The sequence below is a fragment of the Pelobates fuscus genome, chromosome 1 (genome assembly GCF_036172605.1).
Source record: "Pelobates fuscus isolate aPelFus1 chromosome 1, aPelFus1.pri, whole genome shotgun sequence".
NCBI classification, from domain to species: domain Eukaryota; kingdom Metazoa; phylum Chordata; class Amphibia; order Anura; family Pelobatidae; genus Pelobates; species Pelobates fuscus.
This window is the reverse complement of record NC_086317.1, coordinates 495864072-495936160: the sequence shown is the minus strand read 5'-3', so window position 1 is coordinate 495936160 and position 72089 is coordinate 495864072. Positions and strand designations below refer to the sequence as shown.

The window sequence follows — 72089 nt, the reverse complement described above, 5'->3', positions numbered from 1 at the left end:
TTTAAATGTTCAATGTTGACCTAGCCTACCCTAGATTTCACGTCTTGACCACAACAATCTCCTAGACACACGGCAGGTTATGCGGTAGGGTTAGCCTGCAATATCACGACGCCATAGACACCGCATGTCCTGTGTCTCACAGAATATACTGAACTTTAGATGAGCCTACGACACCTAGAGAGACACCACGACACTAGATACAAAGGAAAGGCCGCACCCGTTATACTGCATCTTACCACGACTTGTTTAACCCCTTAAGGACACATGACATGTGTGACATGTCATGATTCCCTTTTATTCCAGAAGTTTGGTCCTTAAGGGGTTAAAATATGTTTCTGTTCAACGACTTTTAAAAAATAAAAAATGAGGCATTTATAATCCGGAGATGTAAATAACGCTGTTATTCGCTGTGATAACCCTTTCTTGTGGAATACCCTTGCATTTCCCTTTCTTTATTCTGTACCCTTCTTATATGCCTTAATAAAATAAAGATTGACAAAAACCCATCCTAAAAAAAAAATCCCTAGGCCCTGTGACGGTTACCCCTATAGAGTGGGGGTATTTACCGTCTGGACGTCTTTCTTCCCAGTCTTGAAGAACGCTGCAGAGCTCCAACTCTATATCCTAGGGAGCTGTTAGGGCGGGCTCCCTCCTCCAGGAGGGTATAGCTGGGTCTCTCCTCCAGGACAGTATAGTGATAGAGCTGTTCCCTACACATGAGACAAGGCTGCGAGTGAGGGTAAGAAGGTCTGCTTTAATGAGTGCAAGGGCATTTCTTTTATACAGATTTTCAGGTCAGAGGCACACTCCCTGGACCTGATGGTAAACTGAGACAAAAGGGACACAAACCAATAGAAACAATAATTGGTACAGTAACACTCCCACATATAGTCAGCAATCCGTCCCCTCTGCCTGTGATATAATTAAGCTAGCTAATGGAAAAATACACTGTTCATATGTATTTAGCCGAACGCACGGAAGGTGGAAGTTTCAGCGGTGTTCGTGGAAATAGTAGCCGGATATAGTTCCAGGCGTTCGACGACAAAACACAGCTGAAAATGGCCGCCGCCACGTGTTCGTTCAGATTATTATTTTATTATTTATATAGCGACAACAAATTCCATAGCGCTGTACAATGGGTGGACTAACAGACACATAATTGAGATCAGACCTCTGGACGTAAAGGAACAGAGGGGGTTGAGGGCCCTGCTCGATGAGCTTACATGCTAGAGGGAGTGGGGTATAGTGACACAAAGGGTTAAAGTAGGGGAATTAAATAGTTTGTTAGAGAAGGATTTATTGAGTGCTTGGTAGGTCATTTTTGACAGTTGCAAGAAAGGAGTCATGGGGTGGGGGATGAGAAGCCTGCTGACAGTTTAATTGATACGCTTTAATGAAGAAGTGAGTTTTCAAAGACTTTTTGAAGGAGTGGAGGCTGGGTGTAAGTCTGATTGAGGAGGGAAGGGAGTTCCACAGAACTCCGACCACCCAACCTTTCGTCAATTAAGCTGCGGTTAACCGCAGCTCCTGCGTGGTTAACCAGCAGCACACTCCACATGAAGGGTGGTCGATCGTTCGACATTTGGTTCGGTTGTTTGCATACTGTAACCCTGTTCGTGGTAACGCCTTTATTTACCGAACCAACTAACGAACACCTCAGGAAGCATATAAAATCAGGCTATGGCAAGGGAAAACGAAGTCTAGGAGCGTGTACTTGGGGAAAATAAAACATTAGCAAGGAAACCCACACCATAAGCCCTGTAGGAAGGAACAAAACCACCATAACTACTGCAAAACAAAGAGGGGTTTTGTTACAGACCCGTCTTCACCTTCCAACTATCGTCCCATATCCCTGCTTCATTTTTCTTCGAAAATTCTAGAAAGAGTCATCCTAACTCGTATGACTCACTTCCTAAATTTCAACTCCCTCCTCGATCCTTTTCAATCTGGCTTTCGCCCCCTCCACTCTACTGAGACTGCTCTTATTAACCCCTTAAGGACACATGACATGTGTGACATGTCATGATTCCCTTTTATTGCAGAAGTTTGGTCCCTAAGGGGTTAAAGTTAAAAATTACCTAACCATACTCAATACTAATTCTTCTTGACCTCTATGCTGCCTTTGACACTGTTGATCATGTCCTCCTTCTCCAAACTCTTCAACCCCTCGGTCTCTGTGACACTGTCCTCTCGTGGTTCTCCTCATATCTTTCCCAACGTTTGTTTAGTGTCTCCTTTTGCAAAGACACCTCCTCCTTTAACCCTGTCTCAGTTGAGTCCCCCAAGCAGTGGTGTATCCTGGTTTTGTGCTGCCCTAGGCAGGACAAAACTCAGGCGCCCCCCCCATCCCCCGTGCCACCCCCACCCAACCTTTCCCCCCGCCCCGCATTCTAAATACACACACACACACACATTCACTGACAGATACGCATACACTAGCTAACAGAAACACACACACTAACAGACACACTCACACTCAGTAACAGACAAACACACTCACTAACAGACACACACTCACTCACTAGCAGACACAAACTAGCAGACACACACACTCACTAACATACACACACTAACAGACACACACACACACTAACAGACACACACTCACTCACTAGCAGACACAAACTAGCAGACACACTCACTAACATACACACACTAACAGACACACACACACTCACTAACAGACACACACTAACAGACACACACACACTCACTAACAGACACACACTAACAGACACACACACACTCACTAACATACACACACTAACAGACACGCACACACTAACAGACACACACTAACAGACACACACACACTCACAGACACACACTCACCCACCCACATTGACACATTTTTTAAAAATTGATTTTTAACACTTTTTTTTTTTAACACATTTTTTTTTAATTTTTTTGTAACACATTTTGTTTTTATTTATTTTTAACACATTTTGTTTTTATTTATTTTTAACACATTTTTTTTTATTTATTTGTAACACATTTTTTTTAATTTAACACCCCCCCTGCCTCCTTACCTTTGGGAATGCTGGGGAGGGGGGGTGTCTCTTCCTCCATGGTGGTCCAGTGGCTGCTGGGCGATCGGGCGGCACTGCCTGGCGGGCGGGCGGCCGGCGAGGGAGCACCTTCCCTGAGCTGTCTGCTCAGCTCCCTCACGTGCCTCAGAGTGAGGCTGGGAGCCGGAATATGACGTCATATTCCGGCTCCGCCTCCCAGCCTCACTCTGCGGCTGGCGAGGGAGCTGAGCAGACAGCTCAGGGGAAGTGCTCCCTCGCCGGCCGGCCGCCCGCCAGGCAGTGCCGCCCGATCGCCCAGCAGCCCGCCGGCATGTCTGTTAGCCGCAAGGCTAACAAGACATTTGCCTTGGGCATTTGGGGGGTGGCTTTTTTTGCCGCCCCCTGGAAAATGCCGCCCAAGGCAAATGCCTTGTTTGCCTTGCGGCTAATACGCCCCTGCCCCCAAGGGTCTGTTCTTGGTCCCCTTCTGTTCTCTCTTTATACTGCCTCTCTTAGCAAACTCATTTGGATTCCGCTACCATCTGTATGCCGACGACAACCAGATGTATCTCTCCTCCCCTGATCTTTCCCCCTCGGTCCTGCAACGCATCACTGCTTGCCTTTCTTCAATCTCTGATTGGATATCCTCCCGCTTTCTGAAACTCAATCTCTCTAAAACTGAGCTTCTTATTTTCCCCCCTCATAATGCTGATCCTCCTCCTTTGCTTTCCCTGCAAGTCGATGGAACTTGCATCAGTCCATTTTTGCAAGCTCATTGTCTTCGTGTTATCTTTGATCCTGCCCTCACCTTTGCACCACATACCCAGTATGTTGCTAAAACCTGTCAATTCCAACTTAAAAATATCGCCCGCATCCGCCCCTTTCTCACGCAAGATGCTAACAAGGAGCTTATTCATGCTCTGATAATCTCTCGCATGGACTACTGTAACTCTCCTAGTTAGTCTCCCCAAAAGCCGAACTGCCCTGCTACAAATGGCAATGAATGCTGCCGCCAGGCTGATCTTTCTCACTGTCGCTCCTCCCATACCTTGTCCCTCTGTCGATCCTTACACTGGCTTCCTGTAACCTATAGGTGTCAATTCAAAATACTAACCCTTACTTTTAAAGCTCTAACCAACTCTAGCCCCTCTTACATTTCTTCCCTTATTCATAGATATGCCAGACAGAGAGGCCGATTAAATTAAGACTTCCAGGAAATTCCTGTACCCATGAACTGATCTGGGTGATTTTTGGATATGTTGGTCACCCAGATCAGGGCTATCAGGGGATGTAATAATTGTGGGAATTTGTGTTTTTGGGGTACTATTGGGATTTTGTAAAATGTGTTTTTTCTGCCTGGAGATAATTGGGTTAATGCAGTATCTGCCTCAGTTATCTCCCAGGCAGAGAGGAGCATTGGGAGTGTCACACTTTGTAACCTTGTTGTTATTGTTTGTGTCCCTGTCCCCAACAAGATCCATGTGGGCGTACACCTTGCTTGGGGACTTGCATAAAAGGCCAGTGTGGCAACCATTCCTGCTGTACACTCAACATGGAGCCTAGCCTCGTGTTTGTAGGGACCTGCTTTACAAGCGTTATCACTAGCTCTTGCTATACCTGCTATACTCTCTTGGAGGAGAGGTTCACCCACTGGAAGCTGGATCCTGGTCTTGGATCCAGGGTGGGTAGAGGACGGGGAGACCCCAACCAAGCTGCGGCAGTTCATGAGGTCTACAGTGGTTATGCTGTCTGGTGGAGTGCTCAGAATCCTCAGTTAGCACTAGGAGCATTGACTGACGGAGGCACCCGGTTGGGGTGCCAGGCGGTCCGTCACATTAGGTGGCTGCGGTGGGATGGCTTCCTAGTGTGAGGAGCAGCATCCTGAAGACACCGGTTGTGGATTGTACAAATGGAGGGATAGAGCCAACTACTGTGCAGCATCCCTATCTACAGCAGTATGGAACCAGCTAGTTCCCGGACAGCGTTCCTATACAAGGTGGAGAATGACCCGGACTGAAGGGATGCAGTCTGGTATAAGGCCCTGGAGGGCGCACAGCGTCGGCAGGGCGAAATTCTCCCCAGTGAAGAGCAGCGGCGACAGATGCAAGTGGCTCTGCGAATGCCTTTCCTGGGAAAGCAGCCCCTAGTCGAGTGGGTGACGGAGCTCAAGAGCCTGGTAAGGAAGGAGACTTGGCTGGAGGATGCCTACCAGGCCCTATGGTGGGATACCGTGCAGCATACCCCCTGGATTGCTGAGCACGACAGGCCCGAGGGTGATGATTACGATAGCCCTGGTTTACTATGGGATGCATTGGAGGACATTGACTTCGGCAGCACGGAGGGTTCTAGATTTTGGGACATCTATGACTACAGGTTGGACATGCATGTTCAGGCTGACGATGATGAGGTGAAACAAGACTTGACCCACCTGGTAACAATGGAGTGGGAGCTGGACCAGGACTACCAATGCCTACTTTGCTCAATTCGGCCCCAATATACCCGGCAGGCAGACCCAGATCTGCAACCCACAGATTGCAGGTGGAGATGGGACCGAATACAATCTACTGGCCATTCAGCCTGCCCAGATCCCCAGCTAAAGGCGGAGTTACCGCAGTGGAAACGGTCGGTCTCACTCCCCAGCAGCAGTGTGCAGTACAGGGAGCAGAAGGTGCTGTCCTTCCTCCCCAGCAGCAGAATGTGGTATTGGGAGAAGAGACAGTCGGTCTCTCTCCCTAGCTGCAGGGCAAGTTACTGGGAGTGGTGACTGTCGGTCTCACTCCCCAGCGGCAGTGTGCATTACAGGGAAAGGAGACAAAAAGTCTCTCTCTCCAACAGCAGCTGGAGATACCGGGAGAGGAGACAGCTGGTCTCTCTTCCCAATTATAGAGGGACAGCACCCCTGACCCCAATGGTCTCTGGGCCAGAGCCACAGGGATGCTGGACTGCCGGTCCAGATCCCCAACCAACACCACAGAAGGCCAGAAGGAGGAGGTAGGCAACCCCTCCTCTCAACAGCAGACTTCCAACCCGGTCCTGGGGTTACCCACTGACCCTATCCCAGCAGAAGAGCTGGCATTAGCGCAGAGCGCCACTGGCCTCTGCCCTACCTGCCCCCTTGTTACAGGGCAGGACTACATACTAGTCTCCCCAGCAGAAGCGCTGGCACCCAGGCAGAGCGCAATTGGCCTCTGCCGTCCCCTTGTCCTTGGTCCAGGATCTGACAACCCTTTGATCCACCCAGCTGAAACGCTGGCTGCGGGGCAGAGCACCGCTGGCGTCTCCCGACTGGGTAACCACAACTCCTTGCCTGGGAACACAAGGGAGATCGGAGGTGACGGACACCTACCCAGCCACCTGGGACATACAAGGCTGGGCAACAGAGATGTACAGGTCAAGTGCTTGGTTGTGGGTGGGCTGCCAGACTAACTCAGGAACCGACCTGCAGCAGGGGGGGAGAAAGAAGGTCACGGGTTCTTGGAGGGGCATACTTGCAAGCCTCTTACCCTGTGATAAAACTTGGTTTAAATGCCTATTTGTGCCTTTTGGGACTTATACCAGGAACCCGGTCGGGGTGCCAGGCGGTCCAGCACACCTGGTTAGTCTTACCTTGGAGGGAAGAAATTTGAAGAACTGAATCTCGTCACGGGTTCTTGGAGGGCGCTGCTGCCCAGCCTCTTGCCTCAGGACTATGGCCTTGAAATATACCTTGCCCAATGCACTTTAAAAGGTTCATGTGAGGTATGTACTTTTGTACTCCAGACAGCGAGATCGACCGTTAGCCCTAATTCTCTGGAACTGTTTTGGGCATGGGACCATTCATGCGGTTAGTCAAAATGTGACTTCCATAGAATTCCTGAACCCTTGAACTGATCTGGGTGATTTTTGTATATGTTGGTCACCCAGGTCATGGATATCAGGGAAATGGGGATATTATGTGTTTTGGGGGTACTTTTAGGGTTTTATAAAATGTGTTTTTCTGTATACAGTATCTGACTTAATTATCTCCCAGGCAGAGGGGAGGAATTGTATGTTTGTATATAGGAGTGTCGTGCATTTAAACTCTATTGTCATTGGTCTGTGACTTTGTATTATAGTTCCCCATAAGGTCCATGTGGAAGTGCCCCTTGCATGGGGACTTGCATATAAGGCCAGGTGTGGCTACCATTAAACACAACGTTTTTCTTCTAAACCCCAGAAATAAAATTTAGTTCAGTATATTTATGTAACTTTTTTTTTTTTTTTTTTTAAGTTTTCTATTTTGAACAGTGTTGGTGATAGGAGGAATTCTTTGTGAAATATACCCCATGGTTGCTGTGAATTCTTGCCATAAGTGCCATTACCTTTTTCATAAAGGGATCACAAACCAAAACACCTGCATTTCATACAATTACATGTACACAATGTGCAGCCTAGTGGCCACAATTGGTAACTGCATTTAGATATTTCACAGAGAAAGATACATGGCTGGAGCAGGTAGGTCAGATGCAATTTTATTTTACTTTGTTACACACGGTACATCATTTTCCATCGCTGCAGTTTCGGTCCAAGGCAGGAAGTGATGAGGTTCATCTCCACACAATATCCATTCATATGGCTACAACTGGACCTCACTCATCCTCAATCTGTCCTCTCTACTACTAGCACAAGCACCCATCAATACTTCCCTCTAACATTACCTTCAGCTATTCTCCCATTTCTACTGCTCTGTAAGACCCAGTACCTCCTAACTCCATCAGCTCTCAACAGTGCTTTCTACTTAATCCTCCCATAGGACCATGTGCCCTAATCCCATCTGGCACTGTGGCCCAGTGTTGCCTTCTACTAGATCGCTCCCAATCTCCTCCGCTGAATCCCAGTGCCCACTTCTACTAGCAATCACAATCCCATCTGACACTGTGGCCCAGCGTTGCCTTCTACTAGATCGCTCCCAATCTCCTCTGCTGAATCCCAGTGCCCACTTCTACTAGCAATCACAATCCCATCTGGCACTGTGGCCCAGCGTTGCCTTCTACTAGATCGTTCCCAATCTCCTCCGCTGAATCCCAGTGCCCACTTCTACTACCAGTCACAATCTCTCAAGGCACTGTGGCCCAGCGTTGCCTTCTACTCGATCGCTCCCAATCTCCTCCGCTGAATCCCAGTGCCCACTTCTACTAGCAATCACAATCCCATCTGGCACTGTGGCCCAGCGTTGCCTTCTACTAGATCGCTCCCAATCTCCTCTGCTGAATCCCAGTGCCCACTTCTACTAGCAATCACAATCCCATCTGGCACTGTGGCCCAGCGTTGCCTTCTACTAGATCGCTCCCAATCTCCTCTGCTGAATCCCAGTGCCCACTTCTACTAGCAATCACAATCCCATCTGACACTGTGGCCCAGCGTTGCCTTCTACTAGATCGCTCCCAATCTCCTCCGCTGAATCCCAGTGCCCACTTCTACTAGCAATCACAATCCCATCTGGCACTGTGGCCCAGCGTTGCCTTCTACTAGATCGTTCCCAATCTCCTCCGCTGAATCCCAGTGCCCACTTCTACTACCAGTCACAATCTCTCAAGGCACTGTGGCCCAGCGTTGCCTTCTACTCGATCGCTCCCAATCTCCTCCGCTGAATCCCAGTGCCCACTTCTACTAGCAATCACAATCCCATCTGGCACTGTGGCCCAGCGTTGCCTTCTACTAGATCGCTCCCAATCTCCTCTGCTGAATCCCAGTGCCCACTTCTACTAGCAATCACAATCCCATCTGGCACTGTGGCCCAGCGTTGCCTTCTACTAGATCGTTCCCAATCTCCTCCGCTGAATCCCAGTGCCCACTTCTACTAGCAATCACAATCCCATCTGGCACTGTGGCCCAGAGTTGCCTTCTACTAGATCGTTCCCAATCTCCTCCGCTGAATCCCAGTGCCCACTTCTACTAGCAATCACAATCCCATCTGGCACTGTGGCCCAGCGTTGCCTTCTACTAGATCGTTCCCAATCTCCTCCGCTGAATCCCAGTGCCCACTTCTACTACCAGTCACAATCTCTCAAGGCACTGTGGCCCAGCGTTGCCTTCTACTCGATCGCTCCCAATCTCCTCCGCTGAATCCCAGTGCCCACTTCTACTAGCAATCACAATCCCATCTGGCACTGTGGCCCAGCGTTGCCTTCTACTAGATCGCTCCCAATCTCCTCTGCTGAATCCCAGTGCCCACTTCTACTAGCAATCACAATCCCATCTGGCACTGTGGCCCAGCGTTGCCTTCTACTAGATCGCTCCCAATCTCCTCTGCTGAATCCCAGTGCCCACTTCTACTAGCAATCACAATCCCATCTGACACTGTGGCCCAGCGTTGCCTTCTACTAGATCGCTCCCAATCTCCTCCGCTGAATCCCAGTGCCCACTTCTACTAGCAATCACAATCCCATCTGGCACTGTGGCCCAGCGTTGCCTTCTACTAGATCGTTCCCAATCTCCTCTGCTGAATCCCAGTGCCCACTTCTACTACCAGTCACAATCTCTCAAGGCACTGTGGCCCAGCGTTGCCTTCTACTCGATCGCTCCCAATCTCCTCCGCTGAATCCCAGTGCCCACTTCTACTAGCAATCACAATCCCATCTGGCACTGTGGCCCAGCGTTGCCTTCTACTAGATCGCTCCCAATCTCCTCTGCTGAATCCCAGTGCCCACTTCTACTAGCAATCACAATCCCATCTGGCACTGTGGCCCAGCGTTGCCTTCTACTAGATCGTTCCCAATCTCCTCCGCTGAATCCCAGTGCCCACTTCTACTAGCAATCACAATCCCATCTGGTACTGTGGCCCAGCGTTGCCTTCTACTAGATCGTTCCCAATCTCCTCCGCTGAATCCCAGTGCCCACTTCTACTAGCAATCACAATCCCATCTGGCACTGTGGCCCAGTGTTGCCTTCTACGCGATCGCTCCCAATCTCCTCCGCTGAATCCCAGTGCCCACTTCTACTAGCAATCACAATCCCATCTGGCACTGTGGCCCAGCGTTGCCTTCTACTAGATCGCTCCCAATCTCCTCTGCTGAATCCCAGTGCCCACTTCTACTAGCAATCACAATCCCATCTGGCACTGTGGCCCAGCGTTGCCTTCTACTAGATCGTTCCCAATCTCCTCCGCTGAATCCCAGTGCCCACTTCTACTAGCAATCACAATCCCATCTGGCACTGTGGCCCAGCGTTGCCTTCTACTAGATCGTTCCCAATCTCCTCTGCTGAATCCCAGTGCCCACTTCTACTAGCAGTCACAATCCCATCTGGCACTGTGGCCCAGCGTTGCCTTCTACTAGATCGCTCCCAATCTCCTCCGCTGAATCCCAGTGCCCACTTCTACTAGCAATCACAATCCCATCTGGCACTGTGGCCCAGCGTTGCCTTCTACTAGATCACTCCCAATCTCCTCCGCTGAATCCCAGTGCCCACTTCTACTAGCAATCACAATCCCATCTGGCACTGTGGCCCAGCGTTGCCTTCTACTAGATCGCTCCCAATCTCCTCCGCTGAATCCCAGTGCCCACTTCTACTAGCAATCACAATCCAATCTGACACTGTGGCCCAGCGTTGCCTTCTACTAGATCGTTCCCAATCTCCTCTGCTGAATCCCAGTGCCCACTTCTACTAGCAGTCACAATCCCATCTGGCACTGTGGCCCAGCGTTGCCTTCTACTAGATCGCTCCCAATCTCCTCCGCTGAATCCCAGTGCCCACTTCTACTAGCAATCACAATCCCATCTGGCACTGTGGCCCAGCGTTGCCTTCTACTAGATCGTTCCCAATCTCCTCCGCTGAATCCCAGTGCCCACTTCTACTAGCAATCACAATCCCATCTGGCACTGTGGCCCAGCGTTGCCTTCTACTAGATCGCTCCCAATCTCCTCTGCTGAATCCCAGTGCCCACTTCTACTAGCAATCACAATCCCATCTGGCACTGTGGCCCAGCGTTGCCTTCTACTAGATCGTTCCCAATCTCCTCTGCTGAATCCCAGTGCCCACTTCTACTAGCAATCACAATCCCATCTGGCACTGTGGCCCAGCGTTGCCTTCTACTAGATCGCTCCCAATCTCCTCCGCTGAATCCCAGTGCCCACTTCTACTAGCAATCACAATCCCATCTGGCACTGTGGCCCAGCGTTGCCTTCTACTAGATCGTTCCCAATCTCCTCCGCTGAATCCCAGTGCCCACTTCTACTAGCAATCACAATCCCATCTGGCACTGTGGCCCAGCGTTGCCTTCTACTAGATCGCTCCCAATCTCCTCCGCTGAATCCCAGTGCCCACTTCTACTAGCAATCACAATCCCATCTGGCACTGTGGCCCAGCGTTGCCTTCTACTAGATCGTTCCCAATCTCCTCCGCTGAATCCCAGTGCCCACTTCTACTAGCAATCACAATCCCATCTGGCACTGTGGCCCAGCGTTGCCTTCTACTAGATCGCTCCCAATCTCCTCTGCTGAATCCCAGTGCCCACTTCTACTAGCAATCACAATCCCATCTGGCACTGTGGCCCAGCGTTGCCTTCTACTAGATCGTTCCCAATCTCCTCTGCTGAATCCCAGTGCCCACTTCTACTAGCAATCACAATCCCATCTGGCACTGTGGCCCAGCGTTGCCTTCTACTAGATCGCTCCCAATCTCCTCCGCTGAATCCCAGTGCCCACTTCTACTAGCAATCACAATCCCATCTGGCACTGTGGCCCAGCGTTGCCTTCTACTAGATCGTTCCCAATCTCCTCCGCTGAATCCCAGTGCCCACTTCTACTAGCAATCACAATCCCATCTGGCACTGTGGCCCAGCGTTGCCTTCTACTAGATCGCTCCCAATCTCCTCTGCTGAATCCCAGTGCCCACTTCTACTAGCAATCACAATCCCATCTGACACTGTGGCCCAGCGTTGCCTTCTACTAGATCGCTCCCAATCTCCTCCGCTGAATCCCAGTGCCCATTTCTACTAGCAATCACAATCCCATCTGGCACTGTGGCCCAGCGTTGCCTTCTACTAGATCGCTCCCAATCTCCTCTGCTGAATCCCAGTGCCCACTTCTACTAGCAATCACAATCCCATCTGGCACTGTGGCCCAGCGTTGCCTTCTACTAGATCGCTCCCAATCTCCTCTGCTGAATCCCAGTGCCCACTTCTACTAGCAATCACAATCCCATCTGGCACTGTGGCCCAGCGTTGCCTTCTACTAGATCACTCCCAATCTCCTCCGCTGAATCCCAGTGCCCACTTCTACTAGCAATCACAATCCCATCTGGCACTGTGGCCCAGCGTTGCCTTCTACTAGATCGCTCCCAATCTCCTCTGCTGAATCCCAGTGCCCACTTCTACTAGCAATCACAATCCCATCTGGCACTGTGGCCCAGCGTTGCCTTCTACTAGATCGCTCCCAATCTCCTCTGCTGAATCCCAGTGCCCACTTCTACTAGCAATCACAATCCCATCTGACACTGTGGCCCAGCGTTGCCTTCTACTAGATCGCTCCCAATCTCCTCCGCTGAATCCCAGTGCCCACTTCTACTAGCAATCACAATCCCATCTGGCACTGTGGCCCAGCGTTGCCTTCTACTAGATCGTTCCCAATCTCCTCCGCTGAATCCCAGTGCCCACTTCTACTAGCAATCACAATCCCATCTGGCACTGTGGCCCAGCGTTGCCTTCTACTAGATCGCTCCCAATCTCCTCTGCTGAATCCCAGTGCCCATTTCTACTAGCAATCACAATCCCATCTGGCACTGTGGCCCAGCGTTGCCTTCTACTAGATCGCTCCCAATCTCCTCTGCTGAATCCCAGTGCCCACTTCTACTAGCAATCACAATCCTATCTGGCACTGTGGCCCAGCGTTGCCTTCTACTAGATCGCTCCCAATCTCCTCTGCTGAATCCCAGTGCCCACTTCTACTAGCAATCACAATCCCATCTGGCACTGTGGCCCAGCGTTGCCTTCTACTAGATCGCTCCCAATCTCCTCCGCTGAATCCCAGTGCCCACTTCTACTAGCAATCACAATCCCATCTGACACTGTGGCCCAGCGTTGCCTTCTACTAGATCGCTCCCAATCTCCTCCGCTGAATCCCAGTGCCCACTTCTACTAGCAATCACAATCCCATCTGGCACTGTGGCCCAGCGTTGCCTTCTACTAGATCGTTCCCAATCTCCTCCGCTGAATCCCAGTGCCCACTTCTACTAGCAATCACAATCCCATCTGGCACTGTGGCCCAGCGTTGCCTTCTACTAGATCGCTCCCAATCTCCTCTGCTGAATCCCAGTGCCCACTTCTACTAGCAATCACAATCCCATCTGGCACTGTGGCCCAGCGTTGCCTTCTACTAGATCGCTCCCAATCTCCTCTGCTGAATCCCAGTGCCCACTTCTACTAGCAATCACAATCCCATCTGACACTGTGGCCCAGCGTTGCCTTCTACTAGATCGCTCCCAATCTCCTCCGCTGAATCCCAGTGCCCATTTCTACTAGCAATCACAATCCCATCTGGCACTGTGGCCCAGCGTTGCCTTCTACTAGATCGCTCCCAATCTCCTCTGCTGAATCCCAGTGCCCACTTCTACTAGCAATCACAATCCCATCTGGCACTGTGGCCCAGCGTTGCCTTCTACTAGATCGCTCCCAATCTCCTCTGCTGAATCCCAGTGCCCACTTCTACTAGCAATCACAATCCCATCTGGCACTGTGGCCCAGCGTTGCCTTCTACTAGATCGCTCCCAATCTCCTCCGCTGAATCCCAGTGCCCACTTCTACTAGCAATCACAATCCCATCTGACACTGTGGCCCAGCATTGCCTTCTACTAGATCGCTCCCAATCTCCTCCGCTGAATCCCAGTGCCCACTTCTACTAGCAATCACAATCCCATCTGGCACTGTGGCCCAGCGTTGCCTTCTACTAGATCGTTCCCAATCTCCTCCGCTGAATCCCAGTGCCCACTTCTACTAGCAATCACAATCCCATCTGGCACTGTGGCCCAGCGTTGCCTTCTACTAGATCGCTCCCAATCTCCTCTGCTGAATCCCAGTGCCCACTTCTACTAGCAATCACAATCCCATCTGGCACTGTGGCCCAGCGTTGCCTTCTACTAGATCGCTCCCAATCTCCTCTGCTGAATCCCAGTGCCCACTTCTACTAGCAATCACAATCCCATCTGACACTGTGGCCCAGCGTTGCCTTCTACTAGATCGCTCCCAATCTCCTCCGCTGAATCCCAGTGCCCACTTCTACTAGCAATCACAATCCCATCTGGCACTGTGGCCCAGCGTTGCCTTCTACTAGATCGTTCCCAATCTCCTCCGCTGAATCCCAGTGCCCACTTCTACTAGCAATCAAAATCCCATCTGGCACTGTGGCCCAGCGTTGCCTTCTACTAGATCGCTCCCAATCTCCTCTGCTGAATCCCAGTGCCCACTTCTACTAGCAATCACAATCCCATCTGACACTGTGGCCCAGCGTTGCCTTCTACTAGATCGCTCCCAATCTCCTCCGCTGAATCCCAGTGCCCATTTCTACTAGCAATCACAATCCCATCTGGCACTGTGGCCCAGCGTTGCCTTCTACTAGATCGCTCCCAATCTCCTCTGCTGAATCCCAGTGCCCACTTCTACTAGCAATCACAATCCCATCTGGCACTGTGGCCCAGCGTTGCCTTCTACTAGATCGCTCCCAATCTCCTCTGCTGAATCCCAGTGCCCACTTCTACTAGCAATCACAATCCCATCTGGCACTGTGGCCCAGCGTTGCCTTCTACTAGATCGCTCCCAATCTCCTCCGCTGAATCCCAGTGCCCACTTCTACTAGCAATCACAATCCCATCTGACACTGTGGCCCAGCGTTGCCTTCTACTAGATCGCTCCCAATCTCCTCCGCTGAATCCCAGTGCCCACTTCTACTAGCAATCACAATCCCATCTGGCACTGTGGCCCAGCGTTGCCTTCTACTAGATCGCTCCCAATCTCCTCCGCTGAATCCCAGTGCCCACTTCTACTAGCAATCACAATCCCATCTGGCACTGTGGCCCAGCGTTGCCTTCTACTAGATCGTTCCCAATCTCCTCCGCTGAATCCCAGTGCCCACTTCTACTAGCAATCACAATCCCATCTGGCACTGTGGCCCAGTGTTGCCTTCTACTAGATCGCTCCCAATCTCCTCCGCTGAATCCCAGTGCCCACTTCTACTAGCAATCACAATCCCATCTGACACTGTGGCCCAGCGTTGCCTTCTACTAGATCGCTCCCAATCTCCTCTGCTGAATCCCAGTGCCCACTTCTACTAGCAATCACAATCCCATCTGACACTGTGGCCCAGCGTTGCCTTCTACTAGATCGCTCCCAATCTCCTCCGCTGAATCCCAGTGCCCACTTCTACTAGCAATCACAATCCCATCTGACACTGTGGCCCAGCGTTGCCTTCTACTAGATCGCTCCCAATCTCCTCCGCTGAATCCCAGTGCCCACTTCTACTAGCAATCACAATCCCATCTGGCACTGTGGCCCAGCGTTGCCTTCTACTAGATCGTTCCCAATCTCCTCCGCTGAATCCCAGTGCCCACTTCTACTAGCAATCACAATCCCATCTGGCACTGTGGCCCAGCGTTGCCTTCTACTAGATCGCTCCCAATCTCCTCCGCTGAATCCCAGTGCCCATTTCTACTAGCAATCACAATCCCATCTGGCACTGTGGCCCAGCGTTGCCTTCTACTAGATCGCTCCCAATCTCCTCCGCTGAATCCCAGTGCCCACTTCTACTAGCAATCACAATCCCATCTGGCACTGTGGCCCAGCGTTGCCTTCTACTAGATCGCTCCCAATCTCCTCCGCTGAATCCCAGTGCCCATTTCTACTAGCAATCACAATCCCATCTGGCACTGTGGCCCAGCGTTGCCTTCTACTAGATCGCTCCCAATCTCCTCCGCTGAATCCCAGTGCCCACTTCTACTAGCAATCACAATCCCATCTGGCACTGTGGCCCAGCGTTGCCTTCTACTAGATCGCTCCCAATCTCCTCCGCTGAATCCCAGTGCCCATTTCTACTAGCAATCACAATCCCATCTGGCACTGTGGCCCAGCGTTGCCTTCTACTAGATCGCTCCCAATCTCCTCCGCTGAATCCCAGTGCCCACTTCTACTAGCAATCACAATCCCATCTGGCACTGTGGCCCAGCGTTGCCTTCTACTAGATCGCTCCCAATCTCCTCCGCTGAATCCCAGTGCCCACTTCTACTAGCAATCACAATCCCATCTGGCACTGTGGCCCAGCGTTGCCTTCTACTAGATCGCTCCCAAACTCCTCCTACTCTACTATCCCGCTACTTTTACTTTCATCAGGATCCAGCACCCCCCATCACTAGCTTGCCTTGTGTCTGCCAAAATTAAGCACACCCTCCCTAATGCCATTGGTCTCTTCACTTTCACTGTCCCTTCACCTAGCAGGTTCCACCTCTAAATAAAACCCAAACTTGTGCTGCAATAACTTAAATTCCCCTCCTGCACCGTTTCAGTCCCAGGCATCTGACCGTGGCATGATGCAAGGAGTGGAAATTACATTCATGACATCAAATGTCAAACAGTGTACAAAATAACAGCAAAATTAATGATAAAAAAAAAAAAAAAAAAATATATAAAAATAAAACAAACCATTATAGATACAACCAATGAGCGGACTCCATAATGAATCCCAGAATTTCTGGAGTCAATTCTTCTGTGAAACTCCATACGGAGACGGCACGGTCACTGCTGAGCAGAATTTGGCACAAAAAGTTTTGTAAAATGCCACAATGCTCTGCGTCATCTACAGACACTTCCCTGCAATGTGCTGCCATGGCGCGAATAAAACATTAAAATAAACAACAAATTAAAATTAAATAAAGTGCAGCTCTCCAAAGGATACCTGTGACTCTAGCCCCCATAAAGGACACCCTGTGATACTTGGCCCCCAAATAGGACTCCCTGTGATTTCTTTGGGAAGATATATTTATATAAACTCCTTGTGTTATGTTAGGGAGATTCTGGGGCTCCCATTGGAAGATACATATAGTCCCAACCGCCACCTCTCTCATCAGATTAAATCTGTCCCTGTAAGACTCTGCACCTGATTAGGGGTTTAGACCAAGATTAAATTGTTATTACTAAGAACATAGTGAGGGACATCTTCATACCCTGTGTATAATCAGTGAAAAGTAAGCAATTGGTGCCAGCGTACAAGGGGATCCTCCAATCAGTGCCAGTGTAAGGGCCAACCCTCTTGAAGGACAATGTTTACAGGTTCTTCTCAGGCCTCTCAGTTAGAAAGGTCCACATGGGGACTGGTAAAAGAGTCAAAGGAATCCATACGACGTAATCACCACCGCCACCATCTATGCCATGGATTCAATGACAGGAGTGCGGAGCTTAGTCTGTAAACAAGCTATGACAATACAGGGTTAAAGTGCACTCACCATCCGTCACCAGAGACATTCAGCAGGCTCCAATGTGCGCCGCTTGGCTGGTGATGGAATAACACTCCTGCATTACTAACGCCAGAAGCTAGAGGGCGCTCAAAGCGAGGTAAGAGGGCAGCTGCTGGGCAGGTAGGCAGTATATATAGAGTAAGGTCAGGATAGGGCAGAAAGGTCACAAATACAACTAGACAATGCTAAACTATCCACAAACAGCTGGGCAGCGAAATCCCCTGGCACATCAGGCATATTGTATAGCTGGGTATACTTTGTATCTGGCAATAGGATGAGCTGAGCTGGCACGGCTGGTTTGCAGAAGACAAGAAGGAAACATCACTTCAGGCTGAATACAGGAGCAGGCGGACATAGAACGTCATTAGAAGGAGAAGAGCAAGGAGAATGCTGGCTGGACTTTCTCGGTCTCCCCCAAATCACTGGAGGTAGCGGTAAACCTTGAAGCAGTGATTCCCGGAATCCGCTACCACAACATGCCCGTCAGAGGTGAGTGCCAAACCCTGGGGCCCATACAGGGGGTCTGCCATGGTATTTATATAGGACAAGAAGGAGCCAGAGCTGTCAAACACCTGAAATATACAGGGAAAGAGGAAACAAAGTGACCCGGTACAGAACAAGGTGAGGAGAGAGGGGAGGGGGAAAAAAAGAATGAGTGCGGTCAAGGAGAGCGAAGGTCTATACCCCACTGCATGAGGAGAGTGAAGGTCTATATGGAAAGGGAAAGAAAGCAACAAACAGACGCACACAAGGAAAAGGCCAGGGGAGGGGAACAGACGCACACAGAGGAATAGGCCAGGGGAGGGGAACAGACGCACACAGAGGAATAGGCCAGGGGAGGGGAACAGGGGAACAGACGCACACAGAGGAAAAGGCCAGGAGAGAGGAACAGACGCACACAGAGGAATAGGCCAGGGGAGGGGAACAGACGCACACAGAGGAATAGGCCAGGGGAGGGGAACAGGGGAACAGACGCACACAGAGGAATAGGCCAGGAGAGAGGAACAGACGCACACAGAGGAATAGGCCAGGGGAGGGGAACAGACGCGCACAGAGGAATAGGCCAGGGGAGGGGAACAGACGCACACAGATGAAAAGGCCAGGGGAGGGGAACAGACGCACACAGAGGAAAAGGCCAGGGGAGGGGAACAGACGCACACAGAGGAATAGGCCAGGAGAGAGGAACAGACGCACACAGAGGAATAGGCCAGGGGAGGGGAACAGACGCACACAGAGGAAAAGGCCAGGGAAGGGGAACAGACGCACACAGAGGAATAGGCCAGGAGAGGGGAACAGACGCACACAGAGGAATAGGCCAGGGGAGGGGAACAGACGCACACAGAGGAGTAGGCCAGGGGAGGGGAACAGACTAACACAGAGGAATAGGCCAGGGGAGGGGAACAGACGCACACAGAGGAAAAGGCCAGGGAAGGGGAACAGACGCACACAGAGGAATAGGCCAGGGGAGGGGAACAGACGCACACAGAGGAATAGGCCAGGGGAGGGGAACAGACGCACACAGAGGAATAGGCCAGGGGAGGGGAACAGACGCACACAGAGGAATAGGCCAGGGGAGGGGAACAGACTCACCCAGAGGAATAGGCCAGGAGAGAGGAACAGACGCACACAGAGGAATAGGCATGGGGAGGGGAACAAACGCACACAGAGGAATAGGCCAGGGGAGGGGAACAAACGCACACAGAGGAATAGGCCAGGGGAGGGGAACAAACGCACACAGAGGAATAGGCCAGGGGAGGGGAACAGACGCACACAGAGGAATAGGCCAGGAGAGAGGAACAGACGCACACAGAGGAATAGGCCAGGAGAGAGGAACAGACGCACACAGAGGAATAGGCCAGGAGAGAGGAACAGACGCACACAGAGGAATAGGCCAGGAGAGAGGAACAGACACACACAGAGGAATAGGCCAGGAGAGAGGAACAGACGCACACAGAGGAATAGGCCAGGGGAGGGGAACAGACGCACACAGAGGAAAAGGCCAGGGAAGGGGAACAGACGCACACAGAGGAAAAGGCCAGGGAAGGGGAACAGACGCACACAGAGGAAAAGGCCAGGGAAGGGGAACAGACGCACACAGAGGAATAGGCCAGGGAAGGGGAACAGACGCACACAGAGGAATAGGCCAGGGAAGGGGAACAGACGCACACAGAGGAATAGGCCAGGGGAGGGGAACAGACGCACACAGAGGAATAGGCCAGGGGAGGGGAACAGACGCACACAGAGGAATAGGCCAGGGAAGGGGAACAGACGCACACAGAGGAATAGGCCAGGGGAGGGGAACAGACGCACACAGAGGAATAGGCCAGGGGAGGGGAACAGACGCACACAGAGGAATAGGCCAGGGGAGGGGAACAGACGCACACAGAGGAATAGGCCAGGGGAGGGGAACAGACGCACACAGAGGAATAGGCCAGCGGAGGGGAACAGATGCACACAGAGGAATAGGCCAGCGGAGGGGAACAGACGCACACAGAGGAATAGGCCAGGGGAGGGGAACAGACGCACACAGAGGAATAGGCCAGGGGAGGGGAACAGACGCACACAGAGGAATAGGCCAGGGGAGGGGAACAGACGCACACAGAGGAATAGGCCAGGGGAGGGGAATAGGCCCACACAGAGGATTGGGGGGTGGGGAAAAAGCCCACACAGAGGGGGGGGGGGGGAGGGGAGGGGGCGGAATAAGCCCACACAGAGGATGGGGGGGGGGAGAATAAGCCCACACAGAGGAATAGGGGGTGAGACCCTCACAATGGGAACTGAGGGTGTAGAGATAATAATTTAAATGAGTGACATGGATACATACAGATAGTGATAAACAGTAAGAGAAGTTCAATGATCCCCTTTATTAAAACTGAATAACATTGCATAAAAATGAATATTGGCTCTTACCAAACGCAACATACTGGCAGAAATGCTGGAGGGAAATTTTGTGTTAAGTTCTCCAATTATTAAAAAATAGAATATAAATGTCACTATAATGCACAGATTTTATGAGGATAATACTGTAAATTATATCCTGTCAGAACAAAAAACTAAAGTGTCAAAACTACGTAGAGAACGGGGCCTCTAATCTTATTATATAGCCTGTAGAAGATATACACTGCATCTGGCTTCAATTCATTTTATCATTCTGATTATATTATGCGATTCTCCACCTTCCCATTCCTCCCCTGTCCTCCCCATGCTAGCCACCTTCCCATTCCTCCCCTGTCCTCCCCATGCTATCCACCTTCCCATTCCTCCCCTGTCCTCCCCCCATGCTAGCCACCTTCCCATTCCTCCCCTGTCCTCCCCCCATGCTAGCCACCTTCCCATTCCTCCCCTGTCCTCCCCATGCTATCCACCTTCCCATTCCTCCCCTGTCCTCCCCCCATGCTAGCCACCTTCCCATTCCTCCCCTGTCCTCCCCATGCTATCCACCTTCCCATTCCTCCCCTGTCCTCCCCCCATGCTATCCACCTTCCCATTCCTCCCCATGCTAGCCACCTTCCCATCCCCCCCTGTCCTCCCCATGCTAGCCACCTTCCCATTCCTCCCCTGTCCTCCCCATGCTAGCCACCTTCCCATTCCTCCCCTGTCCTCCCCATGCTAGCCACCTTCCCATTCCCCCCCGTCCTCCCCATGCTAGCCACCTTCCCATTCCTCCACTGTCCTCCCCATGCTAGCCACCTTCCCATTCCTCCCCTGTCCTCCCCATGCTAGCCACCTTCCCATCCCCCCCTGTCCTCCCCATGCTAGCCACCTCCCATTCCTCCCCTGTCCTCCCCATGCTAGCCACCTTCACATTCCTCCCCTGTCCTCCCCATGCTAGCCACCTTCCCATTCCTCCCCTGTCCTCCCCATGCTAGCCACCTTCCCATCCCCCCTGTCCTCCCCATGCTAGCCACCTTCCCATCCCCCCCTGTCCTCCCCATGCTAGCCACCTTCCCATTCCTCCCCTGTCCTCCCCATGCTAGCCACCTTCCCATCCCCCCCTGTCCTCCCCATGCTATCCACCTTCCCATTCCTCCCCATGTCCTCCCCATGCTAGCCACCTTCCCATTCCTCCCCTGTCCTCCCCATGCTAGCCACCTTCCCATTCCTCCCCTGTCCTCCCCATGCTAGCCACCTTCCCATTCCTCCCCTGTCCTCCCCATGCTAGCCACCTTCCCATTCCTCCCCTGTCCTCCCCATGCTAGCCACCTTCCCATTCCTCCCCTGTCCTCCCCATGCTAGCCACCTTCCCATTCCTCCCCTGTCCTCCCCATGCTAGCCACCTTCCCATCCCCCCCTGTCCTCCCCATGCTAGCCACCTTCCCATCCCCCCGTCCTCCCCATGCTATCCACCTTCCCATTCCTCCCCTGTCCTCCCCATGCTAGCCACCTTCCCATTCCTCCCCTGTCCTCCCCATGCTAGCCACCTTCCCATTCCTCCCCATGTCCTCTCCATGCTAGCCACCTTCCCATTCCTCCCCATGTCCTCCCCATGCTAGCCACCTTCCCATTCCTCCCCTGTCCTCCCCATGCTAGCCACCTTCCCATTCCTCCCCTGTCCTCCCCATGCTAGCCACCTTCCCATTCCTCCCCATGCTATCCACCTTCCCATTCCTCCCCATGCTATCCACCTTCCCATTCTCCCCATGCTATCCACCTTCCCATTCTCCCCATGCTATCCACCTTCCCATTCTCCCCATGCTATCCACCTTCCCATTCTCCCCATGCTATCCACCTTCCCATTCCTCCCCTGTCCTCCCCATGCTATCCACCTTCCCATTCTCCCCATGCTATCCACCTTCCCATTCCTCCCCTGTCCTCCCCATGCTATCCACCTTCCCATTCTCCCCATGCTATCCACCTTCCCATTCCTCCCCTGTCCTCCCCATGCTATCCACCTTCCCATTCCTCCCCTGTCCTCCCCATGCTATCCACCTTCCCATTCCTCCCCTGTCCTCCCCATGCTATCCACCTTCCCATTCCTCCCCTGTCCTCCCCATGCTATCCACCTTCCCATTCCTCCCCTGTCCTCCCCATGCTATCCACCTTCCCATTCTCCCCATGCTATCCACCTTCCCATTCTCCCCATGCTATCCACCTTCCCATTCTCCCCATGCTATCCACCTTCCCATTCTCCCCATGCTATCCACCTTCCCATTCTCCCCATGCTATCCACCTTCCCATTCTCCCCATGCTATCCACCTTCCCATTCCTCCCCATGCTATCCACCTTCCCATTCCTTTCCTGCTCCCCTGCACACTATCGAACCTTCCCCTCCCCATGCTATCCACCTCCCCATGCTATCCACCTCCCCATGCTATCCACCTTCCCATTCTCCCCATTCTTCCCCATGCTATCCACCTCCCCAATCCTCCCCATGATATCTACCTTCCCCTCCCCTGTCCTACCCAATGCTATCCACTTTGCCATTCCTCCCCTGCCCCCAATGCTATCCACGTCCCATTCCACCCCTACCCCCGCCCCTCCCCCTACATCCCCCACGCTATCCACCTTCCCCCAACTATTGGCATTCCCCCCCACCCCCTCAACACTGTTCCCCTTTCAATTCCCTCCTCCCTATTGCTATTTGTATCTCCATTCCACCCCTCCACCAATGATATCCTCTAATGCTCCTAATTTCACCTCCATGAGCTGCAAATTCTAATAAATCCTTTACCCAACATTAATTAGACCTTCAATTCATTGCCTATATCCTGCCCTCCTACATACCTGGATTCTGCTATTGCCCCAGTCAGCCACTATAATGTTTCCATTGGAATCCACCGCAACTCCTGTGGGGGCATTAAACTGTCCGTTCCCTTCTCCATGGGAACCAAATTTAAAGAGGAACTCTCCGTCCGCACTGTAAACCTAGCCAGGGAGAGATAGAATGTGAGGAAGATGCATTATCACGCTCCCCTATAGGATGTAAGAAGCAGTAAAATGCAGCACAGAACAAAGACTGGAGACCCCGGCAGGGAATCGGCTTGCTAAGCACTGCTTGGATAACATGGCGGTGGGCTATGTCACTGTTTAAAGGCACAGTAGTGCTATCTATCCAAAGACAGTAATTTGTCCAACATTTGCAATCACTGACAAGTTCCAACAATATATATTTATTAATTTATTAACACTTTATTTAGTGATGGCACGAGCAGGTAAGGGGCTGCACAGCTGGCCCTGGATATCGTGCGTCCAGGAAACTAAGCTTTGAATTGAACAGTCTCGTTGTGTGGATATTGTGTCTTAGCTGATTTTCAAGAACAACGTGTATAGACTATAGCAAACATCATTTACAACATCATTTAACAGCGTCTCAAGCCCCGGCACCCTTAATACACTCTTATACACTGTCAAACTCGTTTTTTTAAAGAGGTGTATTGTGTGTCTGTTAACCTGGTCGCATTCTTTCCACTTTCCCATTATAAGACATTGGAGAGGGGAATTTCAACTCACCCCCAGCAGCTACCCACCCAGCTTCCGTTTCTCCTGCCAACCAAGACTATGTCACTATGATGGTGCCTTGAGGAAAATACTGGAGCCGTGTGAATCTACGACTGGCAGGGGTTAATCCTCTTCTAGACATTCATCAGATGCTTCAAAGGCTACAACGAACAGGTTTCTAGCCTTCCAGGCAGGCCAACAAATTTATAGAGGAGAGAGGTCACGAGTAAGTTCCTCTCTCTTCCCAGGTGTGCAGGGAAAGAAAACCAATCACTCACAGTGAAATTAAGAATGTATGTGTACCCTCAGCATTAATGTACCAGCTAAATTGATTAATAAAGATTGTGGAGTCAGGAATTGTTGGATGCGGTAAAAGTGGTTTGAGGACATAGCGGCTGTGTATTATTATCAGGCACGTTACAGTTGGACATTTCAAGGCTTGCCTATATAACATGGTGGTTTTATTAACAGTTAATTTCCAAGGTACTGGGCTCATGTCTGACTAAGAACAAGAAGTGTAAAGGCTTTTTGCACATTGCATGATACAGCACCGTGTGATAAGACTTGGTGCTGGTTGTAGGGTTTCAGTTTAATGGGATGCCTGGGATGGTTACTGCCAGTACTGTGTGGCAAACTTACCCACTACGGAAGGTTAAGGACTTTCCTGCAAGAGACTGTGTTCGGGACTTTAAATGGCCGTATCCCCTATTACTAGTCTATGGGGATACAGCACCCGTTTCCCGAACAGTAGTCTGCAACACTGTTCGGGAAACTAACTAATACTGAATGAGAGACCACCCCGGAGAGGTTGTGTGTCTCTCATTAGCCCAGTTGCAACATTGTTTCAAGCTGTTAAGTGGGTTTGTGAGTGTGGCCGCCGTTCGTGTACCGAACACGTGGCGGCGGCCATCTTTGTTAGCTAAGAGTTCAGCTGCGTTTGGTCGTCGAGTGCCTGGGACTAAAATCGGCTACTTGATTTCCAAACACCCCTGGACTTCCATAGCGTTCGGGAAACTCGCTCTTTCGGGGAATTAAAGCATTTCGTGAGTTCTCCCTTTCCAGACCCGGTTCACTAAAAACTGATTTCTGTGTGGCGTTCGGCTATTTCTGCAGGGATCTGAGAGGTAATTCGTGAGATTGTACATTCAGATCCCTGCAATCTAATGAGGGGTCATTTGTGGAAATCTGTTGGAAATTGCTTTAGTTATAGATTTTAATGTAAAATACCACATTTTACTGTACCGACTGTTAATGCAATTATCTGTGCCTGATGAGGTCATCTTTGTCCTTGTACAGCAGGGGATGCTGGGATACGACCTTGCATGGTCAGTTTCCCACACAGTCCACCTGATTAAAACCCCTGCTGTATCAGTCTGGAAACCCCTTGCAAGGGACACCGTATAAATTTGGTGACTTTTCAATAAAGCCCTCAGTTGACTCCCAGACTATGTGTCGTCTAGTCAGTGGGGAAAAGGGATTATACTGCGCTACTTGTATCCTATATGCTGAATCCTGACTACCAGCGGAGATATGGTGCATTAACCCTTGCTACTCCGCTACATACTGTATTAAAGGATCACTCATTCTGTACATTGCGTGATACAGCACCGTGTGATAAGACTTGGTGCTGGTTGTAGGGTTTCAGTTTAATGGGATGCCTGGGATGGTTACTGCCAGTACTGTATTAAAGGATCACTCATTCTGCAGTGTTTGGCCTAATAAACTGTTTTTATGCCTGTTTAGTAAAGTTTTCAGCAATCTCCAATGTGATGTCACGACGCTCTGTCCACTCTCTGCCCAATAAACAATAATCATTCCATATTGAAGAAGCCTTGCAGGCGAAACACGTTTGTGGATATTTTATTAAGGATTTTTGGGTCACCTTTTATTTTGCCAGTCATCTTTTATACACTATACTTTTTTACCTGGAATTTTTATCATCCTGGACTCCAAGTAATCCTAGGTGGGGATCAAACCACCAATGCTATCATCAAGGAGCAGTTTGTCTGCTCCATTCTTGTGAGTACCATTTTATATATTTTATTTATTACTGTTTTACCCAGAGAGCACTATTGGTCGTCTCTTTTTATTATTCTCTTTGTGTGTTGAACATACCTTTGAAGGAAGAAGCCTGCACAATATCCAATAAGTGGGGATTGTACCGCTGTACGCTTTCCACACTAGAGCTAGCTATAGCTCTAATACATGTGAGTGCAATACTATCTTCTTTTATCACTTGTTGTATTTTATCGGACATACCACACTATTTGGTTTTCTATTGTGTTTTATCTTTTCATATTATTGGATCCACCTGAGGAAGGACATTGAGGAATAGTGTTCCTGACCAAGCACTTTATAGACTATTTGATCTAAGGAAGGTCTGTTCAGCTAAGACTTTTTATTTGAATTACCTCCATATTTTATTGGTCTACTTTGGCGCAGCCCTTTTCTCTGTTTTTATTCTTGTTGTACTTTAAGGGTTTTTGAGGGATTCCATTATAGGGTTGCTGCCTCACCTTGTTGTTAAGCGCTCACTCTCTCTCTTGATTTTTATTCTGCCCAATAAACAGCTGAATAAGTCAAAGCAAAGTTTTCTACTACAATTCCTAGAAATCCCTGTTCTGAGGAAAGGATATAAAATGATAGCTGCAAAACTATTGTTCTCTTTGACGGAGAAATAGAGGCACGTTTTTTGAAATTATTCATGAATTCTTTCTATGGGGAGGACTGCTTGTGTGACAGATGTTCCAGAAGCCCATTTTGGAGACTAGGAGTAAGCCACTGCCGCACGCCTGGAACTCAGAGACTCGCCACTTCCCGGTAAAACTTTAACATGCTGTATCTTGGGTGCAGATTCTACGATCAGGGCGCTCGATGATGAGATTTCCAGGGATATATATTGCGTCTGAGTATGGTGCACTGAGAGGGGGTTCTGACGGACATTTTGTGTGCTGTGCCTCTAGGACTGTGAAGCTGGGGATAAAGTAATTAAGTCCCCAGACAGAGTGGAGCTGGGGAGGGACAATGTTCATTACTGTTCATTGCTTTGTATGGAGGGCCTCCTGCAGGCAGAGGTAACACTGTTCTGTATAAAAAGCTGGGTGCTTGCAATAAAGATCATTCAGACTCATCTAATGTGTGGGGGAAAGGCTATAGTCTCTGTTCTAATGGAAGTCAAACTTTGGTGACTGAAGAACTCCAGGATCCCTGGTAGCAGAGAGTTAGAAGTTTAAAATATGACCTAACCTCCCTACAAACATTGTGCACATGGGCAGTTTGGGATCGGCATTTTTTCTTATTAGAAAAATGAAACACAGATTAAAGCTTTGACTGCATGTAGGCTTGCAATGTCACACTTGTAATGCAAGGTTAAACGTGGCCAATTATTTTGCCTTCATGAACTAGACTAGAGGCTCCTAACTGGCCAAGCTACTTTCTGATCTGGGGACTAAAGCCAACTGAATGTTGAAAATGTCCAGTCTTACAGTAGACTACAAATCTCCCCTTGTAACGTGACTGATTAGAATGGGGTGGAGAGACCTAGGCCAATTATGTCATGTTTAGAGATTAACATACATTTTTTACAATTACGCTCCACATTATAGGAGTTAACTCCAACTTGGAGATGTCCTTTAAACCTTCTAGTAATAAAACCTATCTTGCTTGGTATGCTTTCTGTAAGCAGTCCAGTTTCTAGAAACGTTTTCCTCCTTCTGTTCCCAACACAAAGCAATTCTGTTTACCATGAACAAACAAGGCTCTGGGACCACATGGACTGACGTCTGTGCAACTTTGGGGCAATACAGCGCTAGCATAAACTCCGTATATGACATTTAAAGATTGCGAGTACTCATGGATTATACAAACACATTCAATTAATAAGTTGGAGAGCATGGATCAGCTGTGAAACTGTACATGCAAGCTCTAGAACTTACCTTGACCGAGTGGTTGTGAAAATCTGTCACTACAATTTCATTTTTGTTATTAACTGCAACAAAATGTGGCCCTGTGAAAACAAAGAGCAGAAACATACTTCCAAAATTACCACTCCACCAGTTACAACCCACATTCCCCTACTTCCCAAACTACCCAACGCACAGTTCAGAAACCATTGCCAGATCCACACTCCAGACAAAAATCAGCAGGTCTCCAGCATGTCACCCAACATCCTGAGTATTCAACAGCGTCAACATATTCAGGAAACATATTGCTTTCAGGGGACTTCACACCCTAGTCTAGCAGCAGGGAACCTTCGGCACTCCATATGTTGTGGATTACATCTCCACTGATGCTTTTCCAGCATGATGGCTGTAGGAGGATTATAGTAAATGGAAGCCACAACAGCTGGAGTACCGAATGATCCCTACTGCTGGTCTAAAACATCAGCACTCATCCTCTCAGGACCAGGTCATTCCCTTACCGTCCAGGCTTCCTGGCTGCTGCTTGTCACCAGGGCCACGACCTCCAAACCTGCCCACAAGTTTGCCATTAGACTGGAAGATGAAGATGCAGCAGGACTTGTTATCCACCACTATGAGATGCCCGTTCCGGTCCACAGCCACTCCTTTAGGGCCCATGAGACGCCCAACTCCCACTTTGTTCTATGAAACAGGGGAAAACAATAGTAAAGAGATATTTTGGTCAGCGACAGCCAGGCCATTCTTCCTACCTGGTTTTTGTTGAGATCTAGCCCCTATCCCAGATGACCAGCTTGGTCCCCACAGCTAACCTAGGGAAATACTTTGCTAAAGCTGGGAGACCCGCATGGAAAGCCCATAACAAATGTAATCGGTAAACATACTTTCCAGTGTTATCAGAGCGAGAGGAGCAGGTATTCGGGGATAGGAGAACAGGGAACAAGAACAATACGGACCAGAAGTGAACCGGTAAGATTAAAAGGACACTAAGCACTGTAACTACTTCATCACATTGAAGTTGTTAAAAGTGCCAGAAGTCTCTTTTTTTCTACGAATTAGGGACCCAAACACCTTCATGCTGCTCATGTTAATGCAGAAACAAAGGGTGACAATGAAAGCTGGCCGCCTGTAACAGCCACACACTGCTGCTAGGAATTACTGTGATTAATTCCATCTCACAAGTAACGAAAAAAGGAAACTGTATACAGGGGAATACTCAAAAACGTCATATAATGAATGTATTCCCAGTAGACAAAACCTAATAGTTCAGGCTGGAAGTATAAATATACATACTAGGGATTGAACGATTATTGGTCTGGCCAATATTCCGCATTTTCAGCAATATTTGTATCGGCCCATGAAGATACCGATATTGCTGATATTGCAGACAGCGGGGGCCTGCACACTAAGGAGTCCCACCCGGTGGGCATTTGTAAGCAGAGCCTGGACAAGTTCTGTGGCCCTTAAATAGCGTAACCGGGTACCTTGCTTTTCGGAAGCCGGCTGGGAGGTAGTGACAGCCACGAGTCACTTCCTCCCACAGTGAACATACAGCCACATGGGAGACATCAAGGAGGCAGAGAGGAGCAGGATTGGCCGGTAGAGCCAGTTCCTAACTCTCAACAGCCTCAGCCACCACTCTGGACACCAAGGACACCCTGCAAAGTAGGACATGGGAGGTGGGTTTAAAAGTGTACATTTTGCTTGTGTGTGTGTCAGTGTGTCAAAAATAAACAAAGGACCCTGCACACTGATACCGTGTAAATGCTCCGGCCATCCACAGTGGAGGTGTCAGTCAGTGCATCAGTGTGAGTCTGTGTAGGTCTGTCAGTATGTGTGTGTGTGTGTCAGTATGTGTGTGTATCAGTATGTCTGTCAGTGTGTGTATGTCCGTGTGTTGGTTAGTATGTCTGTCAGTATATATTTGTGTGTTCGTATGCATCAGTATGTCTGTCAGTGTATCGGTGTGAGTCTGTGTAGGTCAGTATGTGTGTGTGTTGGTCAATATGACTCAGTATATATTTGTGTGTTCGTATGCATCTATGAATGTGTCAGTATGTCTGTCAGTGTATCTGTGTGAGTCTGTGTAGGTCTGTGTAGGTCTGTCAGTATTTGTGTGTGTGTGTGTGTGTGTTGGTCAATATGTCTGTCAGTGTGTGTGTGTGTGTGTGTGTTGATCAATATGTCTGTCAGTGTGTGTGTGTGTGTTGGTCAGTATGTCTGTCAGTATATGTTTCAGTGTTCGTATGCATCTATGAATGTGTCAGTATGTCTGTCAGTGTATATGTGTGAGTCTGTGTGGGTCTGTCAGTGTGTGTGTGTGTGTGTGTGTGTATCAGTATGTCTGCCAGTGTGTGTCCGTGTGTGTGTGTGTTGGTCAATATGACTGTCAGTATATATTTGTGTGTTCGTATGCATCTATGAATGTGTCAGTATGTCTGTCAGTGTATACGTGTGAGTCTGTGTGGGTCTGTCAGTGTGTGTGTGTGTGTGTGTAGGTCAGTAAGTGTGTGTGTATCAGTATGTCTGCCAGTGTGTGTCCGTGTGTGTGTGTGTGTTGGTCAATATGACTGTCAATATATATTTGTGTGTTCGTATGCATCTATGAATGTGTCAGTATGTCTGTCAGTGTATATGTGTGAGTCTGTGTGGGTCTGTCAGTGTGTGTGTGTGTGTGTGTGTGTGTATCAGTATGTCTGCCAGTGTGTGTGTGTGTGTTGGTCAATATGACTGTCAGTATATATTTGTGTGTTCGTATGCATCTATGAATGTGTCAGTATGTCTGTCAGTGAAAATAAGTGTCCAGGGAGAAGGAATAAAATAAAAAAGTTTTTTTCTTAATTTGTAAACAATTTCATAATTCTATAAAATAATTTTTACCTATAAAAATAAATTCCACAGATTCCTAACCCCACATATTTACACACACACGCATCCACCAATCAAATACTCTCAATGCATCCACTACACACAAATATATATTCTTGAAAACGTAAAAAAATTGTGCATGTATATTTTCTGCATTTACCACTTAAATAAAAAGAAGAAATAATGAAATAATAAACATGTTCAGTTAACAGTAACGGTAAATGTACAGATTATCTGTATCGGCTCTAAAAAAATATCAATATCGGTCGATCCCAAATATATACGGAAAGAGAGGTAAAAGGTAAGTAGAATGCCCACTAATCAGAGTCCAACCCTGGCCCTATGTATGTGCTCCAATCACGGATACACTCCGATTGGACCTTCACAGAGAATCTCACAGCCAGCTCAGCTCAGATATTTCCCAGAAGTACAAACATGCAGCAGAATATCCTGTACAGAGATTAATCGATGGAATCCACTTCTATGTATGTACTCCTTCCCTGGGGGAAACCCCGATGAATAAGGTGGATTCCATTGTGTTGTATGTTCGAGGGTTCCTTCAGCACACATTATAGGAGATATTGTGTAAACTGCAGAGAAGTTCAAACAGGATTCACAAATAACTACCTACCTTAAACTTTCCCTCAGGTGAGAAGATGCTGACCCAACGGTTGTCATAATCTGCCACAATAATGTCACCATTCATATCCACTGTTACTCCCGTTGGGCGCTGCAACTGTCCAGGGGACCTGCCACGAACCCCAAAACGCAGTTTAAACAGTCCCTCGTTGGAGAATACCTGCACAGGACAAGGAAGGATGAAGAGGTGTAGTGAACAAAAAAAAAAAGACTGGACACAGTAACAAGGGTATGGAAAAAGCGGGGGAATGGAAAATAAAAATATGAGGGGTGAGGGTGCAGTAAGAGGTAAAGACGTGGGGACCGAATAACAGGGAAGGAAGGTGAAAAGAGAGGGATTTATTTGGAGATAAAGGAATAATATCCAATTCATTAAGTCACTACCTGTATGCACTGGTTGTTGCTATCAGCCACCACGATACGATTGCTTCCAGAAGCTGAAATTCCCTGTAAATTGGAAAATTCTCCTTTGTCCCGACCTCGAGCCCCTAATAGTAAGAAAAGAATAGCTGAAGTGCATAGAAAGGTATGTAAAGCTGCTAAATCACGTATTTATCACTCATTCACATTATCAGCTGTACATTCTCCAACACACCTCGGCTGCCTTTCAATACTTCATTATCCCGGGACACATCCTGCCTGCCTTTCAATACTTCATTATCCCGGGACACATCCTGCCTGCCTTTCAATACTTCATTCGCCCAGCACACAACCCGGTACGCTTAGCCACTTTTCATAACCATTCCATTAGCACCAACCAGTGTCACAGACCTAAACTCGCTTCACTGCAGCCTCTTCTTCATATGTTTGCTCACACTCCAAGCAACCTCCACAGAAGTTGTCCCACACTTGGCCACCCTTCCCAGTTCTCTCACCCACTCTCAGGATCATCTCATCCTCTATGGGGTTTTCTTTCTTCTTGTTTGTGCTGTACATACTAGACGGCCGCCTCACAGCCTTTTGCCGTATATGTCCACCACTTGGAGATTTAACTCTCCGTTTTACATCCTCAGGTGAAGCCGGTACATCCCCAGGTTTTACAGCCCGCACTTTGTAGGGGCTCCCTCGCAAAGGTTGGCCATATAAGCGCAAAGAAAGAAAGTGCTCTCCCTCTTGACGCGGAGTGTACAGTACCTCATATGTGCCATTCTTATTATCAGTCACCTCTCCCTCTTGTGCTCCTCCATCAGGGCCAGTTAGCTGGGCCTGCAGGCTGGCATTGCCACTTCTAACCAGTTCTCCATCCTTGTCTTTAGTAGTGACTGTGACAGAGGTTTGGTGTCCAACAAGAGCTTGGCGCAGACCCTCCCCTGTGGCTACTGAAGCATGGGCCACGGCACTGGTGGTAAGGAGGGCACCTAGATTCTGCAAGGATCGACGAAGTCCATCGGTTTCCACTCGGAACTCTAGTTGTGGGTTTTGTTGTGGATGCAGTGGAAATTCTCGGGAGCCTAACTCGCTAAGACGCTCGCTCATCTGCTTCCTAACCAATAAGACCTCAGTCTCTGAGCCATGGCCAAGTGCTTGCTCTGTGAAACGTACACTGCTATCCATGTTATCCAGGCCCTGTCGTAGTGATGTTAGCTGAGCCTGCAAGACCTTCAGGAAGACAGAGACGACATGTGGTGTTATGGTTAGTGTGGCTATCATATTATGGCTTTACTACAATAAAGCATTACAAAGCATCACGATTCTGACATTTGTTCAGTGTGATATTTGGCACAAACAATGGACAGTGCCAAAAAAAAAAAAGAAGCTATTTACGCACACTAATAAAACTGTCAATCTTTCTTAATGACTGATTCAGCTAGCGCACATTATTATAAGCACTAACTTCAGAGTTTGACATTAGGACAAATTTAAAGGAACACTATAGTGTCAGGAATACAAACATGTATTGCTGACACTATTTCTAATAGCAATATTTAAGCCCCCGGCCCACCCATCAGTTTACTCAAGTTTCTTCCAGCACTGTGTGAGTCTTGTCGCAATAGGCCCCGCACCACCTCCTTGGCTGAGATCAAACTTGATGATCTCAGCCAATCCAATGCTTTTCCAAAGGAAAGCATTGCGAGGACACTGCACATACAGAGTTCCCCCCTCCCCCTTTTTATGCTCCCTCGAACACAGACCACCCCTGGCTATTAACCGCAAAAACGCGCAATTAGCTCAAGTGCTTTCCCTAGGTGGTCGCCTTTCTTGTACAAACACATGTGCACTAGAGAATGGCAATCAATTTTGGTCCCGAACGCAGGTAGCTCTCTGTCAACTACGCAATCCTGCAAACGCCAGGGAAAACTGTACCCCTACCCGTTCAGCTTCTAGACAAGTTAGAAGAATGGCATTCGGGAGAAAGGAACTATCGACGGGGTGAAGCATTCGACGGTGTTCGGACATGAACCCGCCAAAATAGACTGCCCGTTGCCTCTCTTCCCGTGGAACTATTTTGGGCTAGAACCTTGTGGCCGACAAGTTGGTCAGAACTTTACCCGAATGGCAATTCCGTTCTACCGAATGGATCTTATTTGGACAACTTGGGTGCTCCGATCTGGGTTATTCAGGGATATTGCATTTGTGGTGTTCCTATATATTTTGGATATGTTTTGGGGTTATTTTGTGAAGGTTATAATCACAGCGGCGCTTCTTACGGCTTTGAGGAAGACTCAGCGGAGATACCTAGTCGAGTTCCACGACATTAAGCTGTAATTTTCCTTGTGACTAGTGTTCCTTTAAAGTCATTTTAAAAGACAAATGTCATCAAATTTTCACTGTTCACGTTTTAACCCTTGAATGACCAACAATGGAAGTATGCCATCATATATGTCCTTCTCTGACGTAATAATTCCATCATGCAGATTTTTACCACCAGGGACCTTTTCCCTGCTGATAACTGGGAATCACAGGTCTCACGCGACGTGTGTGGCTCACTCAAAGGGAGCGCTGCATACAGCCCTTTAAATCACAGTGATTTAACATTCGGGTTCAACGGTGACCTAATTTCTGATTGCTAAGATCAAGTGCAGCTAATGATAACATCAGAGTCTGACTTAACATGGCTGCTCTGCCACATGAGAATTTTTTTTTTCCTTTTTAAATAAAATAAATATACATCATTTAACAATTATCATTACATTTTCATTAACTGTAATAAACCTAAAAAGGTGTCCTGGAGAACAAACATATCTGGATCTATTTATAGGGACTAGGTTCAAAGAATAACGATAATTGGGCACAGGGCTGGGTGCTGAGAGGCTGCCGACAGATAATTGGGCACAGGGGTGGGTGCTGAGAGGCTGCCGACAGATAATTGGGCACAGGGGTGGGTGCTGAAAGGCTGCCGACAGATAATTGGGCACAGGGGTGGGTGCTGAGAGGCTGCCGACAGATAATGGGGCACAGGGCTGGGTGCTGAAAGGCTGCAGACAGATAATTGGGCACAGGGCTGGGTGCTGAAAGGCTACAGACAGATAATGGGGCACAGGGGTGGGTGCTGAAAGGCTGCCGACAGATAATTGGGCACAGGGGTGGGTGCTGAAAGGCTGCAGACAGATAATTGGGCACAGGGGTGGGTGCTGAAAGGCTGCAGACAGATAATTGGGCACAGGGGTGGGTGCTGAAAGGCTGCCGACAGATAATTGGGCACAGGGGTGGGTGCTGAGAGGCTGCCGACAGATAATGGGGCACAGGGCTGGGTGCTGAGAGGCTGCCGACAGATAATTGGGCACAGGGGTGGGTGCTGAAAGGCTACAGACCGATAATTGGGCACAGGGGTGGGTGCTGAAAGGCTGCCGACAGATAATTGGGCACAGGGGTGGGTGCTGAAAGGCTACAGACAGATAATTGGGCACAGGGGTGGGTGCTGAAAGGCTGCCGACAGATAATTGGGCACAGGGGTGGGTGCTGAAAGGCTACAGACCGATAATTGGGCACAGGGCTGGGTGCTGAAAGGCTACAGACAGATAATTGGGCACAGGGGTGGGTTCTGAAAGGCTACAGACCGATAATGGGGCACAGGGGTGGGTGCTGAAAGGCTGCTGGTGGACATTGAAATCAGTCGTAGGATGCATGACCTCCTGTTGGACTCCGTAGTCCCACCTTCTGCTTGGAGACACAGATGGTCTCTAGATCTTGCAGTAAGGAACTCTTTCGATGCTGCAAAGCTCGCTCCAGCTCTTCGAAGGTTGAGCAAATCTCATTGACTGCCGCACTCTTCCTCTCACTTAACTGTCGGCTGATCTCACTCACAAGGTCAATGGCAGAGGTCAGCTGAGGGATTCTGGAGAAATAAAACACCCGAGTATAAAAACATTGTTCTCTCTCCCACAAAGTATACTAAGAGTACATTTCTCCAACTTACCTTGATTTAATGCTCTCCAACTGACTTCGAAGTGATGCTTTATGTTGCTCTAGAACATCCCCAAGGGGAACAGTGCAATGCTCCCTGTGCTCCCCCTCCGTACACTCGACGCACATTGCGGTTTCACATGATCCGCAGTAATATTCCATAGTCTGTGAAAATATGGACACAAAAGTATGAGACTGGGTGGGTGCACACACAGAAGGGGTGCATAACTGATCTCAGCAATGTGCTGGGGTGAATAACTGATCTCAGCAATGTGCTGGGGTGAATAACTGATCTCTGCTAATCAGGGGTCAAGTCCTGGGGGGAAAAAAAGTATGGGAACTCACCCAAGTATAATAAAAGTAGTGTGTTTGTAGTGAGTGCAGAATGTGTATAATGAACGTAGTGTGTTTGTTGTGAGTGCAGTGTGTGGATAATGAATGTAGTGTGTGTTTGTAGTAAGTGCAGAGTGTTTATAATGAATGCAGTGTGTTTGTAGTGAGTGCAGAGTGTGTATAATAAATGTAGTGTGTTTGTTGTGAGTGCAGAATGTGTATAATGAATGTAGTGTGTGTAGTGAGTGCAGTGTGTATAATGAATGTAGTGTGTGTAGTGAGTGCAGTGTGTATAATGAATGTAGTGTGTAGTGAGTGCAAAGTGTGTATAGTGAATGTAGTGTGTAGTGAGTGCAAAGTGTGTATAGTGAATGTAGTGTGTTTGTAGTGAGTGCAGAGTGTGTGTAAGGAATGTAGTGTATTTGTAGTGGGTGCAGTGTGAATAATGAATGTAGTGTGTTTGCAGTGAGTGCAGAGTGTGTATATTGAATGCAGTGTGTTTGTAGTGAGTGCAGAGTGTGTATATTGAATGCAGTGTGTTTGTAGTGAGTGCAGAGTGTGTATATTGAATGCAGTGTGTTTGTAGTGAGTGCAGAGTGTGTATAATGAATGCAGTGTGTTTGTAGTGAGTGCAGAGTGTGTAATGAATGCAGTGTGTTTGTAGTGAGTGCAGAGTGTGTATAGTGAATGTAGTGTGTAGTGAGTGCAGAGTGTGTGTATAGTGAATGTAGTGTGTTTGTAGTGAGTGCAAAGTGTGTATAATGAATGTAGTGTATGTAGTGTGTTTGTAGTGAATGCAGAGTGTGTATAGTGAATGTAGTGTAGTGAGTGCAGAGTGTGTATAGTGAATGTAGTGTAGTGAGTGCAGAGTGTGTATAGTGAATGTAGTGTAGTGAGTGCAGAGTGTGTATAGTGAATGTAGTGTGAGTGCAGAGTGTGTATAGTGAATGTAGTGTAGTGAGTGCAGAGTGTGTATAATGAATGCAGAGTGTGTATAATGAATGCAGAGTGTGTATAATGAATGCAGAGTGTGTATAGCGTATGTAGTGTGTTTGTAGTAAATGCAGAGCGTGTATAATGAATGCAGAGTGTTTATAGTGAATGTAGTGTGTGTAGTGAGTGCAGTGCGTATAGTGAATGTAGTGTGTTTGTAATGAGTGCAGATTGTGTATAATGAATGCAGTGTGTGTGTGATAGATGAAGTGTGTGTGTGCGTGCGCTGGATGATGTGTGTGTGTGTGTGTGCGCGCGCTGGATGATGTGTGTGTGTGTGTGTGCGCGCTGGATGATGTGTGTGTGTGTGTGTGTGTGTGCGCTGGATGATGTGTGTGTGTGTGCGCGCGCGCTGGATGATGTGTGTGTGTGTGTGCTGGATGATGTGTGTGTGTGTGTGCTGGATGATGTGTGCGTGCCCGCGCTGGATGATGTGTGTGTGTGTGCGTGCGCGCGCTGGATGATGTGTGTGTGTGTGCGTGCGCGCGCTGGATGATGTGTGTGTGTGTGCGTGCGCGCGCTGGATGATGTGTGTGTGTGTGCGTGCGCGCGCTGGATGATGTGTGTGTGTGTGTGTGCGCGCGCTGGATGATGTGTGTGTGTGCGCGCGCTGGATGATGTGTGTGTGTGCGCGCGCTGGATGATGTGTGTGTGTGTGCGCGCTGGATGATGTGTGTGTGTGTGCGCGCTGGATGATGTGTGTGTGTGTGCGCGCTGGATGATGTGTGTGTGTGTGCGCGCTGGATGATGTGTGTGTGTGTGCGCGCTGGATGATGTGTGTGTGTGTGCGCGCTGGATGATGTGTGTGTGTGTGCGCGCTGGATGATGTGTGTGTGTGCGCGCGCTGGATGATGTGTGTGTGTGCGCGCGCTGGATGATGTGTGTGTGTGCGCGCGCTGGATGATGTGTGTGTGTGTGTGTGTGCGCCGGATGATATGTGTGTGTGTGCGCCGGATGATGTGTGTGTGCGTGCTGGATGATGTGTGTGTGTGCTGGATGATGTGTGTGTGTGCGCGTGTGTGTGCGTGCGTGTGTGTGTGCTGGATGATGTGTGTGCTGGATGATGTGTGCGCTGGATGATGTGTGCGCTGGATGATGTGTGCGCTGGATGATGTGTGCGCTGGATGATGTGTGCGCTGGATGATGTGTGCGCTGGATGATGTGTGCGCTGGATGATGTGTGCGCTGGATGATGTGTGCGCTGGATGATGTGTGCGCTGGATGATGTGTGCGCTGGATGATGTGTGCGCTGGATGATGTGTGCGCTGGATGATGTGTGCGCTGGATGAGGTGTGCGCTGGATGAGGTGTGCGCTGGATGAGGTGTGCGCTGGATGAGGTGTGCGCTGGATGAGGTGTGCGCTGGATGAGGTGTGCGCTGGATGAGGTGTGTGTGTGTGTGCGCTGGATGATGGGGGGAAGCATTTTCTTTTTTACTTTATGTGTTTATATATTTTTTTATTTTATTCTCCCCTCCCTGCTTCTTACCTTGTCAGGGAGGGGGGAGATCACCTGGTGAAGGGAACGGTGGAGGGAGGCAGAAGGGAAGGGAACGGTGGAGGGAGGCAGCCGCACACAGGGGCCATCACACGCTGTGTTCCCTCTCCAGCTCTAACTCTCGCGAGACCCGCCTGTGCGGAGCGTTGCCATGGTAACCCGTGGCAATGCTCTGACAGCCGCGGGTCTCGCGAGAGTTAGAGCTGGAGAGGGAACACAGCGTGTGATGGCCCCTGTGTGCAGGTAGCAGGGCTCGTGTCCTGCAGGATCACTAGCGGGAACGGCGTTCCTGCTTTGGAAAAAGTGCAGGAACGCCGTTCCCATGCGTTCCTGCAGGACTCGAGCCCTGCTGCTAATGAAAGCCAGGCTGGTACAGAAAATGAGCCATAATCTAATAAGAAAATTACTTTCCAACAATTATTTATCATTTCTAAAATTCCAACATGTCAAATTTAGGTAATATAGTCAAACATGATGGTGGAGGAAGCAGTTAATATAAATTGCAATGGGGAGGGGGAATGTGAGAACAGACTATGTGACACTACCTTTCCCTGGTGGTTGGGGCAGGATAAGGGAGTTCCAGACGGGTGGCCTTCACTCTGTAGGACACTTTGCTCCTGGTGTCCACTTTCAGGGCTACGCTGTAAGACCTCCATCAAGTTTGTGATAAAGAAGTTATTTTGCAGAGCAGAAACCCCTCGTTCTGGTAGAATTGAAGTCTGGCGGCAGACGGGACAGGAGAGGGTCAAGCTTTGCGGTGGGATATAACTCTGTAAGCACCTGTATAAAAGAGCAGAGTGTAAGAATGGAAGACAGTAGGGAGAGTACTGACCACTCCACCACCACAACTTCAGCTAAGGGGCTGAACCTTTCCTGGAAACAGGTCACGTCTGGCTTAACCATAACTTTCTAACCAGTAGATAGCAATCACACACATTAGCAACTAATTAGCCTCGACAGGGCAGCACAAGACTGCACACTAATATGGAGAGCATTGAAACACTATGAGATGAACATAGCAGGCAGTGATAACACGTTTCTTCACACGGTTTTGTGGTTAACAAAATACCAATATTTATTTTTACTGTAAAGAGTTCCCTCCTGCATATTTACAGAGAGGCCTCCCTTTAAGTATCAATGGAGAATAATGACTTACCTTCCATCTTTCGCCACGCCTGTCTCGCCATGGCAGTCTCTCCGCCCCTTGCTGAGATCGTCATCTCTTTATTCGTTTTTTTTTAAGTTTATTACATTAAGGGACACTCCAGACCCCTAAAGTATGTCAGCTTGCTGAATAACTTTTTTAAAAAGGTTAGTTTTATATAGAAATTGGAACTTTTCTAAATGAACCTTGGCTGTCAATTAGCCAACCGTCCCCGTTACTTGCTGGCTTGGTTAGGTCTGCAGTTATTGCAGGTGGTTTTTATTATTACCTCAATGAAAACATAATTTAATGCCTGAATGCTTTCATTTTGGGTAAATCGGCTACACATTGATTGCTATGGATTTTGTATTTGGGTAGTGGAGTGTTCCTTTAATAAAACATAATAACTTTAAATATATATATTTATATTTTGGATCATATTCTCTGTATATCTGCTCAGCCTGACTTGCTGCTGCTGCAGTTTCACACAGGACAATCACAGCAGCAAGTCAGGCTGAGTCTGATCCAACCTGGCTAATCAGCCACATAAAGAAAGTGACAAACTATGTCATAAAAAAAATAATCATCAGGGACACTATAGTCACCTGAGCAACTTTAGCTTAATGAAGCAGTTTTGGTGTATAGAACATGCCCCTGCAGCCTCACTGCTCAATCCTCTGCCATTTAGGAGTTAAATCCCTTTGTTTATGAACCCTAGTCACACCTCCCTGCATGTGACCTGCACAGCCTTCCATAAACACTTCCTGTAAAGAGAGCCCTATTTAGGCTTTCTTTATTGCAAGTTCTGTTTAATGAAGATTTTCTTATCCCCTGCTATGTTAATAGCTTGCTAGACCCTGCAAGAGCCTCCTGTATGTGATTAAAGTTCAATAGAGATTGAGATACAATTATTTAAGGTAAATTACATCTGTTTGAAAGTGAAACCAGTTGTTTTTTTCATGCAGGCTCTGTCAATCATAGCCAGGGGAGGTGTGGCTAGGGCTGCATAAACAGAAACAAAGTGATTTAACTCCTAAATGACAGTGAATTGAGCAGTGCAACCTGAGAGGCATGATCTTTACACTAAAACTGCTTCATTCAAGGACCACTATAGTGCAGGAAAACAAACATTTTCCTGGCACTATAGTGTTAATAGGTCCCCCCACCCTCAGGGTCCCACTCCCACCGGGCTCAAGAGGGGTTAAGGGGTTAAATACTTATCTTTCTCCAGCACCAAGCTCCCTCGGCGCTGGAGACTCTCCTCCCTCTTACGATGTCATCCGCCGAATGTGCATGCTCGGCAAGAGCCGCGCGCACACATTCAATCAGTCCATAGGAAAGCATTTCCCAATGCTTTCCTATAGACGTCAGCGTCTTCTCACTGATTTTCACAGTGCGAAGCGCCTCTAGCGGCGGTCACTGAGACAGCCACTAGAGACTGGATTAATCCTATGTTTACAGCTGCAGGGTAGATGGACCTGGCACCCAGACCACTTCATTGAGCTGAAGTGGTCTGGGTGCCTATAATGGTCCTTTAAGCTACAGTTGTTTAGGTGACTATAGTGTCCCTTTAAGTTTCATTAAATGTAGCACACTTTACTAGACGACAGCTGTCATTGAATCGTTAGTGCTTCTCCTGCATACAGTGTCCCTTTAATTTCTTACAATGGACTCACCTTTCACAGAAGGTGTGCAGACACGGCAGCACCTTAGGAACATGGTATCGCTCAAGGCAAATGCTGCAGATAAGGAACTGTTTATCAATCTGACGCACCACAGGACTCGCCATGATGAGGGCCGACACGCACGCGGTACACCACTCTGTAAACACATTGTGGGCAGTTAGAATAACACAAGTTGTTATTAGAGAAAGAGGAAGACTAGCAGAGACTGTTTACTTATCAGATTTAGACAAACCAGTCACCCTATACAACCATTCTACGTTAACACGAAATGTTATACTTACATATATAGATAACATTTTTGTTATATTAGGTTTAATCTGTTCTTTTCTACTTTTACAACAGTGCCCAGTCTTTTTCTTCTTCAAATCTTCAAATTTTCTTCTTGCAAACCACAAATCCAATGCTTCTCTCTAACAAATAGTGAATCCCTGATTCTCATAGAGCAGCATTGGAGACACGGCAGTCCCTGCAAACAGCCAATCCAATGCTTCTCTCTAACAAATAGTGAATCCCTGATTCTCATAGAGCAGCATTGGAGACACGGCAGTCCCGGCAAGCAGCCAATCCAATGCTTCTCTAACAAATAGTGAATCCCTGATTCTCATAGAGCAGCATTGGAGACACACGGCAGTCCCTGCAAACAGCCAATCCAATGCTTCTCTCTAACAAATAGTGAATCCCTGATTCTCATAGAGCAGAATTGGAGACACGGCAGTCCCTGCAAACAGCCAATCCAATGCTTCTCTCTAACAAATAGTGAATCCCTGATTCTCATAGAGCAGCATTGGAGACACACGGCAGTCCCTGCAAACAGCCAATCCAATGCTTCTCTCTAACAAATAGTGAATCCCTGATTCTCATAGAGCAGCATTGGAGACACGGCAGTCCCTGCAAACCACAAATCCAATGCTTCTCTCTAACAAATAGTGAATCCCTGATTCTCATAGAGCAGCATTGGAGACACACGGCAGTCCCTGCAAACAGCCAATCCAATGCTTCTCTCTAACAAATAGTGAATCCCTGATTCTCATAGAGCAGCATTGGAGACACGGCAGTCCCTGAAAACAGCCAATCCAATGCTTCTCTCTAACAAATAGTGAATCCCTGATTCTCATAGAGCAGCATTGGAGACACACGGCAGTCCCTGCAAACAGCCAATCCAATGCTTCTCTCTAACAAATAGTGAATCCCTGATTCTCATAGAGCAGCATTGGAGACACGGCAGTCCCTGCAAATAGCCAATCCAATGCTTCTCTCTAACAAATAGTGAATCCCTGATTCTCATAGAGCAGCATTGGAGACACGGCAGTCCCTGCAAACAGCCAATCCAATGCTTCTCTCTAACAAATAGTGAATCCCTGATTCTCATAGAGCAGCATTGGAGACACACGGCAGTCCCTGCAAACAGCCAATCCAATGCTTCTCTCTAACAAATAGTGAATCCCTGATTCTCATAGAGCAGCATTGGAGACACGGCAGTCCCTGCAAACAGCCAATCCAATGCTTCTCTCTAACAAATAGTGAATCCCTGATTCTCATAGAGCAGCATTGGAGACACACGGCAGTCCCTGCAAACAGCCAATCCAATGCTTCTCTCTAACAAATAGTGAATCCCTGATTCTCATAGAGCAGCATTGGAGACACGGCAGTCCCTGCAAACAGCCAATCCAATGCTTCTCTCTAACAAATAGTGAATCCCTGATTCTCATAGAGCAGCATTGGAGACACGGCAGTCCCTGCAAACAGCCAATCCAATGCTTCTCTCTAACAAATAGTGAATCCCTGATTCCCATAGAGCAACATTGGAGACACACGGCAGTCCCTGCAAACAGCCAATCCAATGCTTCTCTCTAACAAATAGTGAATCCCTGATTCTCATAGAGCAGCATTGGAGACACACGGCAGTCCCTGCAAACAGCCAATCCAATGCTTCTCTCTAACAAATAGTGAATCCCTGATTCTCATAGAGCAGCATTGGAGACACGGCAGTCCCTGCAAACAGCCAATCCAATGCTTCTCTCTAACAAATAGTGAATCCCTGATTCTCATAGAGCAGCATTGGAGACACGGCAGTCCCTGCAAACAGCCAATCCAATGCTTCTCTCTAACAAATAGTGAATCCCTGATTCTCATAGAGCAGCATTGGAGACACACGGCAGTCCCTGCAAACAGACAATCCAATGCTTCTCTAACAAATAGTGAATCCCTGATTCTCATAGAGCAGCATTGGAGACACACGGCAGTCCCTGCAAACAGCCAATCCAATGCTTCTCTCTAACAAATAGTGAATCCCTGATTCTCATAGAGCAGAATTGGAGACACGGCAGTCCCTGCAAACAGCCAATCCAATGCTTCTCTCTAACAAATAGTGAATCCCTGATTCTCATAGAGCAGCATTGGAGACACACGGCAGTCCCTGCAAACAGCCAATCCAATGCTTCTCTCTAACAAATAGTGAATCCCTGATTCTCATAGAGCAGCATTGGAGACACGGCAGTCCCTGCAAACAGCCAATCCAATGCTTCTCTCTAACAAATAGTGAATCCCTGATTCTCATAGAGCAGCATTGGAGACACGGCAGTCCCTGCAAACAGCCAATCCAATGCTTCTCTCTAACAAATAGTGAATCCCTGATTCCCATAGAGCAACATTGGAGACACACGGCAGTCCCTGCAAACAGCCAATCCAATGCTTCTCTCTAACAAATAGTGAATCCCTGATTCTCATAGAGCAGCATTGGAGACACACGGCAGTCCCTGCAAACAGCCAATCCAATGCTTCTCTCTAACAAATAGTGAATCCCTGATTCTCATAGAGCAGCATTGGAGACACGGCAGTCCCTGCAAACAGCCAATCCAATGCTTCTCTCTAACAAATAGTGAATCCCTGATTCTCATAGAGCAGCATTGGAGACACACAGCAGTCCCGGCAAACAGCCAATCCAATGCTTCTCTCTAACAAATAGTGAATCCCTGATTCTCATAGAGCAGCATTGGAGACACACAGCAGTCCCTGCAAACAGCCAATCCAATGCTTCTCTAACAAATAGTGAATCCCTGATTCTCATAGAGCAGCATTGGAGACACACGGCAGTCCCTGCAAACAGCCAATCCAATGCTTCTCTCTAACAAATAGTGAATCCCTGATTCTCATAGAGCAGCATTGGAGACACGGCAGTCCCTGCAAACAGCCAATCCAATGCTTCTCTCTAACAAATAGTGAATCCCTGATTCCCATAGAGCAACATTGGAGACACACGGCAGTACCTGCAAACAGCCAATCCAATGCTTCTCTCTAACAAATAGTGAATCCCTGATTCTCATAGAGCAGCATTGGAGACACACGGCAGTCCCTGCAAACAGCCAATCCAATGCTTCTCTCTAACAAATAGTGAATCCCTGATTCTCATAGAGCAGCATTGGAGACACGGCAGTCCCTGCAAACAGCCAATCCAATGCTTCTCTCTAACAAATAGTGAATCCCTGATTCTCATAGAGCAGCATTGGAGACACACAGCAGTCCCGGCAAACAGCCAATCCAATGCTTCTCTCTAACAAATAGTGAATCCCTGATTCTCATAGAGCAGCATTGGAGACACACAGCAGTCCCTGCAAACAGCCAATCCAATGCTTCTCTAACAAATAGTGAATCCCTGATTCTCATAGAGCAGCATTGGAGACACACAGCAGTCCCTGCAAACAGCCAATCCAATGCTTCTTTCTAACAAATAGTGAATCCCTGATTCTCATAGACCAGCATTGGAGACACACAGCAGTCCCTGCAAACAGCCAATCCAATGCTTCTCTAACAAATAGTGAATCCCTGATTCTCATAGAGCAGCATTGGAGACACGGCAGTCCCTGCAAACAGCCAATCCAATGCTTCTCTAACAAATAGTGAATCCCTGATTCTCATAGAGCAGCATTGGAGACACACAGCAGTCCCTGCAAACAGCAAATCCAATGCTTCTCTCTAACAAATAGTGAATCCCTGATTCTCATAGAGCAGCATTGGAGACACGGCAGTCCCGGCAAGCAGCCAATCCAATGCTTCTCTAACAAATAGTGAATCCCTGATTCTCATAGAGCAGCATTGGAGACACACGGCAGTCCCTGCAAACAACCAATCCAATGCTTCTCTCTAACAAATAGTGAATCCCTGATTCTCATAGAGCAGCATTGGAGACACGGCAGTCCCTGCAAACAGCCAATCCAATGCTTCTCTCTAACAAATAGTGAATCCCTGATTCTCAAAGAGCAACATTGGAGACACGGCAGTCCCTGCAAACAACCAATCCAATGCTTCTCTCTAACAAATAGTGAATCCCTGATTCTCATAGAGCAGCATTGGAGACACGGCAGTCCCTGCAAACAGCCAATCCAATGCTTCTCTAACAAATAGTGAATCCCTGATTCTCATAGAGCAGCATTGGAGACACACAGCAGTCCCTGCAAACAGCAAATCCAATGCTTCTCTCTAACAAATAGTGAATCCCTGATTCTCATAGAGCCATAGAGCAGCATTGGAGACACGGCAGTCCCGGCAAGCAGCCAATCCAATGCTTCTCTAACAAATAGTGAATCCCTGATTCTCATAGAGCAGCATTGGAGACACACGGCAGTCCCTGCAAACAGCCAATCCAATGCTTCTCTCTAACAAATAGTGAATCCCTGATTCTCAAAGAGCAACATTGGAGACACGGCAGTCCCTGCAAACAACCAATCCAATGCTTCTCTCTAACAAATAGTGAATCCCTGATTCTCATAGAGCAGCATTGGAGACACGGCAGTCCCGGCAAGCAGCCAATCCAATGCTTCTCTAACAAATAGTGAATCCCTGATTCTCATAGAGCAGCATTGGAGACACACGGCAGTCCCTGCAAACAGCCAATCCAATGCTTCTCTCTAACAAATAGTGAATCCCTGATTCTCAAAGAGCAACATTGGAGACACGGCAGTCCCTGCAAACAACCAATCCAATGCTTCTCTCTAACAAATAGTGAATCCCTGATTCTCATAGAGCAGCATTGGAGACACGGCAGTCCCTGCAAACAGCCAATCCAATGCTTCTCTCTAACAAATAGTGAATCCCTGATTCTCATAGAGCAGCACTGGAGACACAAAGCAGAGCCTGCAAACAGCCAATCCAATGCTTCTCTCTAACAAATAGTGAATCCCTGATTCTCATAGAGCAGCACTGGAGACACAAAGCAGAGCCTGCAAACAGCCAATCCAATGCTTCTCTCTAACAAATAGTGAATCCCTGATTCTCATAGAGCAGCATTAGAGACACACGGCAGTCCCTGCAAACAGCCAATCCAATGCTTCTCTCTAACAAATAGTGAATCCCTGATTCTCAAAGAGCAGCATTGGAGACACGGCAGGATTAGTGTCTCAGTGCTGTCTTTCAGTTGTGACTTTTCCAACCATTGGTTGGCCTTCTTAGCTACATCCACTATCTGCTGGTGTTATATCCGGCATAGGGGTTTGTCCTACCATGGAACCTACTCTTTATCTGCATCCTGTGTCTGCGGTTCGTCTTTTTGCTCTCTTTCGGTGATGTTCTTGTGGATTTTCTGTGTTTTGTCCAGGATGGTTGCTGTGGCAAACCTAGCCACTTGGGACTGCCTTAGATAGAATGGTTGTGCCTATTTTCTGTTGTGTACTGCGCGCCGGTATAGTGTGGCGTCTCCGGCTATGTTTAATTTATGCTGTACTGTGTATGTCTGTTCGAATCCTCCCCATTCGTTAGCATTGCTATTAAAACTGACTAAGTTGTATATTTTGAAGTAGAAAGGTAACGGTTTATGTCCTCGTGGTTTTCATTACTGTATGTTACAGCAGGGGCTGATGGGAGGAGGACCTGGAAACGGTAGACTCCCTCCAGTCCCCTCAACCAAAACCCCTGCTGCCCATCTTTGGAAACCCCTGTTAAGTGACCTGCTATAAATATCAGTCTTTTTTAATAAAGTGTCAGTTGACTCTCAGACTGTGTTCCGTCTGGTTCTTGGGAGGATTTGGGAATATTGCCTGCTTCCAGCTTTGTACTTGGATTATTGTGTTCTACCAGCGGAGATCCTGGGATTATAATATTGCAGCTCCGCAACAGTTGCCTTGACACATTAGGCCCCAATCTCCTTTGCTTAGGCTGGAGTACAGTCTCTGGTTACGGGTCTTGATATCCGCGCGGTCTAGTTACTCTTTTGGCTATGTTATTATCCCAGTTGGGTACCTGAAAAGTATGGTTTATAGGCTGATGTTCTGGCCCTTGTTCTTTGCATTGAGCTGGTACTTCAGGACATGTAACTTTCTGGAGAAGCTTGGATGTTGCTTTTATCCTTGCCTCCTTATAGTTAGAATGTGTTTGTGGTACTCCCAGGCCCTTCTAGCTATTCTCTATGTCTCCTATTTGGAAATCCGGTACCCCAAGCCATTTAGTCCTTCTCTTCCCTCTTCGTTTTTACCGACCCACACTTACAATCCCAAATAACATCCCAATGTCTCTGGTACATACCCCAGTTAGGAGAATCAGTGAGTCAACTTCCTGCTCAATGTTGGTATACAGCTGATGGTAGCACCACTCATGAAGCTGTATCTAGATGCACTTTTCATCTGACTCTCTCAGCCTACCAGCAGCACCCGGCCTGATGGAAGCCTCCAACTGGGATTGAAATTAAGGGGTAGAATGGATGAGCACTGGACTGAGGACTTTGGTGTTTAAAAATAGTTTAACTACTGAGAGTAAGCAGGGATCTCTAGTGACAGTCCCTCAGGCAGCCTCTAGAGGTGCATTCAGGGTCAGCACATACATTATTGCTATCCATAGGGTGCATTGATTCAATGCATCTCTATGAGGAGAAGATGATTGGGCCTACATTGCATTTACCGCACATGCGCAATAGTCTCCCAAAGCTTTCCTGTGGGGGAAGCACTGGATTGGCGGAGATCGTCAAAATCTCAGCCCTGGAGGTGGGGCCAGCCGCGGCATCACTAGCACAACATAGGGAAAAAGGTGAGTAAAAACCACTTTCCCATGGTATTGGGTGGGGGCAGGTCACCTAAACATACTCACTCTCTGACAAAGACACACACTGATCATCCACCCAGCTTTGCTACCTTTGGGAGAGCTGCTGTCAGCTCCCTGTTTAGTGATGCGGGGCCACAGTGACATGATAACCTGGCTCCAGGCATCATTGCAGAGCAGGTAGATTACAGGGTACCTAACCTCCTCCCTCAGCTTTCCATGAGCCGACTGACGGTCACCTCGGGGGCTGAACATGCTCACAAACCCCAGGCAACGAATTTCCTGGACCCCATGGTGCTCGGGATTTGTCGAGCCCTGCTATAAGGCATTAAACAGATTTCCACGCTGAATGGAATGACTGCACCAGGGGACTTACAGTGCCTAGAGAGTCCCTTGATGTTAGAGCTAGATGGGAAACCCAAATATAATGCTGTTGACAGAGATATATATGTATCACATTTTAGGGTTTACGCACGAGTATTCGAACCATTCCAGCACCCAGTTGCAGTTATGGAGCCCAGTGTACCTTAACATTCCCCAGTAAGAGGGCAAAACATGGCACGTGGGCACAGAGCCAATACTGCTGCACGTTCATTGCTTAACGCTGCTAGCCAATGAACAATGTGCACAGAATTAACATTAGCCATCTCAGAACCAGGCTGACTAATACCATGTGCCGGAGATGGAGTTACACATACAGGGCCCCTGCGCCTTGCCTACTCCTACATACTGAAGTGAGCATGGTATTTAGCGCATTGTAAAGCGCTGCAGAATTTAACGGCACTCTATAAATATAATAATAAATAGTAATAATACTAAATAATAAAATAATAATAATAATGATAAATAATAATTAATAATACAATAATAATAAAATAATAAATAATAAAATAATAATAATTATACTATAAGCACTGCAATCACTCGCGTACCTCACTGCTGGAAATCCCTCATCTACAGGGAGAGGCATCAACACAAAATCCCCTCTCTGTATAGTGAGGTGTTATATAGAGATAGGGGCACGGAAAATCCCCTCTCTGGCACCGGTTACTGGGCGGTGGGTGGCCCGTTACTAGGCGGTGGGTGGCCCGTTACTAGGCGGTGGGTGGCCCGTTACTAGGCGGTGGGTGGCCCGTTACTAGGCGGTGGGTGGCCCGTTACTAGGCGGTGGGTGGCCCGTTACTAGGCGGTGGGTGGCCCGTTACTAGGCGGTGGGTGGCCCGTTACTAGGCGGTGGGTGGCCCGTTACTAGGCGGTGGGTGGCCCGTTACTAGGCGGTGGGTGGCCCGTTACTAGGCGGTGGGTGGCCCGTTACTAGGCGGTGGGTGGCCCGTTACTAGGCGGTGGGTGGCCGGTTACTGGGCGGTAGGTGGCCGGTTACTGGGCGGTAGGTGGGGGTTGTCGGTAGGTGGCTGGTTACTGGGCAGTAGGTGGCTGGTTACTGGGCGCTAGGTGGCCGGTTACTGGGCGGTAGGTGGCCGGTTACTGGGCGGTAGGTGGCCGGTTACTGGGCGGTAGGTGGCCGGTTACTGGGCGGTAGGAGGGGGTTGTCTGTAGGTGGCTGGTTACTGGGCGGTAGGTGGCTGGTTACTGGGCGGTAGGTGGCCGGTTACTGGGCGGTAGGTGGCCGGTTACTGGGCGGTAGGTGGCCGGTTACTGGGCGGTAGGAGGGGGTTGTCGGTAGGTGGCTGGTTACTGGGCGGTAGGTGGCCGGTTACTGGGCGGTAGGTGGCCGGTTACTGGGCGGTAGGTGGCCGGTTACTGGGCGGTAGGTGGCCGGTTACTGGGCGGTAGGTGGCCGGTTACTGGGCGGTAGGTGGCCGGTTACTGGGCGGTAGGTGGCCGGTTACTGGGCGGTAGGTGGCCGGTTACTGGGCGGTAGGTGGCCAGTTACTGGGCGGTAGGTGGCCAGTTACTGGGCGGTAGGTGGCCGGTTACTGGGCGGTAGGAGGGGGTTGTCGGTAGGTGGCTGGTTACTGGGCGGTAGGTGGCCGGTTACTGGGCGGTAGGTGGCCGGTTACTGGGCGGTAGGTGGCCGGTTACTGGGCGGTAGGTGGCCGGTTACTGGGCGGTAGGTGGCCGGTTACTGGGCGGTAGGTGGCCGGTTACTGGGCGGTAGGTGGCCGGTTACTGGGCGGTAGGTGGCCAGTTACTGGGCGGTAGGTGGCCAGTTACTGGGCGGTAGGTGGCCAGTTACTGGGCGGTAGGTGGCCGGTTACTAGGCGGTAGGTGGGGGTTGTCGGTAGGTGGCTGGTTACTGGGCGGTAGGTGGCCGGTTACTGGGCGGTAGGTGGCCGGTTACTGGGCGGTAGGAGGGGGTTGTCGGTAGGTGGCCGGTTACTAGGCGGTAGGTGGCCGGTTACTGGGCGGTAGGTGGCCGGTTACTGGGCGGTAGGTGGCCGGTTACTGGGCGGTAGGTGGCCGGTTACTGGGCGGTAGGTGGCCGGTTACTGGGCGGTAGGTGGCCGGTTACTGGGCGGTAGGTGGCCGGTTACTGGGCGGTAGGTGGCCGGTTACTGGGCGGTAGGTGGCCAGTTACTGGGCGGTAGGTGGCCGGTTACTAGGCGGTAGGTGGGGGTTGTCGGTAGGTGGCTGGTTACTGGGCGGTAGGTGGCCGGTTACTGGGCGGTAGGTGGCCGGTTACTGGGCGGTAGGTGGCCGGTGGTTACTGGGCGGTAGGTGGCCGGTGGTTACTGGGCGGTAGGTGGCCGGTGGTTACTGGGCGGTAGGTGGCCGGTGGTTACTGGGCGGTAGGTGGCCGGTGGTTACTGGGCGGTAGGTGGCCGGTGGTTACTGGGCGGTAGGTGGGGGTGGCGGTAGGTACCGGTAGGTGTCTCTCAGGCCTGGCTCGGTCTCCCCGCGGCCGCCATGTTCTCCGGACAGCTGACAGCAGTGACGTCACCCGGCCCCGCCCTCCCAGCGACCTGGAATGGAAAGCTTTCCCCGCCCCCTCCTCCCTTCACTCTGGCTCCGCCCCCTACCGGAGCGTTGTCATAGTAACGGCTTTCGGTTCCCCTGACAGAGGGCGGGGCCTTCACCTCACTCACTGCCCCCCCCCGCACTCACTGCCCCCCCCCCCGCACTCACTGCCCCCCCCCGCACTCACTGCCCCCCCCCCAGCACTCACTGCCCCCCCAGCACTCATTGCCCCCCCCCCGCACTCACTGCCCCCCCAGCACTCACTGCCCCCCCCCGCACTCACTGCCCCCCCCAGCACTCACTGCCCCCCCCCCCCGCACTCACTGCCCCCCCCAGCACTCACTGCCCCCCCCCCCGCACTCACTGCCCCCCCAGCCCTCACTGCCCCCCCCCCCGCACTCACTGCCCCCCCCCCCGCACTCACTGCCCTCCCAGCGCTCACACTCACTGCCCCCCCCGGCACTCACTGCCCCCCCAGCACTCACTGCCCCCCCAGCACTCACACTCACTGCCCCCCCAGCACTCACTGCCCCCCCAGCACTCACACTCACTGCCCCCCAGCACTCACTGCCCCCCAGCACTCACACTCACTGCCCTCCCAGCACTCACTGCCCCCCCAGCACTCACTGCCCCCCAGCACTCACTGCCCCCCAGCACTCACTGCCCCCCCCCCAGCACTCACTGCCCCCCTGATACCGGAGAAACTGACGGAAGCCAAGCACAGAGAGATGGACACAGGTTTCTTCAGGAAGGAAGAGATTCTTTATTGGATCACCGATCGGGACTCAGAGGGACTAGCGTCACCAAAATACAGCAAAGTCTGAGTACTGAATACATAGAGTACATTCCTTATATAGCACTGTAGCTCCTCCCACAATTAACTACACCCACACATACCCTTAACCTATTTAATGAATAGAGTCTAAACTCATCCATCCGGTCTAACCACGTGGCTCATCTGATACAAAGGAGAGGGACGCGTAATTCCAGTTCTTACATTCCTGCACCTGGTCAGTACAGTGATGACAGTATCTTAGCTACGTGTAATTAACCAACTGATACTACAAACACATATACATACATATGCCTTGTGGCAATCTTAGCCTGCTAAACTTGTATTTTACTGGAATTACATCACATTCCCCCCTTTGATGCCTCTGATATTTCACAATTACTTGAGGCATCACTTAACCTTGGTTTGCATATACCTCAGGTTACCATGAACCAGACCAGACTTATCTTATGATGTGAATCTTCAACATTCATCTTCTTGCATTGGTTCTCCCTGATCTAGAGCCTTATACTTATATATCGCCATTATCTGTGCAGCAGCCTTCCTCTCTGCTATACTTCCTATCAGGCTTTGCACAGACCTAACTACTAAGGGTATAAGACACGGTAGGAGTAGACACAACAGTAAAATCAGTAGGACTCCACCTACCACTGCCTTAAGCCCTCCAAACCACTCATACCAGCTACCAAACCAACTACTTGGATTGTACCCTTTCCATACCTGAGTAGGCACATGCGCTAGTTTAACCATATGGCTAGTAAGCTCAGCTATTGCTTGCCCTTCGTCATCTATTTGAAGACAGCAATTACTTAGGTTAAACTTCCCACATACACCTCCCTCTACTGCCAAAAGGTAATCCAAGGCTAATCTATTTTGGTAGACTGCTGTCCTCATCCTGGTGTTATGCTTCGCTAGAAGATTGAGCGCTTGTGATGTCTCATTTGTGATAATCTCAACCACCGCCTGTAATCTTATAATACGGTTGAGCATATAAATAGGGGTTCTATAACCAAAGGTACCATCCTCAGCCCACGTGGCTGGCCCATAGTAATCTATAATACGCTGGGGAGGCCATTCATCATCTTCCCAGGCGCCTATCTCTATGGGTCCCCTTTTCTTCCTATGATTCACATCATACACTTTAACACCTAAAGTCTCACCTGTTTCAATCGGTAACAAGAAGAAGGATGGTTTGAGCATACCCAACACACATGCCCCTTCCCAGTCCTGTGGCAGCTCCGAATAGGCTTTCTTACCACAGATCCAGTACAAATTTGCTGGGGCTCTCCAGGTAGATGTGATGGATAGATCAAACCACACGTCCTTTAAATTGGCATATCTAGCAAACGGGTTAGATGGTTCTGAGACATTTGAAGCCGACCACCAAGTTGTATTCTTTGTATCATCATCATAAGCTTTTTGCCCTAGACAAGTTAATTCTCCTACAGAAGTATTATACATCATTCCTTTCCTTGCTATGCAAACATAACCTATGATGGAGGTCTTTAATCTCCACTCAGATTTACCTCTAACACTCATATGATAATCGGCTTGTGTAGATATTAATTGGTCAACTGCCTCAGAACCGGACATTACCTCCTTTGCTTCCCAAGGCCATTGGTCTCCCATGTTAGTACCTCCACACACATAGCAGTTGGTAACATTAAGACTACCGGCAATACTTTCAGCTAAATCGATGAACAGGTTTTTAGCATTATGGGGGATCTTATTATCTAGACTCATCTCTTCGTAAAAGGAATGGTATACTTGATGAGTCTGGGAGGATACCGTATCAGTCTCTATTCCTATAAACAATAATGTCCCAGGATCTAAACCCGTCCCGTATATTTGAAACCCAAATAAATTTCCATACTTATCTAAGAACTTGTCGGGGTTATTAATGAGTATATGGACTGGGTTGCATTCCATAGACTTACAATAAGGGCTAGTCGGCAACTTAGTCACTATCATGTCTTTGTCTACTGTCTGTCCCCAAGTTGCCCACCCCACACAAGACCAATATGGGCAAAAGTTATAATCTCTATTTGGGCATCTAGGACTTACATATTTATTTTTGCTACTGGGACAAATATATTTATCGTTAGACCCATACGTCCTCTCCCATCTAAGATCCCCACATACATTCCACGGCTTTCTACCACTCGATATCGCTTTACACGCATCAAATAGCAGAACACCCGAAGAATGTACGGATTCTAACACCGTTTTATTAATTAGGGTCCCCTGAGGATCTCCATTCCTGAGAGTCAACCAAATTGTACGAGGCTGATACTCCGGACTGAAGCACTTAGGTTCTCCTACTCCTAAATGGCACACACTATAATCTATATTTAAGTATCTACATCTCGATACATCTCCTTTACATTCGTATTGTGAATGCCAAATTAGGGTTTGGGAAATATGGTTACCTGTTCTCGTAGTCTTAATGCATACCTCACAGCTAGGAGTGTCGGTACCTCTACCTTCCTGAATATAAAAACACATATAAATAAACACTATCAAAAGCACATCTTTCGCCGTCATCCTCAGTCTTCGTCCGTGCGATGGCGCCTCAGCTTCCAGGATGTGAGGGCTGCAGGGAATGGAGTTCTGCTCGTCTTCACAGGTGTCCCTTCGAGACTTTCCTGGCTTATACACTATGTGATGGTAAGCGGACAGGCTTTATTATGGCCTTCTCACTCACACCTGTAACAATAAAATTTGTAATCCACAATAATTCCTCGTTACTCCGACTGAGTAGTGCGTTTTAACCGGATCTTGCAGGGATTCTCTGGATCTGCTGTAACTTGCCAAGAATCGACTGCTGCTGGTTTAACCCTGGAGTGATGTATCCACGGAGTCACTTCTGCTACTTTTATTGCTGTAGGGGTAGACAAAAGAACAACATAAGGACCTCTCCACTTGGGCCCTAACGGTACAGTATTCCACTCTTTAATCCACACTTGGTCTCCTGGATGGTAACTATGAACAGGGGGATAAATATTCACAGGTAATCTATCTTGTACCCATTTCTGTACCTCCTCCATAGTTTTACCCAACTCTACAACCTGCTGCCGAGTAATTCCTTCTCCCAACTGACTCAAGTCCCCCCTTAAGTTACCAAGTACGGGAGGTGGTCGCCCATACATGATTTCAAAAGGAGAGAGGCCCATCCTTCTGGTAGGGGTACTGCGGATTCGCAATAAAGCTATGGGTAAGAGAACGTTCCACTTAAGTTGGGTTTCCTGACACATTTTAGCCAACTGGTTCTTTATAGTTCTATTCATTCTCTCTACCTTACCAGAACTCTGGGGTCTATATGCAGTATGAAGCCTCCACTTTATACCAAGCATATGAGTCAGTTGTTGTAGGCACTGATGAACAAAAGCTGGACCATTGTCCGATCCTATAGAACAGGGTAGTCCATATCGGGGTATTATTTCTCGTAGCAGGAATCTCACAACTTCTCCTGCTTTCTCTGTACGAGTAGGACATGCTTCTACCCAGCCTGAATAGGTGCACACAATTACCAGCAGGTAACGATGTCCACCCGACTTAGGCATCACTGTAAAGTCTATTTGTAGATCGGACATGGGGAGTCCCCCCATAAACTAACTCCTGGTGGCTTTACTGGTCCTTGTCTTGCATTATTCTTAGCACACGTTACACATCTACGTACAATGGCCTGAGTCAAGTTGGACAATCTTGGTATGTAGAAATGTTTTCTAAGAGATTCTTCAGTACTGTCTCTCCCAGAATGTGTCCCGTTGTGATAATTTTGGACAATTTCTACCGCTAGCGATGCTGGTATAACTATTCTTCCATCTTCTAGCTGATACCACTTGTTCTCCAGATACTTTCCCGGTTCAGTCTTTAACCACTCCTCTTCTTGAGCTGTATAAACTGGAGTCCATTGGGACAGTGGAGTTGGTATAAGAGCAGCTATATGCCCCACATACTCCTGTCTTCCTGATTCAGCAGCACGCTTAGCTGCACTATCTGCCATCCGATTTCCCTTGGTTACATCACCATCACCTCTCAGATGTGCTCGACAATGAATAATACCGACTTCTTTCGGCTCCCACACTGCTTCCAATAGTTGTAGGATTTCAGCTGCGTACTTGATTTCTTTGCCCTCTGAATTCAGTAGTCCTCTTTCTTTATACAAAGCTCCGTGGGCATGAGTGGTTAAAAACGCATACTTAGAGTCCGTATAGATATTTACTCTTAAACCTTCAGCCAATTGTAACGCTCGTGTCAGTGCTATCAATTCTGCCTTTTGTGCTGATGTTCCTTTCGCCAGTGGCCGAGCTTCTATCACCTTGTCTATGGTTGTTACTGCATATCCTGCATAGCGGATCCCTTCTTTCACATAACTACTGCCGTCGGTGTAATATTGAACATCGGGGTTCTGGATGGGAAAATCACGAAGATCTGGTCTACTTGAGAATACTTCATCCATTACTTCCAAACAATCATGTTGACTTTCAGTAGGTTGTGGCAAAAGGGTAGCTGGATTTAAGGTGTTTACAGTCTCTAAATGCACTCTTGGGTTTTCACACAACATTGCTTGATACTTGGTCATACGGCTGTTACTAAACCAATGATTTCCTTTGTAATCCAACAACGTCTGTACTGCATGTGGGACTCGTACATAAAGTTCTTGACCCAGAGTGAGTTTATCGGCTTCAGCTACTAGCAGGGCGGCTGCAGCTACGGCTCTTAGACAAGGTGGAAGTCCGCTGGCCACTGCATCCAGTTGCTTAGACATGTAGGCAACAGGTCTTTGCCATGATCCCAAGTACTGTGTCAATACTCCCACAGCCATTCTTCTTTGCTCGTGTACATATAAGTAGAATGGTCGTGTGTGATCAGGTAGACCTAATGCTGGGGCACTCATCAAAGCCTTCTTCACATCTTCAAATGCCGTTTGCTGTTCTTGGGTCCATAGGAAGGGGTCGTGCTCTGTACCTTTGATAGCTGCGTACAGAGGTTTTGCTAGTATCGCATAACTGGGAATCCATATCCTACAGAAGCCTGCTGCCCCCAAGAATTCTCGCACTTGTCTTCTATTCTTGGGTATTGGTATTTGGCAGACAGCTTCTTTTCTCTCTGGCCCCATAATTCTTTGACCTTCAGAGATATGGAACCCCAGATACTTGACAGTTGGCAAACACAACTGAGCCTTCTTTCTAGACACCTTGTATCCTGCCTTCCAGAGAATGTGTAGTAGATCGTGCGTTGCTTGCTGACAGATTTCTTTTGTAACTGCTGCTATCAACAAGTCATCTACATATTGTAACAATACACACTCTCCTGGGATGGACTCGAAATCCAATAGATCTTGACTTAGGGCTGAACCAAATAGGGTAGGTGAATTTTTAAACCCTTGGGGCAGTCTTGTCCAAGTCATTTGGCGTTTTGAGCCCGTTACAGCGTTCTCCCATTGGAAAGCAAAAATACATTGACTTTCTGCGGCAATTCGGAGGCAAAAGAAGGCATCTTTGAGGTCTAAAACTGTGAAGTAAGTAGCCCCGCCCGGAATTAAAGCAAGCAGGTTATATGGATTGGGTACAACTGGATGTATGCTAACAACCGCATCATTGACTGCTCTTAAGTCCTGCACAGGTCGATACTCATCTGTGCCGGGCTTTTGAACAGGCAGCAATGGGGTGTTCCAGGGGGAAGTACAGAATTTTAGGATACCATACCGTATGAACTTATCCAGGTAGGATTGTATGTTCTTCTTAGCCTTCTGCGGGATGTGATATTGTCTCAGGCTCACTGGATAAACCCCATGTTTAAGTTCAATTTTTATAGGTGGAATATTGCGGGCCAGTCCTGGTGGGTTGTTCTCTGCCCAAACTCCTGGTATGTTAAATAATGTCTCATCACTCCTAGGGTTTTGGCTAGTCAACACTGTATAAAGTCGCCACTCTTCTTCCTTTGGTACGGATAAAGTCATAATACCTGAAGGTCCATTAAACTTTAAAGATGTTGTTCCATCTGGTAGGAACGTAATCTGCGCTTGTAATTTGGATAGCATATCACGTCCCAGCAATTGGACTGGACATTCAGGCATATAAAGGAATTGGTGTTTTACTACGTGGCCTCCCAATGTACAGAGTCGACTTTTAAGAACCGGTTTTTCAGCACTTCTTCCAGTTGCTCCTATCACAGTAATAGTCCTTCCAGATGGAGGAGCAACTAGATTAGTCACCACTGAATGTTCAGCACCAGTGTCGATCATGAACGCACTCCTTTTCCCCCCTATTGATACATCGACCATAGGCTCCGCTCGACCAAGGGGGATGGAGCCCGGTCGGTATCAATAGTCCTCCATGACCGTGTCAGCCAATCCTACGAAGTCCCTACCTTCTCTATCGCGGGACCTTTGCGCTGCTGGAATATACCTGTCTTCCCTAACACTTCCTCTGTTCCCATTACTCCCTCTATAACCATTACTCCCTCCGGGGCCTCCTCTACCTCTCGCTCTGCCTCTAAAGTTTCCGTAGCCTGCCCTGGGTAGGACCCTCTCGTACTGCTCTCTTTGCGGACATTCGTTCCTCCAATGCCCTTCTTCCTTGCAATACGCGCACTGATCCCTACTCAAAGGCTCCCTACTCCATCTATTATTGCCTCTATCTGGGCCCCGTTTATCTACGCCTGCGATCGCTACCGCTAGCATATCAGCCTTTTTACGCATCTTGCGCTCCTCCTCTTTCTTGCTTTCTGTTTCCCTATTCATATAGACCTTATTAGCTACCTCCATTAGTTGGGAGATTGACATACCTGCAAACCCTTCTAACTTTTGTAGCTTGCGCTTAATATCTCCGTAAGCTTGGCTGACAAAGGCGGAGTTAACCATTCGGGAATTGTCTGCGTCTTCCGGATTAAAGGGGGTGTACAAGCGGTACGCCTCCAATAATCGGTCATAAAAGACACTGGGCGCTTCATCGCTTTTCTGAATCACCTCAACTGTCTTTGACATATTAATAGCCTTCTTTCCTCCGGCTTTCATGCCAGCAATTATAGCGTCTCTATAGGCTCTGAGTTGAACCATATCAGCACCATTTACGTTCCAATCGGGATCAGTGTTGGGATAATGTGTTGCGGCCCATGCTGCTGGATTAGCTTGGTTCAAAGCACGGGCTCTATCTTCTAATGCTTTAATGGCTGCTTGATTTATTCTTGTCCTTTCCTCATTGTTAAATAAAGTCATTAGTAACTGCTGGCAATCAGCCCATGTCGGATTATGCGTCTGTACTATTGAGGTGAACAGATCAGTCATGGCTTGTGGTTTCTCAGTATACGAGGAATTATGGGTCTTCCAGTTTAAAAGGTCGGTAGTGGTGAAAGGGACATATACGAAGACAGGGTCAGCGTGTGCCATTTGACCTGCGGCATCGATATAAGCTGACCCGGGATTTAAGCGAAGAGGCATCTGATAGTGCTTTAATTGTTGGGCACCAGTCAACTGTCGGGTTTGGATGGGGCTACGTAGGGAAGCGTCAGTCATGGGTTCCGGTCGGGGAGATATAGGGTATGGGGATGTGGGAGGTTGGTTTTGGGAAAAGGTAGTGAATAGAACACTTCGGGCCGAGCTAGATGAAGCTTGACCGGAAGTCTGAAGTGGCGCCAAATCAGGATATTCATTTTTAATGGAGGTTGGTCTATCTGGTTCCGGAAGGGGGGATTTAGTACGAGGGGGGGTGGATCCTGCACTGGAGGAGGAAGCGGAAGTGGATGGGGGTAGTGAGGGAAGGGTTACAGGACTTCCTGCGTTTGCGTCACTTCTTCTTAACGGAAAGTAAGGGGGCGGCAAAGGGATCTCGGACTCAGGGGGCGTGTCCAAAATGGGCCTAACACCAGTCCTAGTGGACGAACAAGTCCTAGCTACCATGAGGCGACACTGCTCCTCGTGGCATGTCCGGAGCCATTTTGGCGAGTCATTTACGGCCTGTCTCCAACAATCAATATAAGGAAACTGGCCGTAAAGTTCAGGCCTACCTGATACAGCCACGTGTAAGCGCTGTACCAGAGTTGGATCCAAACTGCCACGTGGCGGCCATGCCGCAACCAAAGTAGGCCACTCCCTAGTGCACAAAGTGACCAAACGTACAGGGGACATCTTAACCCCAAAATCACAAACTTTGAATCCCTTTTTAAAATTCTTAACCATACATCCTAAGGGATCCGGAATCGTTGACTGCGACGCACCCATATTTAACAGTGGAACGTCGTCGACAACGATTACTATACACGCGTACTATTCAACAGTCACACCCGTTTCCTCTGGCAACAGCACCACGTGGTACGGTTACCAAGTGAAACGTACACAATAACAATAAACACTCAGGGAATTCCCATACACACACAGCTGCTACACCAGTCACTATATAATCAATATTATGCCCTTTGGCGTAACTACACAGTCACCCACGCTATAATTCTCTATATACGAATTACCCGTCTATAACACACCCCAGTAACATCGTCTTTTACAAATAGCGGTTACAGTACGGTTAGCATAGGTCAAAGCACAAGTTAAGGTCACAATACAATTATTAGTGGTTATGGTGTTAAACATGCAATGGACGACAATGATTAGTACTTATTATATAATGTCAGTAAATATACAGGGTTATGGTACCGTGCACTATAATACAGCAACACACTATTAACACTCTCGCTAGACGGCTGAGCTCGCGCTATCTAACAAGATATACACTTTACTAAAACAATCGTTAACACATTTACAATTCCCAACTAAACTATTGGCCAGTACCTTGAATGGACTACCTAAAACTATATACACCCGTTTTGGTTAGCCACACTGCCCAATCACCACATATATAGCGAGCTAGAGAACCGAATTTACACAGACGCCTCTTAGTCGCACTATACAACGAGCTAGAGAACCGAATTTACACAGGCGCCTCTTAGTCGTACTATCAAAAGTCTAGTGGGTTCCAAATTTACACGCCTTCCCACTTAGCCCAGATAGGATGAGAACTAGCGAACCGAATTTACACAGGCGCCGCTTAGTCTCCCGGTCCCTCCGACCTAGCGAACGTAATATACACCCTAGAACGCTAGTCTAGACAAGACACCGGTGTCCGGCTAGGGCTATCTTACACCAGGACCCCGCCTGACTAACCAAATCAAACGGTCTGACTAAAGAGCGTTCGATCGAGCGGTGCGCCTTCGCTCCTTCCCTCCGACAGAGGGGGCAGATACAGATTCAAAAACCCCTTTGGGCCTACCGCACAATCGGTATACCCCTAGCGGGTCCTGCCGTCTAAAACAGCAGTTATCTTACCTCCTCGTTCCTGAACCTGAGTTCACACTCATCGACGGGGACACCCCAGCACTTCTCACGTAGAGGCCGATGATCTCCTGGACAACAGACCAGTGGCGCCGAGACGAAGGGAGGTCCACGCAGAAGTTCAGGGGTGCAGCCGTAGAGAACGTGGGCAAAGATAGACCGTCTCACGCCTCTGCCTCTCAGCTACCGTTGAACGATGAGCTTCCCGGCCAACGCACCAAATGATACCGGAGAAACTGACGGAAGCCAAGCACAGAGAGATGGACACAGGTTTCTTCAGGAAGGAAGAGATTCTTTATTGGATCACCGATCGGGACTCAGAGGGACTAGCGTCACCAAAATACAGCAAAGTCTGAGTACTGAATACATAGAGTACATTCCTTATATAGCACTGTAGCTCCTCCCACAATTAACTACACCCACACATACCCTTAACCTATTTAATGAATAGAGTCTAAACTCATCCATCCGGTCTAACCACGTGGCTCATCTGATACAAAGGAGAGGGACGCGTAATTCCAGTTCTTACATTCCTGCACCTGGTCAGTACAGTGATGACAGTATCTTAGCTACGTGTAATTAACCAACTGATACTACAAACACATATACATACATATGCCTTGTGGCAATCTTAGCCTGCTAAACTTGTATTTTACTGGAATTACATCACACCCCCAGCACTCACACTCACTGCCCCCCCAGCACTCACTGCCCCCCCAGCACTCACTGCCCCCCAGCACTCACTGCCCCCCAGCACTCACTGCCCCCCCCAGCACTCACTGCCTCCCAGCACTCACTGCCCCCCCAGAACTCACTGCCCCCCCAGCACTCACTGCCCCCCCAGCACTCACTGCCCCCCCAGCATTCACTGCCCCCCAGCACTCACTGCCCCACCAGCACTCACTGCCCCCCATCACTCACTGCCCCCAGCACTCACTGTCCCCCCCAGCACTCACTGCCCCCCCAGCACTCACTGCCCCCCAGCACTCACACTCACTGCCCCCCAGCACTCACTGCCCCCCAGCACTCACTGTCCCCCCCAGCACTCACTGCCCCCCCAGCACTCACTGCCCCCCAGCACTCACACTCACTGCCCCCCCAGCACTCACTGCCCCCCAGCACTCACTGCCCCCCTCCAGCACTCACTGCCCCCCCAGCACTCACTGCCCCCCCAGCACTCACTGCCCCCCCAGCACTCACTGCCCCCCAGCACTCACACTCACTGCCCCCCAGCACTCACTGCCCCCCAGCACTCACACTCACTGCCCCCCCAGCACTCACACTCACTGCCCCCCCAGCACTCACTGCCCCCCCAGCACTCACTGCCCCCCCCAGCACTCACTGCCTCCCAGCACTCACTGCCCCCCCAGCACTCACACTCACTGCCCCCCCAGAACTCACTGCCCCCCCCAGCACTCACTGCCCCCCCAGCACTCACTGCCCCCCCAGCATTCACTGCCCCCCAGCATTCACTGCCCCCCAGCACTCACTGCCCCACCAGCACTCACTGCCCCCCAGCACTCACTGTCCCCCCCAGCACTCACTGCCCCCCAGCACTCACTGCCCCCCAGCACTCACACTCACTGCCCCCCAGCACTCACTGCCCCCCCAGCACTCACTGCCCCCCAGCACTCACACTCACTGCCCCCCAGCACTCACACTCACTGCCCCCCCAGCACTCACTGCCCTCCCAGCACTCACTGCCCCCCCAGCACTCACTGCCCCCCCAGCATTCACTGCCCCCCAGCATTCACTGCCCCCCAACATTCACTGCCCCCCAGCACTCACTGCCCCACCAGCACTCACTGCCCCCCAGCACTCACTGCCCCCCAGCACTCACTGTCCCCCAGCACTCACTGCCCCCCAGCACTCACACTCACTGCCCCCCCCAGCACTCACTGCCCCCCAGCACTCACTGCCCCCCTCCAGCACTCACTGCCCCCCCAGCACTCACACTCACTGCCCCCCCAGCACTCACTGCCCCCCAGCACTCACACTCACTGCCCCCCCAGCACTCACACTCACTGCCCCCCCAGCACTCACTGCCCTCCCAGCACTCACTGCCCCCCCAGCACTCACACTCACTGCCCCCCAGCACTCACTGCCCCCCAGCACTCACTGCACCCCCGAGCACTCACACTCACTGCCCCCCAGCACTCACTGCCCCCCAGCTCTCACTGCCCCCCCAGCACTCACTGCCCCCCCAGCACTCACTGCCCCCCCCCCCCGCACTCACTGCCCCCCCCAGCACTCACTGCCCCCCCCAGCACTCACTGCCCCCCCCCCCCGCACTCACTGCCCCCCCAGCCCTCACTGCCCCCCCCCCGCACTCACTGCCCCCCCCCCCCGCACTCACTGCCCTCCCAGCACTCACACTCACTGCCCCCCCCGGCACTCACTGCCCCCCCAGCACTCACACTCACTGCCCCCCCAGCACTCACTGCACCCCCGAGCACTCACACTCACTGCCCCCCAGCACTCACTGCCCCCCAGCACTCACACTCACTGCCCCCCCAGCACTCACACTCACTGCCCCCCCAGCACTCACTGCCCTCCCAGCACTCACTGCCCCCCCAGCACTCACTGCCCCCCAGCACTCACTGCCCCCCAGCTCTCACTGCCCCCCCAGCACTCACTGCCCCCCCAGCACTCACTGCCCCCCAGCACTCACTGCCCCCCAGCACTCACTGCCCCCCCCCCAGCACTCACTGCCTCCCAGCACTCACTGCCCCCCCAGCACTCACACTCACTGCCCCCCCAGAACTCACTGCCCCCCCAGCACTCACTGCCCCCCCAGCACTCACTGCCCCCCCAGCATTCACTGCCCCCCAGCACTCACTGCCCCACCAGCACTCACTGCCCCCCATCACTCACTGCCCCCAGCACTCACTGTCCCCCCCAGCACTCACTGCCCCCCCAGCACTCACTGCCCCCCAGCACTCACACTCACTGCCCCCCAGCACTCACTGCCCCCCAGCACTCACTGTCCCCCCCAGCACTCACTGCCCCCCCAGCACTCACTGTCCCCCCCAGCACTCACTGCCCCCCCAGCACTCACTGCCCCCCAGCACTCACACTCACTGCCCCCCAGCACTCACTGCCCCCCCAGCACTCACTGTCCCCCCCAGCATTCACTGCCCCCCCAGCACTCACTGCCCCCCAGCACTCACTGCCCCCCTCCAGCACTCACTGCCCCCCCAGCACTCACTGCCCCCCCAGCACTCACTGCCCCCCCAGCACTCACTGCCCCCCAGCACTCACACTCACTGCCCCCCAGCACTCACTGCCCCCCAGCACTCACACTCACTGCCCCCCCAGCACTCACACTCACTGCCCCCCCAGCACTCACTGCCCCCCCAGCACTCACTGCCCCCCCCAGCACTCACTGCCTCCCAGCACTCACTGCCCCCCCAGCACTCACACGCACTGCCCCCCCAGAACTCACTGCCCCCCCAGCACTCACTGCCCCCCCAGCACTCACTGCCCCCCCAGCATTCACTGCCCCCCAGCATTCACTGCCCCCCAGCACTCACTGCCCCACCAGCACTCACTGCCCCCCAGCACTCACTGCCCCCCAGCACTCACTGTCCCCCCCAGCACTCACTGCCCCCCCAGCACTCACTGCCCCCCAGCACTCACTGCCCTCCTCCAGCACTCACTGCCCCCCAGCACTCACTGCCCCCCCAGCACTCACTGCCCCCCCAGCACTCACTGCCCCCCAGCACTCACACTCACTGCCCCCCAGCACTCACTGCCCCCCCAGCACTCACTGCCCCCCAGCACTCACACTCACTGCCCCCCCAGCACTCACACTCACTGCCCCCCCAGCACTCACTGCCCTCCCAGCACTCACTGCCCCCCCAGCACTCACTGCCCCCCCAGCATTCACTGCCCCCCAGCATTCACTGCCCCCCAACATTCACTGCCCCCCAGCACTCACTGCCCCACCAGCACTCACTGCCCCCCAGCACTCACTGCCCCCCAGCACTCACTGTCCCCCCCAGAACTCACTGCCCCCCCAGCACTCACTGCCCCCCAGCACTCACACTCACTGCCCCCCCCAGCACTCACTGCCCCCCAGCACTCACTGCCCCCCAGCACTCACTGCCCCCCTCCAGCACTCACTGCCCCCCCAGCACTCACTGCCCCCCAGCACTCACACTCACTGCCCCCCAGCACTCACTGCCCCCCCAGCACTCACTGCCCCCCAGCACTCACACTCACTGCCCCCCCAGCACTCACACTCACTGCCCCCCCAGCACTCACTGCCCTCCCAGCACTCACTGCCCCCCCAGCACTCACACTCACTGCCCCCCAGCACTCACTGCCCCCCCAGCACTCACTGCACCCCCGAGCACTCACACTCACTGCCCCCCAGCACTCACTGCCCCCCAGCTCTCACTGCCCCCCAGCACTCACTGCCCCCCAGCACTCACTGCCCCCCCAGCACTCACTGCCCCCCCCAGCACTCACTGCCTCCCAGCACTCACTGCCCCCCCAGCACTCACACTCACTGCCCCCCCAGCACTCACTGCCCCCCCAGCACTCACACTCACTGCCCCCCCATCACTCACTGCCCCCCCAGCACTCACTGCCCCCCCAGCACTCACTGCCCCCAGCACTCACTGCCCCCCCCAGCACTCACTGCCCCCCCCAGCACTCACTGCCCCCCCAGCACTCACACTCACTGCCCCCCGTCACTCACTGCCCCCCAGCACTCACTGCCCCCAGCACTCACTGCCCCCCCACCTCTCACCGCCCCCCCCAGCACTCACTGCCCCCCCAGCACTCACTGCCCCCCCCAGCACTCACTGCCCCCCCAGCACTCACTGTCCCCCCCAGCACTCACTGCCCCCCAGCACTCACTGCCTCCCCAGCACTCACTGCCCCCCAGCACTCAGTCCCCCCCAGCACTCACTGCCCCACATCCAGCACTCACTGCCCCCCCAGCACTCACACTCACTGCCTCCCCCCCAGCACTCACACTCACCGCCCCCCCCAGCACTCACACTCACTGCCCCCCAGCACTTACGCCCCCCCCCAGCACTCACACTCACTGCCCCCCCAGCACTCACTGCCCCCCCAGCACTCACTGCCCCCCAGCACTCACTGCCCCCCCAGCACTCAATGCCCCCCCAGCACTCACACTCACTGCCCCCCCAGCACTCACTGCCCCCCCAGCACTCACTGTCCCCCCCAGGCACTCACTGCCCCCCCAGCACTCACTGCCCCCCCAGCACTCACACTCACTGCCCCCCAGCACTCACACTCACTGCCTGCCCCCCCAGCACTCACACTCACTGCCCCCCAGCACTCACACTCACTGCCCCCCCAGCACTTACGGCCCCCCCAGCACTCACACTCACTGCCCCCCCAGCACTCACTGCCCCCCCAGCACTCACTGTCCCCCAGCACTCACTGCCCCCCCAGCACTCACTGCCCCCCCCAGCACTCACACTCACTGCCCCCCAGCACTCACACTCACTGCCCCCCCAGCACTCACTGTCCCCCCCAGGCACTCACTGCCCCCCCAGCACTCACTGCCCCCCCAGCACTCACACTCACTGCCCCCCAGCACTCACACTCACTGCCCCCCCAGCACTCACACTCACTGCCTGCCCCTAGCACTCACTGCCCCCAGCACTCACTGCCCCCCCCAGCACTCACTGCCCCCCCAGCACTCACACTGCCCCTACAACACTCATAGTGCCCCCAACAACCTGCCCGCTGCCCCTACAACACTCATAGTGCCCACAACAACCTGCCCGCTGCCCCTACAACACTCATAGTGCCCCCAACAACCTGCCCGCTTCCCCTACAACACTCATAGTGCCCCCAACAACCTGCTCGCTGCCCCTACAGCCCTCATAGTGCCCTCAACAACCGCCCGCTGCCCCTACAACACTCATAGTGCCCCCAACAACCTGCTCGCTGCCCCTACAACACTCATAGTGCCCCCAACAACCTGCCCGCTGCCCCTACAACACTCATAGTGCCCCCCAACAACCTGCCCGCTACCCCTACAGCACTTATAGTGCCCCCAACATCCTGCCTGCTGCCCTTTCAGCACTCATAGTGCCCCCAACAACCTGCTCGCTGCCCTTTCAGCACTTATAGTGCCCCCAACAACCTGCCCGCTGCCCCTACAACACTCATAGTGCCCCCAACAACCTGCCCGCTGCCCCTACAACACTCATAGTGCCCACAACAACCTGCCCGCTGCCCCTACAACACTCATAGTGCCCCCAACAACCTGCCCGCTGCCCCTACAACACTCATAGTGCCCCCAACAACCTGCCCGCTGCCCCTACAACACTCATAGTGCCCCCCAACAACCTGCCCGCTACCCCTACAGCACTTATAGTGCCCCCAACATCCTGCCTGCTGCCCTTTCAGCACTCATAGTGCCCCCAACAACCTGCTCGCTGCCCTTTCAGCACTTATAGTGCCCCCAACAACCTGCCCGCTGCCCCTACAACACTCATAGTGCCCCCAACAACCTGCCCGCTGCCCCTACAACACTCATAGTGCCCACAACAACCTGCCCGCTGCCCCTACAACACTCATAGTGCCCCCAACAACCTGCCCGCTGCCCCTACAACACTCATAGTGCCCCCAACAACCTGCCCGCTGCCCCTACAACACTCATAGTGCCCCCAACAACCTGCCCACTGCCCTTTCAGCACTCATAGTGCCCCCAACATCCTGCCCGCTGCCCCTACAACACTCATAGTGCCCCAACAACCTGCCTGCTGCCCCTACAACACTCAACCTGCCCGCTGCCCCTACAACACTCATAGTGCCCCCAACAACCTGCCCGCTGCCCGTACAGCACTCATAATGCCCCAACAACCTGCCCGCTGCCCCTACAACACTCATAGTGCCCCCAACAACCTGCCCGCTGCCCCTACAACACTCATAGTGCCCCCAACAACCTGCCCGCTGCCCCTAGAGCACTCATAGTGCCCCCAACAACCTGCCCGCTGCCCTTTCAGCACTCATAGTGCCCCCAACAACCTGCCCGCTGCCCCTACAACACTCATAGTGCCCCCAACAACCTGCCCGCTGCCCCTACAACACTCATAGTGCCCCCAACAACCTGCCCGCTGCCCCTACAACACTCATAGTGCCCCCAACAACCTGCCCGCTGCCCCTACAATACTCATAGTGCCCCCAACAACCTGCCCGCTGCCCCTACAACACTCATAGTGCCCCCAACAAGCTGCCCGCTGCCCCTACAACACTCATAGTGCCCCCAACAACCTGCCCGCTGCCCCTACAACACTCATAGTGCCCCTAACAACCTGCCCGCTGCCCCTACAACACTCATAGTGCCCCCAACAACCTGCCCGCTGCCCCTACAACACTCATAGTGCCCCCAACAACCTGCCCGCTGCCCTTACAACACTCATAGTGCCCCCAACAACCTGCCCACTGCCCCTACAACACTCATAGTGCCCCCAACAACCTGCCCACTGCCCTTTCAGCACTCATAGTGCCCCCAACATCCTGCCCGCTGCCCCTACAACACTCATAGTGCCCCAACAACCTGCCCGCTGCCCCTACAACACTCAACCTGCCCGCTGCCCCTACAACACTCAACCTGCCCGCTGCCCCTACAACACTCATAGTGCCCCCAACAACCTGCCCGCTGCCCCTACAGCACTCATAGTGCCCCAACAACCTGCCCGCTGCCCCTACAACACTCATAGTGCCCTCAATAGTGATGTCGCGAACATAAAATTTTCCGTTCGCGAATGGCGAACGTGAACTTCCGCAAATGTTCGCGAACCCGGCGAACCGCCATAGACTTCAATAGGCAGATGAATTTTAAAACACACAGGGACTCTTTCTGCCCACAAAAGTGATGGAAAAGTAGTTTCAAGGGGACTAACACCTGGACTGTGGCATGCCGGAGGGGGATCCATGGCAAAACTCCCATGGAAAATGACATAGTTGATGCAGAGTCTGGTTTTAATCCATAAAGGGCATAAATCACCTAACATTCCTAAATTGTTTGGAATAACGTTCTTTAAAACATCAGGTATGATGTTGTATCGATCAGGTAGTGTAAGGGTTACGCCTGCTTCACAGTGACAGACAAACTCCCCGTTTAACGCACCGCAAACAACCGCAAACAGTCCATTTGCACAACCGCAAACTCCCCATTTTCACAAGGTTGGATACCAAGCTAGCCATGTCCCGTTCCTTGTCCTCACTGATGTCATTGAAGGTCTCTACCTCCACCCAGCCACGTACAACACCAAGGGTCCCCGAAAGGTGACAACAAGCCCCCTGTATTTTTTTTTTTAAATGGACACTACTGTTACACCAGATATGAGTTGCACTGGTGTGACACTGTGCCCTGGCAGGCCCTGAAACACACACGTGTGAAGGAAACTGACTGCTTTTATATTAATTATTTTTTTAATGCAAGCTATTGTGACACCAGATATGAGTGGTGGCTCTGGGACCACCTTAAAAATATTGGATATCGCTAAAAATCATGATCACTATATACTTTCTCTACAAACCTCTAAAACGAACCAAACTACTCATCCATCCGCTATACCACTTTATCCCACCTAAAACTAGTGCCCAGTTAAAATACTTGACTCTTACTTACCCACACTCAGTCACGCCACACACATTTCACCACTACTCTCACTGAATGCCTCTGACTACGGCTAAATTCATCTTCTACATCAGAACACTACTCCTAAGATTGTATCCATGTCTCGGGTCTTTCATTTAGAATAGGGGCAGCTTCCGTCTCCTTCAACACTGACACTCCAGTGCATATTATTAAAAGATTGGGCAGATGGAAATCCTCAGTCTACAACCGATATATTCCTCATCCCGAGAAAGAAATGAGGAAAGCTTTTAAAAGTTTGGCTTTGTAAATTTGATGCAATAAGTGTGTTTTTCTTTAATACCTTTTCACCCTCTTTTCATGAACCCGATTTACATATATTACTAATATGTTTCTGAACATATATATTATATTATTCACTCACTCACTCACTCTCTGGGCCGGCCTAAGACATCATGCTGCCTAGGTCCAACGATAAATGACTATGGGGGATAATGTATAATAAACACAGGTTACAGGCTATGGGGGGGATAATGTATAATAAACACAGGTTACAGGCTGTGGGGGGGATAATGTATAATAAACACAGGTTACTGGCTATGGGAGGGATAATGTATAATAAACACAGGTTACTGGCTATGGGAGGGATAATGTATAATAAACACAGGTTACTGGCTATGGGGGGATAATGTATAATAAACACAGGTTACTGGCTATGGGGGGATAATGTATAATAAACACAGGTTACTGGCTATGGGGGATAATGTATAATAAGCACAGGTTACTGGCTATGGGAGGGATAATGTATAATAAACACAGGTTACTGGCTATGGGGGGATAATGTATAATAAACAGGTTACTGGCTATGGGGGGATAATGTATAATAAACACAGGTTACTGGCTATGGGGGATAATGTATAATAAGCACAGGTTACTGGCTATGGGAGGATAATGTATAATAAACACAGGTTACTGGCTATGGGGGATAATGTATAATAAACACAGGTTACTGGCTATGGGAGGATAATGTATAATAAACACAGGTTACCGGCTATGGGGGATAATGTATAATAAACACAGGTTACTGGCTATGGGAGGATAATGTATAATAAACACAGGTTACTGGCTATGGGGGGATAATGTATAATAAACACAGGTTACTGGCTATGGGGGGATAATGTATAATAAACACAGGTTACTGGCTATGGGGGATAATGTATAATAAGCACAGGTTACTGGCTATGGGGGATAATGTATAATAAACACAGGTTACTGGCTATGGGAGGATAATGTATAATAAACAAAGGTTATTGGCTATGGGAGGGATAATGTATAATAAACACAGGTTACTGGCTATGGGAGGATAATGTATAATAAACACAGGTTACTGGCTATGGGGGGGGTAATGTATAATAAGCACAGGTTACTGGCTATGGGAGGATAATGTATAATAAACACAGGTTACTTGCTATGGGAGGGATAATGTATAATAAACACAGGTTACTGGCTATGGGGGATAATGTATAATAAACACAGGTTACTGGCTATGGGAGGGATAATGTATAATAAACACAGGTTACTGGCTATGGGAGGGATAATGTATAATAAACACAGGTTACTGGCTATGGGAGGGATAATGTATAATAAACACAGGTTACTTGCTATGGGAGGGATAATGTATAATAAACACAGGTTACTGGCTATGGGGGGATAATGTATAATAAACACAGGTTACTGGCTATGGGAGGGATAATGTATAATAAACACAGGTTACTGGCTATGGGAGGGATAATGTATAATAAACACAGGTTACTGGCTATGGGGGGATAATGTATAATAAACACAGGTTACTGGCTATGGGAGGATAATGTATAATAAACACAGGTTACTGGCTATGGGAGGATAATGTATAATAAACACAGGTTACTGGCTATGGGGGATAATGTATAATAAACACAGGTTACTGGCTATGGGGGGATAATGTATAATAAACACAGGTTACTGGCTATGGGAGGGATAATGTAGCCCCATGTAGCCAGAGCGCAGCTAAGCGGAAAAAGGCCTTGACAGGGGTTAGGAGGCGGGCTTAGGAGGAAGTAAGCAAGGGTTGGATTA

At 50.1% G+C, this 72089-nt stretch overlaps 1 protein-coding gene across 1 annotated transcript; it reads right to left on the bottom strand.

Annotated features, from left to right (window-relative positions):
* Positions 1-15955: 15955 nt before the first annotated feature.
* Positions 15956-51222, bottom strand: TRIM3 (tripartite motif containing 3). The gene is made up of 12 exons (XM_063433364.1): positions 51166-51222; positions 41310-41454; positions 39035-39269; positions 35682-35833; positions 35420-35600; positions 32200-32923; positions 31709-31812; positions 31317-31484; positions 28321-28501; positions 27836-27906; positions 23187-23327; positions 15956-18034 (listed from the first exon to the last, which is right to left on the bottom strand). Exons 2-12 carry the CDS (start codon positions 41420-41422, stop codon positions 17882-17884), a joined length of 2223 nt encoding a protein of 740 aa, XP_063289434.1. The 5' UTR covers positions 41423-41454; positions 51166-51222; the 3' UTR covers positions 15956-17881.
* Between the last annotated feature and the right edge of the window lie 20867 nt (positions 51223-72089).

Coding starts and splice junctions, on each gene's coding strand:
- TRIM3 (XM_063433364.1), bottom strand. CDS start 41,422: ATGGCGAGTCCTGTGGTGCGTCAGATTGATAAACAGTTCCTTATCTGC. Junction 31,485..31,708: donor GCAACAACCAGTGCATACAG/GTAGTGACTTAA, acceptor TGTCCTGTGCAG/GTATTCTCCAACGAGGGACT. Junction 18,035..23,186: donor GGGGCAATAGCAGAATCCAG/GTATGTAGGAGG, acceptor TGTATATTTCAG/GTGTTTGACAGCTCTGGCTC.